The following is a 52414-nucleotide window of genomic DNA, read 5'->3' on the forward strand; positions in this document are numbered from 1 at the left end:
CTTTGATTTTACTCCTCACTTATTTAATAACTCATGGTGTAACCTTGGGAAAAGTCTCAGTTTTCTCTTCATTATAGTGATAGGGACCAGATGACTCTAGATTTATTTATTTGTTTTGTTGTTTGTTTATTTATTAAAGTGCCTTCTGATGTTGCAGAATTCCACAATTTTATGATGATGGAACTAGATGTCATTCAGATGATAGTATAAGACAAAAAGTTTCATTAAAAGCTCTGATCCAGAAGAAGACCATGGATCCTTCAAAGAAGAAATCACTACTTTCTGGGAATGTCGGGGTAAGGACAGGTTTAAGATAGAGTTCCTAATCAACCGGTGAGCAGACACAATTCCAGAGGACTCCCTAGGGAACATGGTGCTCAGCTCCAGATAGAAGGCATTGATGGACTCAGAGCACAGACTAAAGTCCATGTTTTTGCTTTTGTTTGGACATGGCCAGTACAGGAATTTGGCTCAACTATATATGTTTGTAAAAGGTTTTGTTTTTGTTGCTTTCTCAGTTGGATGGAAGAGATAGGAGAAAGAGATTCAGACTAGAAATTTTAATTTTTTTTTTTTAAAAAGATGGAATTCCCAATAGACAATTATTGATCATTTCTGTTTTTATAACATCTTTTTTTCATTTCTATTATAAATATAAAATTAAATACAAGGCTTCAGAGAATCACAGAATATTAAAAGATGAAAACAACTTTGGGAAGCATCTGTTGCTTAACCTTTTTGAGTCATGGACCACTTTAACAGGTTGGTAAAGCCTCTTTCTTAAAAATCATCTCAGAATAGTGTTTTTTGTTTTGTTTTGTTTTGTTTTACATTTTTTTTAAATGTATTTATTTTTATTCATTTTTCCAAATTATCCCCCCCCCCCCTCCACTCCCTCTCCCCGATGACAGGTAATCCCATACATTTTACATGTGTTACAATATAACCTAGATACAATATATGTGTGTAAATACCATTTTCTTGTTGCACATTAATTATTAGCTTCCGAAGGTATAAGTAACCTGGATAGATAGACATTAGTGCTAACAATTTACATTCACTTCCCAGTGTTCCTTCTCTGGGTGTAGTTATTTCTGTCCTTCATTGATCAACTGGAAGTGAGTTGGATCTTCTTTATGTTGAAGATTTCCACTTCCATCAGAATACATCCTCATACAGTATTGTTGTTGAAGTGTATAGTGATCTTCTGGTTCTGCTCATTTCACTCAGCAACAGTTGATTTAAGTCTCTCCAAGCCTCTCTGTATTCCTCCTGCTGGTCATTTCTTACAGAGCAATAATAGAATAGTGTTTTTAAATGCATAAAATAAAATACAAATGATTTCAGTGGAAATCAAAATTAATGAAAATCAATATTTTTTTTCTCACATAAGTTTTTGAACCTCTTGCAATCTATCCACAGATTTCTTGGGGATCTGTGGAACTAAAGTAAAAAACCTTTGGCCTTGTCCAACTCATACCAAAACAAAAATTCCTTTCATACCATACAAGTAGCTATCTAGCCTTTGTTTGTGAATAAGGAATTACCACCTTTCATGGTAGTCCATTCCACTTTTGGATAGTTCCAATTGATAAGTGAGGTAGCTAGGTGGCAAAATGGATAGAATGCCATATCTGGAGTCAACAAAACTGGTCTTCCAGAATTCAAATATGATCTCAGCCACTTAATAGCTGTGTGATCCTGGGCAAGTCACTTTATCCTGTTTGCCTGTTTCCTCATCTCTAAAATGAACTGGAGAATGAAATGCCAAATCACTCCAGTATTTCTGCCAAGAATATCTCAAATGGAGCCAGGAAAAGTCAGACAAAACTGAAATTGCTCTGACAGATTGATAGTTTTTCTTGACATCAAGTTTAAATTATCCTCTTTATAACATTCACCCACTGCTCCTGGCTTTGCTTAATAGGACTGAGAAGAGTAAGTCTTTTCCCTCTTCAATAACATCCCTCCTAGCACTTGAAGACTACTACACTTTGCCCCCTAAACCTTTTCTTCTCAAGGCTGTTACTGCCAGCACCTTCAACACAGGCTAGTTTGTGATGATTTCAAGTTCTTCCATCATCTTCTTTCAGACACTTTCTAGTTTATCAATGTCCTCTAATTTATCAATGTTCAACTCGTAGAACACAATACTACAGATGTAGTCTCACCAGAGCAAAAATATAGTAAGTCTACCTATTTCTCCCTAGTGGTGAATACAGTGTGCCACTTAATATAATCTAAAATCATATTTACTTGGCCACACTCAGGTTTTTGTTCACTAAAGCTTCAGCAGTTCCTTTTCAAACAAACTGCAGTCTAGCCATGCCTTTTTTTTTTTTTTTTTTTAATCTAGAAGTTAATGAAATTTATATTTTGGACCTAAAGGTAATTTCCATTTTTTTATATTCAACCCAATATTCTTACTAATCAAAATATTTTTTGGTTACTGACTGTCATCTCATGTGTTAGCTTTTCTTCTAGTTTGGTGTCATCTAAAATTTGATGAGCATTGTCTATGTTTTTATTCAAGTCATTGATAAACAGGTTAAACAGCATAGTGCTAAGCTAATCTGGGCTGCACATACCCAAGACACTCCATTAGAAAGCTCCTTCCAAGTTAAAATGAAATCACCCACTAAGGACAATTCTTTAAGTCTGTCTTTGCAACCAACTCCAAATCCACCCAATGAGACCTTTGTCTAGCTTACATATTTCCATCTTATACACAGAAGTATCCCAACTCAAATGCTTTGCTAAGATCTAGGTAAATCATATCTGCTGAATTCCCCTGATATGTCAAATCTACTAACCCTTTCAAAAAAGGAAAATGATATTTAATCTAGGCATGACTTGTTCTTGATGAAGTCATACTGGCTCTTCAGGATCGCTGCTTCATTTTCTAGCTGTCCACTAATCATCCCTTTTAATAATACACTCTAGAATTTTCCCAGAAATTGAAGTCAAACTCCTTGGCGAGTAGCTTACAAAAAAAATCTCTCTCTCTCTTTCTCTCTCTCTCTCTCTCTCTCTCTCTCTCTCTCTCTCTCTCTCTCTCTCTCTCTCTCTCTCTCTCTCTCTTTCAAAAATGAGATATTTTACTCTAATCTTACACTGAGATGCCTCTTCTGTTCTACATGAATGTTCACAGATCACTGACAGTGGTCCAAGAATCACACCTGCAAATACTGTCAGTACTCCATAGTGTAGATCAATTGTGTGGACTTATTATCTTAGATCCCATCGAAGGGAACTTAGTTACTAAAGTACAAGACCCTGTGATGAGTCAGATAGCTCTATCTAAGCAGGTCTCATAGTATGACCCCTAAGGATAGTTATAGCATGAACATTATCTCATTCATATTGGGGAGTAGAAATAAGGATGTATAGGACAGATGCAAAATGTGTACCACAGAGGAGTCAAGGGATCTGCTAGAGGTTATAAAGTATGTTGACAGATTGTAGCAGAGATTAGAATTTAAGACTCTGCAGCCCTGAATGCAATTCCTTTTCTCCAGCCAAACTACTTCCAACAAATCCAGTAACAGTAATAGGCATCACTGGTTCACTAGAGAAAAGCTATGTTCCTTATACTTTAGTTTCATAGTTTAAAAAGACAGAAATTTATAAGAGTCATGCTCTTATGGATAAATGGACAAAGGATGGGGCAAATTATTTTTTTAAATGTATTTATGTATTTAAACTTAAATGAAAAATAAGAAAAATAGAAAAAGAAAGAAAAAATAAATATTGTCATGTGTCCAAGAGAACATCAGGGAGGATTTGAAATATGTAACAATAAATTTCCATTTCAAGAACACATACATAATAACAGAAGACTTTTCTTCTTTGTAGGTTTTTTTGTTCTCTGTTATGCACTTTTTACTTTGTTCTTTTTTCTCCTTTCTTCCCCCACTCCCCACAAGCAGGCTGCAGTTAAGCATGGATATACTTGTGTGTGTCATAATATATATGTATATACACATATACATGCATATATATATATATACATATTTATAAACTTACATGCACATACATATATATATATATACACCAGCATATACATATATTTCAAGTACAAGATTAGTATGGTTGACATATAATATAGATTACCCTCTTCTTTGAATCTTTTTAAAATGATTACTACCCCTACTTTTTTTTTTCCTAATAAATTTTATTCTTAATCATGTATATATCTCTTATTTCCTATCCCTGCTAACTCTTCTACTTTGCTTCTAGGCATTAACTGGGCAGATAAGTTCTAAGGGAGGAAAGACAAATATTTAATAGCTATTTGAGGAACTATTTAAACTTTTTTTTACAATCAATGGTATGAATTTTGAACAACTTTGAAGACTACCTTATTCCCATAAAGTTTAAAGTGGCCAGATTAATTAGTGATAGGGTTGTGAAGAAACTGGAACATGATAGTATTGGTGATAAACCTGATGCAATCTTTTGGGAGAACAATCTGGTAATACACAAGAATTATGAAACCAATCATACCCTTTAGCCCAGTAACTTCACTACTGGAACTGTATCCCAAGGATATTATTAGAAGGTAGAAAATAGATTTCACTATACAAAAATTACACATTAGGAATTTACTTGTAATAATGAAAAGCCAGAAACAACTTATATATCTAGACATTGGGGGATGTCTGAAAATACCAAGTTACATCAGTATAATGAAATGTTATCACACCACCAAAAAATGACAAATATGAAGCAAGCAAAGAAAGATGGAAAGACTGATATGAAGTGATGCAAACCAAAAGAGAAGAATCAGGACAACACACCCTGATTGGGACTAAATAAAGAATTACCTGCAAACAAAATCTGTTAAGTTCCCAGACAGAAAGAAATCAGAAAGGGAAATAGTAGACAGAAGATGTCATCATTATTATTTTGGTAAAGTTTTTTTTTTTTTTTTTGAAAATTTCTGCTTAGTAAATTGAAATAGATCAGAATTTACAGACATGGGAGCAGCTAGGTGGCGCAGTGGATAGAGCACCAGCCTTGAATTCAGGAGGACCTGAGTTCAAATCTGTCCTTAGACACTTAACACTTCCTAGCTGTGTGACCCTAGGCAAGTCACTTAATCCCAGCCTCAGAGAAAAAAAAAGAAAAGAAAAGAAAAAGGTAAACAGAATTTACAGACATTCTTTATTAGGCTTATATATTTGTTTTGTTGAGATTGCTGAGATCATTAAGGTTAAGTTTATTTAAAAATTATTAAAAAAAAACAAAAACAAAAACCAAACAGCTGGTGAGCACTACCTGGGAATTGGCAATATGGGCCCTTATTAAGTTCTATGGAATGAGTGGCAATCACCTATTGATAGACAATCTTGCATCCTTTGCTAATGCAATTGTGACCAGATTCCTTAATAGAGATGCTCTTTATGGAATGACACACTAGATACTTCCTGCCCTTAGAAAAAACTGAGGTTGTTCCTGTTCCCATAAATTTGCTGATTAAGAAAATTAATAATATTTTTAGTTTTGGGTAATTTAATCATTAACAAGGCAAACAAGCTATTAAATTAAAAAGAATTGTCATTTGCCCATCTCTTTTAGACCAAAGACAATCAAATTAAAGACAAACACTTCATCAAGTGAGTAAAGACAATGTGAAAGGAAAAATGGATGGCAAAAAAATCAAAGAGGGCAATCTCCTTTGATAGATGTTTTCTTTTACAACATGATTAATATAGAAATGTTTTGTATGACTACACATGAATAACCTATATCAAATTGCTTGTCTTCTCAACAAGGCACGGATAGGTAGGAAGTAAGAGAGACAATGTGGAAGTCAAAGTTTAAAAAACAAATGTTAAAAATTGTTTTTACATGTAAGTGGGAAGAAATAAAATATTAAATATTTTTTTAAAGAAAGCTCTTTGTACACTTTAAAGTGCCATAGAAATGTGAACTATTTTCTTACTAAGGTTGTACCTATAACTCCCTTTATTGGCTTGTGCTATCATCCATCCAGGTTCAAGTTCAAGTATTCCTTGGGGACTCCAAGCTACATTGATTTCTCCCCCCAATAATAAACAACATTTATGGAGCATTTTAAGTGCTTTAATAATTATCTCAACATCTCATAACAACCCTGTGAAATATATACTATGGTTATGATTGTCCCCCATTTTATATATTAAAAAACTGAGGTGGAGAGAAGTGACTTTGTCCTCGAGGTATAATTTGAATCTAGATCTTGTCTTTCTGAGTCCAGCAAGCCATTCCTTGAGCTTCACTACCTTTCCTCATTTTAGGAATTATGCTTTCCAGTTTATTATGTTAATATATTTAATATTTAATAACACAAACTATTAATATATTTAATATTGATATAACATAGTAAATATTATATATGATATAATAAATATCAATAATTATTTTGATATGTTTAACAATAATAAATAATAATATATTTATTGTTATTGTTATTATTATTTTTTATTATCAAGTTTAGCACATAACTGTTCTGTTTCATGGTTGTTAAATCTTCTCTCCCCAAATAAAGGGTAAGCTTCTTGAGAACAGAGACTACATCTTTTACAGGATGTCCTTTGCATGGACACATAATAAATAAAGGATTGCTGAATTGACTTAAATTGAAACAAAAATGAAAGAAACTTGAGAAAAATAAGCCCAATCTCTCACTCAGTGCCAGGATCCCTTCCCCAACATCCTTGAACAAATGCTCACCTAATCTGTTTAGCTAAAACCTCACCTTCTGCATGAAGCCTTTCACAAGCCTCCCCCCAACCTTTTTTTTTTTTTCTTTTTTTGAGGCTGGGGTTAAGTGATTTGCCCAGGGTCACACAGCTAGGAAGTGTTAAGTGTCTGAGACCAGATTTGAACTGAGGTCCTCCTGAATTCAGGGCTGGTGCTCTATCCACTGCACCACCTAGCTGCCCCCACAAACCTCCCCCTTAATGTCAGTACCTTTCTCTGTGTATCTCCTCAACTTATACTTTGTATAACTTATTAGATCATAAGCTCCTTGAGGAACATTATCTTTCTATGTATCCCCACTGGTTAGCACGATACCTAACACATAGTAGGCACTTAGAAAAATGCTAACTGCTAAGGTTGTTGTTACTGCTGTTGTTATTGAATTGATCAATCTATGAGGACACAAGAAATCTGGGTCCCAGTGCCAGCTCTAACACTTACTAGAATATTTACAGATATTTACTTACTAATATTTACATAGGTAAATATTAAATCTTTCTCTGAATCCTCTTTTAAATGGAGATCCGAATATTTACATGCTAAATGGTACAGTGAATAGAGTACCACTCCTGAAGTCAGAGTCAGAATGACTCATTTTCTGGAGTTCAAATCTGATCTCAGACACTTACTAGTTTTGAGATTCTGGGTGAGTCACTTAACCCTGTGTACCTCAGTTTCCTCATCTATAAAATGAGCTGGAGAACAAAATGTCAAATCACTCCAGCATCTCTGCCAAGAAAACTTCAAATGGAATCACAAAGAGTCAGATCTGACTGAAAAATGATTAAACAACAGTAATAAACCTGAAAGTCCTACAGGAATGTGTTGTTATTTATTATTATTGGCAGAAAAGGTTCTTGTCTCTTTAGAATAGCTCAAGTGTGAAGGTGAGAGGATAAAGGAGGTAAGCAAGGTGACCTCTCAATCTACCTTGTAGTATATGTGTGTGTGTGTGTGTGTGTGTGTGTGTGTGTGTGTGTGTGTTCCCAAGGCTGGTTCAGGTTAACATTCATTTTCATTTTTCTGGCTGGTTTGTTCTCCTTCTCAAGTTACCCAACCCTGTCCTAAGGAGAGAGACTCTACGTCACTGTGATTTCTGAACCAAGAAAGCACCCTGCTTGGGAGTTTGGCAGGTCTTTGTCTTCCTGAGAAACTGAAGCTGGGATTTCCTAGCTTTCTTGCAGTTGTGAGCTTAAACTCCTTGGGGGTAGGGAGGTAGAGACATGTCTTAGAAATGAACAGAAAAAAAGTCCCTGATTCTGACTAATTCCCTTATTGGGGATCCTTGGATGATTGATTTCCCTGAACTCAATTGTAATTGACTTGGCTTGACATAATTAAAAGAATGCTCCATTGACAGGCAGAGGACTTGGATTCAAATCCCAGCTCTATTATTCACAATCTGTATGCTTTTTAGCAACTCACTTAACTTCGATTTCCTCAGTTGTAATGGTTAAAATAGATGGTCTCATTCAACTTTGAATCTTTGGAACTTTGATCTTTGAGATCCCCAATCAGTTCTAATTCTATATATTTTGAACTGTTTTCTTTCTTTTAAAAAATAGCTTTTTAATTTTCAAAACATATGCAAAATTAGTTTTCAACATCCACCCTTGCAAAACCTTGTGTTCCAAATATTTCTCCCTCCCTCCCCACCTCCCTTCTCCCCTGGACAGCAATATAGTTATTCCAATATAGGTTAAACGTGAGCAATTCTTCCAAACATATTTCCACATATATCATGTTGTGCAAGAAAAATCAGATCAAAAGGGGAAAAAAATGAGGAGAAAAAAAAAAGTGAACAAACAAGGACAAAAAAAATGAAAATACTATGCACTGATCCACATTCAGTCTCTATAGTTCTCTTTCTAGATGTGAATAGCACTTTTCCATCACAAGTCTATTGGATTTGCCTTGAATCACCTCATTGTTGAAAAGATAGTATTACATCATGGTTGATCATTACTTAATCTTGTTGCCATGTACAAAGTTCTCTAGACTCTACTCACTTCACTTAGCATTGGTTTATGTAATCTCTCTAGACCTTTCTGAAATCAACTTGCTGATCATTTCTTATAGAATAAAATTCCATTACATTCATATACTTTCTTTTCTAAATGTTCAAAGAGACTAAATATTATTTGGGCAAAAAAGGTAGAAAGCCTAGAATCATCAGGAAAACTGTAGATAAGGAAACTGAGTCTTAGAAAAGTGACAGGATTTGCTCAAGGTCACACAGGTGTTTCTGACAGAGCAAGAGCTATTATTCAGATAGGTCAGGAGAAACAACAACAACAACAAAAAAACAAGAGGCAAATAGAAGGTGAATGACATGGCATCTGGTTGAAGGAGCCTGGGACTAGAAATAGGAGCTCGAAAGTAGAGGCTTAAAGTTGGGAGGATCATTTAATCCAAGTCTCCTCATTTTACAGATAAGCACAGGGAAGTTAAATGATTATTTAAGATCACCCAAAGAGTGCTGAGATTTGGGCCCAGCTCCTTTGTCTACAAACCCAAGCACTTTTTTCACCAACCATTCTCTAGAGTTGTGTTCCAAGCTTTACTCCTAATTTGCTGGGTACCTCTCAGACTAGTAAAATGGTGGGATTGGATGAAACAGCTTCTGAGGTCCTCATCAGCACCAATTCTGAACAGCAAAACATTAGATTTCTCTGAGACTTGGTAATATGGAGATAGAAATACCTACACTACCTATTCACGGATGCCTCCTAAGGGCCAAGACAAAGTTCTTGAAAGTACTTTGCAACATGTTTAAGCTATATCAAATTGCTTGCTGTCTAGGAGAAGGGGAGTGAAAGAGGGGGGAAAAAATGGAACACAAAGTTTTACAAAGGTCAGTGTTGAAAATTATCTTGATATGTATTTGGAAAAATAAAATATTAATTTTTAAAAAGTACTTTGTAAAACAAAAAAATGTATTTATTCCTGACCTCTCACTTTAGAGGGTCACACTTTTTTTTCTAAAATTTTTTTTTTGTTTTTTATTCTAAATTTAACAAACACTAAATAAAATGGGCATTTCCATTTGCTATGTAAAACAGAAGAGGAGAATCAGATGTGTGACATCATCTCATGATTATGTACAGCTTGGTTTTCTTATAAATATATAATAAATTCAACATATAACTTTCAAAGCTGTGCTGCTCATCTGTGATTATTTGTAGCTTTTCTTTCATTCTCTTCTGTGAATTAAACAAATGATCCTTTTTCTTTTTCTTTTTTTATCCTTATCCCCACCATCCCTCTCATCCCAGAATTGGAAAAGAAAAACAAAGACCGTGTAACAACTATTCATAGATTCAAACAGGTTTTCAAAGATTCATTGCTCTCATACCTGTAAAACAAATGAATGAATCAATGAAAAAAGCATTTATTAAGTGCTTACTTTGTGCAAAACTCTATGTTAAGTGCTGGGAGTATAAGCAGTCTGTTCACAATCTAACAGGAGAGACAACACATAGCATTTTAACAGCAAGTCAAATGCAGATTAAAAAGGTCCCACAGTTCTTAGGCTACAGCAACAATTCTCCTTCACTGTTATTTCTACTGACAAAATCTTATTATTTTCTGATGCTAAACCATTTGCAATAGAAATTTGGTAATAGATTTCCGACAGCTGGTCATAAGAGGTGACTTAGTACTAATATTCACAACTACAGGCTCAGAGGTGACGTTAGGAAAAGCTGAAAAGGAAGCTGGGCTGGCACAGACATTTCACTGAGAGATCTGAAGCTCTGCCCTAACCCTGTTCCCCTGCTTTTAGATTTCAGGCCCTGGATCCTGAATACAGGGCAGGGATTGAGGTTATTCCACCAGGCCCAACCAGGGTTTCTGTTCAGCTCCTCCCAGCTCCACCCTGGCCTGGGAAGTGTTACCTGCAATCCTTTCATGGAAGGGAATACTTCATGCTCACATTCCATAAACTGTGGGTGGGTTGGGCTGTGCACTAGGATCAACTCCTAGTGATCCAACTTAATTGTCATAAGAAAAAAATAGACAATGGAAATTCAAAGATAATTATTTCTTAAAATAGAATGTTCCCCCAAAGTTCCTAATTACAGGACCTGCTCCTAGGCAATGTTATAAAGTGGAGAAAGTTTACATTTAGGGGCAAAATCTGTCATCTGGTCCTTCACTGGGATTCGTAGGTCTTCCTTCCTTCAGTCTCCTTGGCTGTCGACATGGCATAGTGAAGAGAATGCTGTATCTAACATTAGAAAGAACTGGGTTGGGACAGCTAGGAGGTGCAGTGGATAGGAGCACCAGCCTTGAATTCAGGAGGACTCGAGTTCAAATCTGATCTCAGACACTTCCTAGCTTTGTGACCTTGGCCAAGTCACTTAACCCCAGCCTCAAAAAGAAAAGAAAAAGAAGAAAGAATTGGATTGGTTGTACCTATATAAACCCATATCAAATTGCATACTGTTTTAGGGAGGAGGGAGATAATGGAAAGAAGGAAAAGATTTGCAAGTCAAAATTGTTTTTAAATGAATATTAAAAATGGTCTTTATGTGTAATTTGGAGAACAATAAAACACTACACATATATATATGTGTATGTATGTTTATATATGTGTATGTATGTATATGAAATAAATATAAAAATGTAATTATATGAAAGAACTGAATTCAAAATCCAAATCTCTGGCACAAACTGTATGACCTTGAGCAAGTTATTTCTCTGGGCCTCAGTTTTCTTACCTGTCAAGTGGGTTGGACTAAATGGGCTTTAAAGATCCATTAACCCTAGGTTTATTATCTTATTAGCCTATGGCACACACACACACACACACACACACACACACACACACACATTTTTTCTTTGTTCTTATATGTGTATGTATTATATGTATAATAGATTATCATTGTATTATATATTATAATATATACATAATTATATATAAACACATGCATATGTATGTGCATATATATATATATATATATATATATATATATATATATACACACATATATATAAATATATACATATCCACACACGAAAAAAACATCTCTCTGGATTCTAGTTTCCTCATCTGTAAAATGAGAGGGTTGGACTAAATGGCTTCTGAGGTCTCTTCCAGAAATAAATCTATAATCCTAGGATTCTATGTATATCTTGGCTTGCTTTTTTCTGCCAATGGTTCTTTCCCCAGACTTTGACCCACCCTTATCCAGTTTTTATACTATACTTGGAGGCTCAATATGATTTAAAATAATCTAGTTAGAAACCTTCTAGTCATTGATTCTTCAAAAGGGTCTGTTGGGTGAGGTGGAATTTCACAGAGGCAAAAGGGAAAAAAAAAAAAAAAATCACAGCTTGGCTGTACTCTGCCTAAAAAAAGTGTCTACTCCCAAAAGTCCCTAAATTGTTCATTTTTTTCAGTCTCCTTTGGATGTGACAAGTTCAGTTTTTCCCAAAAAACTTTACAATCCAGAAACAGACAGGGCCACAAATTCCCCTCTTTGTATACACTTATGCATAAAGTTGCCCAGAAGTCATTATGACTTTGCATTGTGTTCTGGGTATGTCTTTGTTTTTACTGTTTTATTGATGATCTTTGTTTTTTATATTACATTAATTTACCAGTAGGTCCTACTTCCTGGGAGGGGCTGCTGAGTGATATGATAGAGTTTGGGGGCTGGAGTCAAGAAGACCTAAATTCAAATTTACTTCAGAAACTGTGTGACTGTGGGTAAATCACTTCAGATCACTTCAGATTTTTTGTGAAAGTAGATCACAAAATAGTAGTAATTTCACCTCTTTTTTTTTTTTTTTTTTTGTTATTTGCTTGTCTTTTTTTCCTTTCTCATTTTTCCCCCTTTTTGGTCTGATTTTTCTTATACAGCATGATAAGTGTGGAAATATGTTTAGAAGAATTGCACAAGTTTAACCTATATTGGATTACTTGCTGTCCAGAGGAGGGAATGGGGGAAAATTTGAACACAAAGTTTTGCAATAGTGGATGTTGAAAATTATCTTTGCGTGTATTTTGAAAATAAAAAGCTAATTTTAAAATTTTTCAAAAGGGTGCATGAAAAAATGAAGCCTCAATTATCCAAAAGGAATCATTTCCCAAAAGTGTCGCATTCCAACTTCTTGTTTTATCTTTTACTATAATCTTACTTAGGAAAGGATTTGTAGGATCATAGATTTAGAGCCGGAATGAACATTCGAGCTTAGGGAAAGGACCATGTATTTCAACACCTCATTTTGTGAATAAGGAAACTGAGATACAGAGAAATTAAAAATGAGTTGCCAACAGTCACATAGCTAAAAAGTGGCTGAGATGAGGCTAGAACTCCACTCTTCCTGACTCAGTCCTATGTCTTAATCATCATTCCTCTCAAGGGAAAATGAGTTAATTCATAGGTAGTCACTGGCCAATTCTCACAAATGGAAGTTAGCCAAGATGTATAGGAATCTGGGCCACTAATTCCCTGTTTTACTGTAGGCAAGACATTTCATTCCTCTGGTCCTCAGGTTCCCTATCTTTGAAATAATGGTGCTGGAAATGAGATTTTTGGACGTGGATAATGCTGGGAATTTGTTTTGCTTGGCTACATGTATTTGACAAAGACTTTTTTTTTTTTTTTTCCTTTTTAACTGGGATAGGATGAAGAGAAAACAAATGCTTGTTAATTGAAAAATTAGAACAAAATAAGAAGGCTGGACACATCCAAACAGTTTTGATTAATGTGTGATCTGGAGCCCTTAACAGAACTTGATTTGGGGGTGAGGGGGAAGTCTTCTCTAATCCCTAGGAAACTAATCCCTGGTTCCTTCTAATCCTAGCTCAGTCACACATTAATTTATATGACCTTGATCAAGTCACATTCCATTTCTGTGTCTATTTCCTATTCTATCAAATCAAAGTGTTGAATTAGATGATCTCAAGGGGCCCTCTCCACTCTAAAATGCTATGGCTGATGTTTATTGATTGATTAATAGGAGAGAAAAACAGGATGACTCTATGGGAAAGAGAGAGAAGGACACAAGCAGCTGAAATTTAGAACTCCAGCAGCTGTGCTTAGTTTGGATGAAAACATCAAAAATTTCCTTTCTTCTATCTCCCCACATGCACTTCCAAGAAGCCCAGTTGTTTCACAATAGACCCCCCATTTCTGCTTTCTTAAGAATTACTTCACTCTAGAGAACCATGGCAACTTTTCCCTTTAGAAGATTCCCTGTCCCCCTCCTGTCCCCAGAGATCTTTCTCTGCCTCAGTTTCTTCAACTGAAAGATTGGACTAAATGGCCTCTGATCCCATCTTAAAATCTATGGTTCTATCACAAATTTAGATGGGATCCAAAATCCATTGTCTGTTTTGCAGATTCCATCCATAAGATCTATGATCTTTCAGAACTCCATGGCTTTTCCCAGGCTACAGGGAAAAGTCACAGCAGGCAGTAAAGAGCAGAGCAGCAACAGATGCCAAATTGTCTGTCTGCCATGGGCAGCCCGGATGAATCAGAGACCAGCAGATTAGAGTGAGATGAAATCCTTTAAATTCTGGAGTCAGTTTAGAGTCATCCCTTCCTGTATATGTCATCAGCAGTTCTGGCCCTGAAGGTAGGGATGGAAAGGGTATAAATAACAATAACTGATAAGCAGAAACTTTCTTTTTTCTTTCTTCCTTCTTTCTTCCTTTCTTTTTCCTTGTTTCTTTTTTCCTTCCTTCTTTTATCGTCTCCCTCCCTCTTTTCTTTCTTTTTCTTTTTTCTTCCTCCCTTCCTTCTTTTTCTTTCTTTGTTTCTTTCTTCCTTGTTTCTTTCTTCCTTTCTTTCTTTCTTTCTTTCTTTCTTTCTTTCTTTCTTCTTCTTCTTTCTTTCTTTCTTTCTTTCTTTCTTTCTTTCTTTCTTTCTTTCTTTCTTTCTTCTTTCTTTCTTTCCTTCTTTCTTTCCTTCTTTCTTTCCTTCTTTCTTTCTTTCCTTCTTTCTTTCTTTCTTTCTTTCTTTCTTTCTTTCTTTCTTTCTTTTCTTTCTTTCTTTCTTTCTTTCTTTTTCTTTCTTTCTTTCTTTCTTTCTTTCTTTCTTTCTTTCTTTCTTCCTTTCTTGTTTCTTGTTTCTTTTTTCCTTCCTTCCTTTATTGTCTCCTCCCTCTTTTCTTTCTTTCTTTTTCTTTTTTCTTTCTTTTTCTTTTTTCTTCCTCCTTCCCTTCCTTCTTTTTCTTTCTTCTTTCTTTCTTCCTTCTTTTTCTTTCTTTCTTCCTTCCTTCTTTTCCTTTTCTTTCTTTCTTCCTTCCTTCTTTTCTTTTCTTTCTTTCTTTCTTTCTTCTTCTCTTCTTTCTTTCTTCCTTTCTTTCTTTCTTTCTTTCTTTCTTTCTTCTTTCTTTCTTTCTTTCTTTCTTTCTTTCTTTCTTTCTTTCTTTCTTTCTTTCTTTCTTTCTTTCTTTCTTCCTTCCTTCCTTTCTTCTTCCTTCCTTCCTTTCTTCCTTCTTTCTTTCTTCCTTCCTTCCTTCCTTTCTTCTTCTTCTTTCTTCTTCCTTCCTTCCTTCTTTCTTTCTTCTTCCTTCCTTCCTTCTTTTCTTTTCTTTCTTCCTTTCTTTCTTTCTTCCTTTCTTTCTTTCTTCTTCTTTCTTTTCTTTCTTCTTTCTTTCTTTCTTTCTTTCTTTCTTTCTTCTTTCTTTTCTTTCTTTCTTTCTTTCTTCCTTTCTTTCTTTCTTCCTTTCTTCTTTCTTCCTTCCTTCCTTCTTTCTTCCTTCCTTCCTTTCTTCCTTTCTTCCTTCCTTCCTTCCTTCCTTCCTTCCTTCCTTTCTTCCTTCCTTCCTTTCTTTCTTTCTTTCTTCCTTTTCTTTCTTTCTTTCTTTCTTTCTTTCTTTCTTTCTTTCTTTCTTTCTTTCTTTCTTTCTTTCTTTCTTTCTTTCTTTCTTTCTTTCTTTCTTTCTTTCTTTCTTTCTTCCTTCCTTCCTTCCTTCCTTCCTTCCTTCCTTTCTTTCTTTCTTTCTTTCTTTTCTTTCTTTTCTTTCTTTCTTTCTTTTCTTTCTTTCTTTCTTTCTTTCTTTCTTTCTTTCTTTCTTTCTTTCTTTCTTTCTTTCTTTCTTTCTTTCTTTCTTTCTTTCTTCCTTTCTTTCTTTCTTCCTTTCTTTCTTTCTTTCTTTCTTTCTTTCTTTCTTTCTTTCTTTCTTTCTTTCTTTCTTTCTTTCTTTCTTTCTTTCTTTTCTTTTCCTTTCTTCCTGGCCCCAGTGCCTGGAAATCTTTTCCTTCTCATCTCTGCCTCTTAGCTTTCCAGGTTTCCTTCAAGTCTAGCTAAAATTCCACCTTCCATAAGAAGCATTTCTCAATCTAACCTTAAGGCTACTACCTTATCTTTGTTGATTATTTTCTTTTGATTATATCCTGTCTATAGCTTGTTTGTACATAGATATGTGTTGTCTCCCCCACCACTTCGAGTTTCTTGAAAGCTGGAACTATCTTGCTTGCTTGTACCCTCAGTATTTAGAATAATGCCTGGCATACTACAGATGCCTAGTAAATGTTCATTGATTGATTAACTGTACTATCTCCATTATCCAATGTCAGCTTGCTTTGGTAGTTAATAATCAAAAAGACACCTGAGTTTGGAATCATGCCTCTTAATCAACCAATCAATTAAGAAACATTTGTTGGGTGCCTGATATGCCAGGCACTGGGCTAGCAGTGGAGATACAAAAAGAGGCAAAAGACAAGTGCCTACCTTCAAATAGCTCACAACATGATGGACCATGTACAAGGTGTTACTATGAACAACTCACAGACTTGTAGCTAAAATGGGCCTCAGAGACCATCTTGTCCAATTTCTTTATTTTAAAGATGAGGAAAGTATGGCACAGAAATTGAATTTCTTGCCCCAAATCACAAGGTAAATCAGAGCTGGAAATAGTATTATTTTTTTTTCATAGTTTCTTTTTTTAAAATTAATTTTATAATTATAATTTTTTTTGACAGTATACATGCATGAGTAATTTTTTTTTTAAATAACATTATCCCTTGTATTCATTCTTCCAGATTTTCCCCTCCTTCCCTCTACTCCCTCCCCTAGATGACAGGCAATGTCATATATTTTACATGTGTTACAGTATAACCTAGATATAATATATGTGTGTAAATCCAATTTTCTTGTTGCACGTTAAGTATTGGATTCCGAAGGTATAAGTAACCTGGGTAGATAGACAGTAGTGCTAACAATTTACATTCAATGTTCCTTCTCTGGCTGTAGTTGTTTCTGTCCATCATTGATCAACTGGAAGTGAATTGGATCTTCTTTATGTTGAAGATATCCACTTCCATCAGAATACATCTTCATACAGCGCTGTTGTTGAAGTGTGTAGTGATCTCCTGGTTCTGCTCATGGAAATAGTATTATTACACATACACCCACCCCAGCCCATTTCTCCCATTAGGCAGCACTGCCTCTTTCTCAATAGATACCTGCTTTGACTTGAAATCAAGTAATTTAAGAGTTAAATTCAAAGTGTGTAAGATCTGAGTATACCCTCCAATCATATTCAATTCAGTTATTTTTAAATTTAAAAATATTAATTCAGAATTTAATGAACATCAAATAAAATGTCCTTTTCCTTTCCACAGTAGAATAAAAGAAGAAGAAGGAGAAGAAGAAGAAGAAGAAGAAGAAGAAGAAGAAGAAGAAGAAGAAGAAGAAGAAGAAGAAGAAGAAGAAGAAGAAGAAGAAGAAGAAGAAGAAGAAGAAGAAGAATGTACACAAAACTACAAATCTCCATTCTTGCACAGCTGGCTTTTTTTTTTTTTTTTTTTAATGTGTCTAAGTTTAGCCTGTAGAGCTTTCAAGGCTGACTTGCTTGCCATTCAGTTCAACAAGCATTTATTAGGTACCTACTATGTTCATAATACCATATTCTGAATATGAATCATGAAAGATTTAAAAAAAAAAGTTGAAGAGGAATACATTTCTGTTATCTTCCCCCAAAATCACTTTGTATTTATTTTGTAAATACTTCTATATAAACAAGTTGTATCCTCTGTCCAGAATGTCAGGTTCTTTGAAGCTGGAACTGTTTGCTCTTTTGTCTTTGTATCATCAGGCCTGGCACAGAATAGGAGTTTGATGTTAACTAACTGATTGATGACAAAAAGTGCTCTGGCTTTCACCAAGGTGTCAGATAAACTCTGGCCAAACTTCAAGTCCTTTGGGGTTTTATGGGGGAAAGAAGACAGGATGGGAGCAATAATGCTGAGATTTATTGTTTTAGGGGCATGTAAGAGAATGTATAAAATCCATGATAACTAAAAGATACCCATACACCTTGCCCTGGGTGTGTCAATGCTCTGTGAACCATTTTGTTGTTGTTATTCTTGTTTTAACCTTACTAGTTTTAGTCTTACTCTTCTCTCTGGCCAGCTCTGAAAGGCTATGTAGTTCAAAGATGGAGAGGTAACTGGCTTCTCTTCTTTGAAATTTGGGGCAAAAAGAGGCATTAAGACCAGTCAAGTCTGAACTCAGTGAGAATAGTCTGAGTTCTCTGATTTCTAAAGTAGTCAACCCTATAATGTAACAGAGGAGATGGCTCTCTGGGATAGTGGAAAGCTTTATGGACTTGAAGTTAGAAGAACTGGGTGGAACCCCCAAGTTTCACATAGACTATTTATGTGGTCTAATCTGGATCTCTTCAACCAAACATTTTGATAATAATCGTCTTTTTCCTGAACCTCTTAATAATATTCCCTAAGATGATCACCTTGGTTTTCTTCTCTCTCTGCCTGTCTTTCTTGTTAAGCTCACAGTTTTGACCACCATTTCTGTAGGGATAACTCCAAAATCAATGTCTTCATCTCTGTCCATTTTTTCAGACTTATTCCGTCTGGAAGTTCCACCACCTAGAAGCAACTAGGTGTCTAATTGGACACTGGGCCTGAATCAGGAAAATTGGAGTTCAAATCCAGCCTCAGACTCTTTTAGATGTGTGATTGTGGACAAATCAGTCATCTCTGTTTGTCTCAGGTTCCTCAACTATAAAATGAGAATAATAATAATAACATCTAACGATCAGGGTGGTTATGAGAAACAAACGAGATATTTACAAAGCACTTAGCATAGTGTCTGGTATAATAGGTATTTAATAAATGTTTCCCTCCAGTTCCTTACTTACCATGTCCCCAAATTCAAACTTTTCATCCTTCCCTCAAATTTATCTTCTATCATATCTTCCCTAATTCTTTCAGTGGTATCATCCTTCACCTAATTTCTCCTGTTGGAAGCCTTTAATTTTTTTTTTCCTCTTCCTTTAAATCTCCTGATCCAATCATTGTCAGGTCCCATTGAGCCTCTGCAACGCTTTCCCATCCATCACCTATTTCTATTGCCATCCCTTTACACCAGGCCTCCAGTACCAGCCACATGGATTGTTTTGATAATCGGTCTTATTGCCTCTCTCTCTCCAATGGAATCCATTATTTTATGTTGGGAAATAATGTCTTATTGATGTCTTATTCTTACATCATAGTTATGTCATTTCCTGATAGAGACAATAAGAGAACCATTGAAGGGATCCAGCCAGTAAGGGAACCATTGATCTGTCCGATCCCTCAAAATGAGTGAACCCTTTGTAACCAAGAAAAACAATTCCTCACAACTACCTAACTGAGCAACTGTGTCTGACAACATGTGGATCCATGTGCAATTCCTCAGATTTCCATCGAAAGCAGGGAGATTCATTTCTTCATTTCTTAATACTTACACCTTTCCTCAGAAGTATCCTACATGTATTTTGTACATAGTTGTTTGTGTGTCATTTCTTCCATTAAATGATGACTTACTTGAAATAAGGACTATTTTTTCCTTCCCTTATGTTGTATCTATGATGCTTAGGACGGTGCCTGACACATAAAAGTTGCTTAATAATTGCCTATTGACTTCTCCCAAGCTAAGACCCAACCCATTTCTTTAAACCATTGCCAGTTTTATTCTTCTTATGCTCTGACTCCTTGCTATCCTTCACACTTATACCTACCCCTACAGGTATTTATCAACATTTTAGCTTTCCTTTTTTAAAATAGCATTTTATTTTCCCAAATACATGTAAGGATAGTTTTCAATTTTCATTTGTGTAAAACTTGATTCCTGGGAGGATTCTGCTATTATTATCCCTATTTAATAGTTTGGGAAATTGAGACAGAAGTCAAGGGACTTGTCTAGGGCCACATAGCTAGTAAACTTAGGTGTTCCTGACATCTTTAATGTACAAATTAAATATCATCTCTTCCATGGAGCCTTTGTAATGGAGGAGGATGGGTGACCCAGTCTTTCTGAGCCCAGCAGGGTTGTTATGCCTTCCTGTTCCCCATATCAATAGAATTCTTTGCCCACTTACATCTTGAATATGACCTCCCTCTGCATCTACTGTCTGTCATTTTGTGTCCTAATTATTTGTGTATGTCCCATCCTCTCTATGAGAATGGGAATTCCACAAGGGCAGAATTTATGTTTCATGCGTTTAGTAGAGTGCCCTACACCCAGGAAGACTTAGTAGTGCTTGTTGGAGCTGAATACCTACCCTGCCTACCTCCTGTGGTTGTTGCAAAGAAAGTCCTTTGTAAAGCACCCTATAAAGATTACTATTAAGTCAGTGATACCACAACATAACTGGCACCAAAACAGCCCTTCCCTCACCAAGCACCCAAGCATGTACCTGAAATTCCCACCATTGTAGTTATACCTTTGAGTGAAGGCATTGTCTGTAGAGGTCCCTGTTGAAATGCACATGTAGTACCAGGAAAGTAGGGAAGAATTAATCCTCTCCCACTAACAAATCAGCATTCGTTGGTTGGGTTAATTTATCTGATTAGACAGCTTTTTCATTGAAAAAGAAAATATTCCTCAAGGGAACTCTAGATCCCCAGAGGAAGATATATTGTTAATAGAGATATGATAGGACATCTAAGGGGAGGAGCATAGCCAAGGCTCCTGGGCAAGTGGAAAATTTGATGTCAGGGAGTAGTTCAGAAGGTAACTGAAAGGGAGAGTCTGTGTACTGGAGACCTGTTTTGTCCAATTTCTTATTTTTGCCCAAGGGCCTGTCTTAGGTAACAGATCTTTCATCCTCTGCCACTGAAAGAATGCATGTTCCAGAGTTCGGCAAGGTAAAAATGTTGAATTTGGAGTCGGAAGTCTTGAGTATGAATCTCCATTCTGCTATTTATTACCTTTGTGAACTTTGTTCAACAGTCTCAGCCTCTCTGGGCCTAAGTTTCTGGCTCTATATAAGGAGTGATTTGGACTAGCTTGACCTATAATGACCCTCCTATCTCTAAAACTATCATTATAGAGTGTTACATGTGGAAGGGACCTTTGAGATCATTCATTCTTCAGTCTTCTCATTTTAGAGATGAGAAAACTGAGACTCAATCAGTGGCAGAATCAAGCTCAAAATCGGAGCTGAGATGCTAGGAAAGGGGATGAGGGAGACAGGGGATTGGGAAATGTCATTTTTTGCCAAGAGAAAGAAATGTCATCTCTGGTTCTGGTGTGTTGTTTTTTGTTGTTGTTTGTTTATTTTCAGTGCAACCAGGTAGGTGAAAAAGTGAATATTTAACTGAATCTGGAGTTAAGAAGACCTGAGTTCAAATGTGGCTTTACATACTTCCTAGCTGTATAATTCTGGTCAAGTCATGGCACTTTTGTCTGCCTCCATGCCCTAAACTGTAAAATGGGGATAATGATAATACCTCCCTCTCAGAGTTGTTGTAAAGATCAAATGAGATAATATTTGTTGAAAATGCTTAGCATAGTGCCTGGCACATAGTAGACTCTTAATTAATGATCAAAAACAAACAAATAAACCATGCAACCTTTCCCAGTTAACCAGAGTCCTTAAATTCCGGGGGAGGGAACCTACTCCCTCCTGGCCACATTGCAGTCCTGTGATGCTGTTGTTGAAATTCTTATCTGGCCTTCTCAGGAACAGTCAGCTTCACATGGATGGCAGCAGATTTCACATGGGGCCAGTGCGGGGAGGAGCCTGCTGGTGATATCTGATTGATTGCTGGACGCTTGGATTGCCTTGGACGCTCGGGCAGTCCACTTGGGGACTTTGTGCCCACAGTCCTCCCCCAAACCCAGCTGGGAGAACCAGGAAGAGGCTGAAGGACCAATGATTTTCCTCTTTTGACACCTGCCCTCCCTCCCACCCCAAGCTGCCTTCCTGCCTCTGACTCCTCTGCCCATCTGACCTGACTTCCTCTCCATAAATGGTGAGGTTCTAGAGAGCCAGCTCTGAAGGGAGGGGGAAAGGGGGAGGGGGAGAGGAAGGAGAATGTAAGGAATGCAGAGCCTGATGGGAGCAGTGCTGTTCCAATCTGTTGGCCCTAATGGGGAGGAAGAAGGGGGAAAGGGGGGAAAAAGGGGGAAAGGAGACAGGGGAGGAAAGAAATGGGGGAGAAGAGAGAATGAAACAAAAGAGGGGGAGGGGAAGACATAAGCATTTAGAGAAGTGGGAATGAAAGGAACCCTGACCTCCACTTTCACACGCAGACACTCTCACCCACCATTTCTCAACAGATTCTAGCCCAGGTTGTTCTCTATTCATATTGTAAGTTTCTTTTTTTTCCTTCTATTCCTGAAATTCTTAATGAAAATGCCTAGCCCTTGACAATCTTTCATTTCTCTTTTCTCCTCAAATCTTATCTCTCAGGGACTTTCCATCCTTTCTATAAAACACCCATAGTAAGTCTGATTCCTCCTCCACCTTGTCACTGGTTCCTTCCCCATTTCATTTACAGATATTCCCCCGACCTCAGTTACATAGATTCAATAATAAACACCCAAACTCTAATACAAGGGGCCCAGACTGACATAGAAACACAAATATAGATAGATGGATGGAGACAGTTACTAACAGGACAGACACATAAATTAAGTCTCAGTATTCAGTCACAATGACATTTACTGATACCTGTATGCTACTGTACACAAAGATAGATAGAAAAAGTGGTATGTCTATATAAAGACCTCTATTTTTACTATTTCTCTGAATTGTAAAATTATCACTCTTCACCACACGTACACATACACACACACACACACACACACACACACACACACACACACACACACACACTTTATACAGTTTTCAAGTCTCCATGGGTAGAAGGAAAGACAGGAAAATTAAACAAGTGGATGGCCTCTCTTTGCTACACACGAAAGAGAGGTGCGCCATCCCCCAGTGAATAAAGAAAGCAGTATCCTTGGAATGACCCAGACAACTGCTTATTCATTCTCTCACTTTGCCTATGAGGTAGCTAGCCTGGTGCCCATTAAAGAACTGTCTGGGAGTGACCTACCTGTGGTCTCCTCCCTGGGTGTGTCAAGGAGAGAGTTTGGCAGAGCCCTAACCATCCCTTCCTGCCTCACGGGTCACTTAATCAACACCCTGTCCCTCACTTGTTCATTCTTATCGGTCTTCAAGACTACCCTTTACCCTTTGTTCTCCAGGATAAAGTTGGTATGAGAGAAGGGAGGGGAGAGGAAACTTGGTAATAGAAGGGGGAAGAACTAAATGAACTCTGTCACTGATTAGCAAACTTTCCCTGCCAGAAAGAAGAATAAAAATGAATTGAGGCAACAATGGGGTCTGGGGAAATATGATTATGTCCACCAAAAGCACCTCTCCCCCTCAATCAATTTTTCCCGGATGTCAATGGAAAGCCTTAGAGATAGTTAAAAAAAAGACCTGTCTTTTCTTATTGAACACCTCTCTCATGTGGGGCTTACCTACAGTATGGATTGACAAAAGAGGGTAGATGTGGATGGATGGCAATGGAAAGTAAGGCACATAAACACATAAGAAAAGTGATTTTGATCAGAGCTGAGACCACTGCCCAGACCTCCTTGAGTTGATGAACCCATGCTTTCACCTTGACTAGGAGAACTGACTGCTTGTTATTAAAAGAGGTAATGATGTTCTAGATTAGCATCGTGGTGTTTCTATCACGATCCGGAAGCACTTTGTCATTTATTGTTTTATTTACTTTTCTAATAGTCCTGGAGTTAGATATACAAAATGAGGGTTTATTTGGCCCCCGTTTTTCCTATGAAAAAACTAAGTGACTTGTTCAAATTAGACAGACTTGTTGGTTGGAGAACTCACACACACACCCCATCACTGTGGCCTATTTGGAATAAGAAGATGATTGTAGAAAGGGTTTGTCATGATGTGTCCATATTATATTCGGAATGGATTATTAGCTCAAGGTCTAGAGTACCAAATGTCTACCGTTTCAAAACAGTTCAAACAAAGGGAATCAGATAGTTCCCACAGATGCTCTCTGGCTCAGGAAGCAGTTAGATTAGTGATGTGAGGGAAAACATGTTGGATTTGGAGTCAGAGGACCTGATTTTAAATCTTGCCTCTGACACTCTTGTTGTCATTCAGTTGTGTCTGATTTTTTGGTCAACCCCTGGATACTGAAGCTGTTTGCTATTTCCTTCTCCAGGGGGGTCTCCATTTTACAGATGAGGAACTGAGGCAAATAGGAATCAATAGGATCACAGCTCAGATTTGAACTCAGATCTTCCTGATCCAGGTCGGAGGCTTTACTGTACCATCTAGCAAGCCTGTGACACTATCTTAATCCTAATGGGAAAGTCACTTGGCCTCTCTGGTACCTCAGCTTTCTCATATGTAAAATAGGGATTTGGCTTAGATGGCTCTCTGGTCACTGTGCTAGGATGACTTCAGGTGGTGAATTGATTTGATGGTTGCTATTTCACGGAGTCGGAAGTCAAAGAAGAAAAAGACGGCACACATTAATTTGCCAGCAGCCAGGGCCCAAGGTGGGTGGAGGAGACCCTCGAGAGTCAGTTTAAGAGGGTTGCTGTCCCCATGCAACTGGTTTCAGCCTTCCCCCACATCTGTTACCCGAGGGAAGGGAGGATGAGAGGGTGGGGTGAACTCAGGTAAGAGTTCTCAGTCGGAACTGGGACATGGGCAAAGGAGAGCTGCCCCCCCACTATGGTCAGCCAAGAGTGGTGCATGAAGCCGGGGCCACTGGTCCCAGTGGCACCTCCCCAAAAGGAAAAGGGAAAATTACAAATCGAGGTCATGTGAAACCAGCCCTATCCGCAGAGGCATTCAGAGAGATACACAAATGGAAACTCGACAGGGCTCAGGAATGTGGGGGCGCCGGGTCCTGGGTGCAGAAACCAAGGCAGCCTTTGTCAAAGTGTTCCCACTCCCACGGGGCCGGCAGCCCTGGATGATACAGGATGGTACACCCCGCTATCTCCTCCCAGGAGCCTAGTTCGCACACGTTCACCCCCCGCCCCCACGCGTGCACCCCAGCTCACGCACGCGCCCCCTCGCACACCCGGACTTTCTGCAGAAAGTTCATTCATTCTCTGGGCCACCACTCCCTCGGGAGACCACTCCCCTTGGCCCCTCCCCTCCTCCCCTCTCTGTCCTCTTGCCCCCTCCCCTCCCTTTCTCTCTTTCTGCCTTGTCCTTGAACAGACACCCTCGGACTTCAGTTCCTGTCATATAAAGTCAGGGTGGATCCCTTTCGCTTCTGCCCCGCGCCTCCCCAGCCCAGCTCTCAAAAATCCTCCATAAAAGGAAAAACAGCCGGCAGGTAGCACTGCCAAACTTAGTCATCCCCCGTCCGCCAGCCCTACAGCTCAGCTCGGTCAGCAGCAATTTCCTCGCAGAACTTCCCGTTTTCGGAGGGGGGAGGGGGAAAGGGGCTGGGGAGGAGAAGGGGCAGCCTCAGAAGTGTGGGCCCAATTCTTTCGAAATGCTCGGCGGTTTCGCAAAAGGCTTCTTTCCCCCCAGCCCCCACCCCAATTTATTCATTTCAACTTTTTGCTTAGCTCTAGGCTCCCGAACTGGGATGGTTTGGAGGGGACCAAGAAAGGGAAGGATGTCTGAGATTCTTCTCCGGGGGAATGGAAGGTTAGGCGGGGGTAGGGGGAGAAAAGGAACCGGCTGCCCTAAGGAAAAGAGCTTAGTCAGGAATTGGCTTGGAGGAAGGTTTTCCTGAAGCGCTGCTTTAGTCCAAGGGAGCACGTGTGCTAAAGAGTGGAAATGAGGGGGATGCTAGGGAATCGTCTCAGTCTGGGAGCTTCGCCCCTCAGTTTACTCTCCACAATCCTTTATTGAAACCTGCCCAATTGGGTTCCTCCGTTTGGCTCTATCTGGGACTTCCCAAAGACTGACATCTTCTTCGTGTTCCTTAAAGCTTGGTCCCGCTCCTCACCACTACTTGCCCCTTGAGGACTCGTGATTACAGCAGGGGAAGAGGAAAGACACAAACAGGGCATAGAACTTTAGGGGAGCCCAAAGAGATAACGCAGTGAAACGCTTGATTTTCTGAAGGGCAATAGAAGTAAATTTGATCATTGGATTAAATGCCCAAATATTTAGTCTTCTCAGCAAATGAGCTTCAAGAAGCTTAGACCCATAGAATATTAGAACGAGGAGTGACCTTTAAGAGTATCTAAGTCTAATTCTTTCATGTGCTGGAAAAGGAAACCCAAATTCTAGAGGTGTCAGATAGCTAGCCCCGTCTACAGGCTTCTGAACAGTGGAGTCAGAATTGGGACTCAGACTTAAACTTCTGACTCAATCTTTGTGCTGTTTCTACCATACCAACCAACAAAGTGCCTACTATGTGACACTGATGTTTATGCTAATCGGGTCCGGATGAGACAAATTTGGCGTCTTGGGCACTTGGTCAGGAATGATCAGTATGGCCACAATATAGCCATGGTATATATGGGGAGGGTGAGGAGGAAGAGGGGAGATAGCGCTTGGGAAATGAACAATGAATGACTCAAATCTCAAATGAGATGACAAATCACTGTTCAGACATAATGTTGGAAAAGGAGGCAGGTTCATTCTAAGGGGGGAAAAATAAATTTTACTTGGGATTTGAGGTTTCCAGGCCCTTCTTTTAAGCAGGATTTGCTTTTCCTGGGCTTCTCCAGAGTCAGAGGAGGGTATGTAAGCTAAGAGAGTCCCCAGTTCACTCCCCAAATAACCCCCACAGAAAGTGGTCTGGAGGGTGGCTTTTTTTCCTGGCATCTCATCTTTTAAAAGGAAAGGCTTGTATTACTGGCTAATGGGGCCAGCCAGTTTTCCCCAGCTTCCAGGTCCCTCTAGTTGGGGTCAAATCAGGTGAGAACGCTTGTTACAGAGGACTTCATCAAGCTCTTCTCCGTTCCATGACACACCCTTTTCACTACTCTCTCAGGCTCCTCCCGGGTCTTCTCTTTTTTAATCCTGTTTTCATACGTTCTGTTCTCTTTCTCATGCTTTTTACTCGTTATCTGTCTCTTTCAAAGAGATTGAGAGGCCAAATTTTTTTCAAGTCAACAAGTATTTATTACATACTTCCTATGTTACTAAGTGCTAGGATACAAAGAAACACTAAAATCCAGTTCCTGTTCTCAAAGAGCTTACATTCTTTTTTTTTTTAATTTTATATACATATATATATATATATATATATATATACATATATATTTTTTTTTTTTTCAAGGAACAAGAATCCATTTTCTCTTTCTCCCACCTCCCTTTCCCTTTGGAAAAAATAAAACAAAATTCTTTTAACACATATGCATAATTAAGCAAAACAAATTTTCACATTGGCCATGTCCAAAAAATATATGGGTTATTCTGAATCCCTAAATCCTCTGAAGTTATTGTTGATCATGGAGTTATTTGTCTTCATATTGTTATTGTATAAATTGTTTTCTTTGCTCTGCTCACTTCAATCTGTATCCATTTATGCAAATCTTCCCAGATTTCTCTGAAATCAATCCTTTCATCATTTCTTACAACAAAATAGTATTCTATTTCATTCACATACCATAACTAGCTTTTATGATGATGATGATTACTGATGGAATCAAATATTTATTGAGCCTGTTTTACCACAAGAGTTCATTGAGTATGCATACATTGTTTTTAACATATATATATTTTTTACCATGTTTAACATATTTTGGATAACTTGCCATCTAGGAGAAGGGGTGGGGAAAAGGATAGGGGAATTGGAACACAAGATTTTGCAGGGGTTAATGTTGAAAAATTATCCATGCATATATTTTGAAAATAAAAAGCTTTAATTAAAAAGAGTTCATTGAGTACTTATTAAGCACAAATTATTAAGCACGGAGGCCTAGTTAGGTTTAGGAAGAATCACAGGAAAGTCATTCCCCAGCTTCCAGATAGGCTGTTTTCAGGAGCCAGTTGGTCTCTTTCTAGGGAAGGAGACTCAGGCCTTCTCTTGCTTCCCAACCTTCAGAGGTGACAAGTTCAGCAAGAAGAAACCTGTGATATTATTGCTGAATCTGTCAGCTGCCTACAAAAAAAACAGGGAGATACCCTCCATTCCTTTCCTATTCCCTCTCATCACTGAACAGGCCATATCTGTGAGTATCAGAGGGACAGGCATCAAATGTAGGTGATTTAGGACAAGAAAAGCCCTTGGAAACACCCTCTCCTCCTGCATGATTGCAGATCAGGCCTCGAGCCTGAAAAGCCACTTAAAATCTGCAAAAACTGTGCAGACTCTCAAAAGCCCCACTCCATCTCCCCACCCTCTAAACCCTGGAATGGCTCATAATGAAGTAACTGCTTCCAAAAGCACTTAGGCCTCGAGGCACCAAATTGCTGGGCAGTGACTGATCCTCTTGTAACTTCATCTGACTGGGGACCACAAACACAGGCTATTCATACTAAGGGCAGATGGACTGACATTGTCTCTCCCCACTTCCTTCAGGCCAGAATATTTCTCTGGGTCAAACGCTGAAGAGTGGGTTACTTGAGAATTAACCCTCCAGGAACATCTACAAATAGCTGTGCTAAATGTAGTTGACTTGTCTGGATGGAAAAGTGAAGAGGGTTATTCAGGAGAGGGGAGGGGGAAGGAGGAGAAAGGAGAGAAGATAATGAAAAGATTGTAGATGCAGGCCTGGAAGAGACTTTAAAGATCTCATTTTATAGAGGAGGAAACTGAGTCTTAGAAAGTTTAAGTAAAAATCAGAAGTGGGGCTGAATTCTGTTCCAATACAAGCACTGAGAGTGCTTGGAGAAAGAACCCTGGCTGGAGGGTCAAAAAACAGGTCCTAGTGCTTGGATCTTCCCCTTTTAGGGCCTCCTTATTCTCCTCTGCAAAAGGAAAAGTCTCTTCTAATGTCTCTTCTAACATTCTATGATTTTCTATGAAAAAAGAAGAGGAAGGAGATTGGGAGAAAGAGAAAGTGAGAGAGAGAAGAAAGATCAGGAGATTCGAAGAGAGGGATGAGGGGACAAAAAGGGGGAAAGAAAGAGAGTGATCCCCGGACTCAGAAATGAAAGGAGAGCATACCATTCATAGCTGAGCCTGAGGGGAAGCAGATGGGTGAGGAAGGCCAGGCTGGGCCAAAGCAGGCCCGGTCTCTAGTGTAAGGCTGCAGGGGGATCTGTGCCTCGAAGGCTCCCTCTAGTGGGGCGTTCTTTCTTTGGCCCCTCTCTGGTCAGAGACCAAGATGCTTGACTAACATGGCCCTGTGCTTGCCTTCTGAAAGACCTTGGTGGGGTTCCAGAAGCAAAATGGGACCCCTGGCTTCAGGGATCTTACTCCCAAGTAAAAGGAAATTTAAAAATTCCAGGCAGGGAATACGGTGAGTCTAGGAGAAAATTTACTGGCTGTGGGAAGTCTCAGTTCAAAACCATCCTTGCCACTTATGCTCTATATGACAAGAACCTTAATCCTCCTGGGCCTTCATTTCCTCATCTCTAGATTATGTGAGTCCCAAGCATCCTTCTGGCTTTATCTCTATAATCCTATGATAACCCCAAGCTTCCTGACCTTTAGATCTCATATTATATTGTTGGGTTTTTTTTGGATATGTTGAATTTATTTTTTTCTCTCCCTACCTCCTTCCTCCCCTAGACAGCAAGTAATACAATATAGGTTAAACAGGTACAATTCTTCTAAATAGATTTCCATATTTATCATGCCGCACAAGAAAAATCAGATCAAAAAGGAGAAAAAAATCTCATACTATTTTGTTGTTTGTTATTCAGTCATTTTTGACTCTTTGTGATCCTATTTGGGGTTTTCTTGCCAGATACTGGAGTGGTTTGCCATTCCTTTCCCAGCTCATTTTACAGACGAGGAAACTGAGGCAGAGTTAAATGATTTGCCCAGGATCACATATGTACAGTTTAGTAAGTATCTGAGGCCAAATTTGAACACAGAAAGGTGAATCTTGCTGATTTCAGGTCTGATATTCTATCTACCCTTATACCACTGCACTTCTTAGATTTGTTAGATTTCCCTTCCCTAAAATCTAGAGATATCAATCAATAGCCATTTTATTATTTATTGTGTGCAAGTTCTATGTTAGATGCTGGGGATATAAATGTGAAAGTAAGGTGATTATTTCTCCCAAGGAACTTCTTTCTAAACCCACAGGAGGAATTCAACTTTCTGGATCTAGGTCTGCTTACCCCTGGCTCTCAAGGTCACTTCCCAGTTCCAGTCATGATTTTATATGTCTAAGTCTTAAGAACAGAGAATTACAGATTGAGCTATCCATACCCAGAGAAAGAACTGATTGTGTCTGAATACAGATTGAAGCATCCTCTTTATTTTTTTAATTTTGTTTTTCTTGAGAGGTTTATTTTTTTGGCAGGGGGAGATCTACGTTTTCTTTCACAACATGACTTATGATAATGTTTTGCATAACTTTATATATGCTTTCTTAAAGGGAAGTAGGAATGGGGAGGAAGGGAGAGAATCTGGAACTTAAAGTATTTTTTTAAATGCAAAAAAATTATTTTACATGTAACTAGGAAAATAAAATATATTAAATAGAATTATAAGTTGAGATTTTTTTGAGATATCTAATCTAACCTGGTCATTTTACAGATCTTGATAACTGAGGCACAAACTATCTTGGCTAAGGTCCCTCTGGTACTAAGTGGTAGAGCTGAGATTCCAACCTAGATTCTCTGATATCAAATCAGTGTTCTCTTTTGTTTTCTATTATACTACGGTGGTTCCCAGAGAAGTTAGGTGTTTTTGTTTTGTTTTGTTTTGTTTTTTAATTGATGCCTATGTTTCTCCTGGGCTTATATCCCAAAGAGATTTTAAAGAAGGGAAAGGGACCTGTATGTGCAAGAATGTTTGTGGCAGCCCTCTTTGTAGCGGCCAGAAATTGTAAAGTGAGTGGATGCCCATCAATTGGAGAATGGCTGAGTAAATTGTGGTATATGAATGTTATGGAATATTATTGTTCTGTAAGAAATGACCAGCAGGATGATTTTAGAGAAGCCAGGAGAGACTTACATGAACTGATGCTGAGTGAAACGAGCAGGAGATCATTGTACACGGCAACAACAAGTCTATGATGTTCAATTCTGATGGACGTGGTTCTCTTTGGCAATGAGAGGATCCAATTCAGTTCAAATTGTTCAGTGATGAAGAGAGCCATCTACATCCAGGGAGAGAACTGTGGGAACTGAGTGTAGACCACAGCAGAGCATTCTCTCTCTCTGTTGTTATTTTCTTGCATTTTGTTTTCTTTCTCAGTTTTTTTTTTCTTCCTTCTTGACCTGATTTTTCTTGTGCAGCAAGACAACTGTATAAATATGTATACATATATTGGATTTAACATATACTTTAACATATCTAACATATACTGGTCAACCTGCCAGCTAGGGGAAAGGGTGAGGGGAAGGAGGGGAAAATTTGGAACAAAAGGTTTTACAATTGTCGATGCTAAAAAATTACCCATGCAATGTAAATAAAAAGCTTTACTTCTAAAATAAATAAATAAATACTTATATTGATGCCTTTTGTTGTGATATGACACTTTCCAGTAAACATTCCCCTATAAGTTATGTAATCTAAGCCAATTGCTAATAACCAGCCATGTGTTAGTTCCTACTTTAATTTAAGGCTTTCCCGTGTTATCTTAAGAACAGACAGACCCTTTGGTCTAGCTAGCTGTGACATCCTCTTGGCAAGCACCCTTTCTCCCTAGAGCCAGTCTGGAACAGGTCCTGTGAAATAGGCTGAGCCTGCCCAGTTCTGTTCCAGGCCTTGCTGAGTTTCCTTTTCCTGTTTTAATCCTGACAGCAAAGGACAGCTTTCTCCCTCCAGTAAGGTACTTTCCCATCCCCCTCCCCTGTGCTACAAAGCTTTCCATCCTGGAAAAGGCTCGCCCTGATTGCATTCTCTGCTGGGGCACCCAGCTGCTAAAAAGCCCCTGTTAGACCCTGGTACTTACCAGGCGGAGATTTATCTGTCCAATTCCTCTGGGGGAGAAGAATGTCAATAGAGATTTATTGAGAGAAACCATAACTTAAGAAAAGCTGCCCAAGGGGGAAAACCCATTTCTCCCATTAGAAAATGACCAGGGGAGAGCGTGATGGTGTCACTTCTTTTAGGATGTTTTTTTTCAACTGGTTTTTTTTTTCCAAAAAAAAGTCATATTTTTAGTTGATATTTTTCATTTTTACATAGCCCTCATTTCCAAGTACATACAGCTTTTCCCTTCCTCTCCCCAGATAGGAAGCTCTTATAAGCAATTTCTGAGAATAAAAAAGAAAAGTGGAAAAAAAGAAATTCAATAAAACTCATGAGTACAGCTACTGAATCTGACAATGCATGCAATATTCTAGATACACAATTTTTCTCCTCTGCAAAGAGAGGCAGGAGGTATATTTTCTCAAATCTACTCTTGTGGGGTAGTTTTGAAAAGATCTTACTTTTTTCCTTCATCTCCTTTGTTGGCAGTTCCTGAATGTTCAGTTAGAGTCAAGGGCAAGATATTTGGGGGAGAGGAAAATAAATTCATTTATTTACGTTAATTTATTGATTGAGTTTTATTTTATTTCTTACAGTTTTATCTTCAAACTCCTGAGAAACTAGGGTGAATTCAGTATTTTAATGTGGTCATGGGGACTAGGGGTGGGGCAGAGGATTGCTGTTTCTTCCTGCACACAGCTCAATATTTTGTTCCTCTTCTTTCTGTCTCTCACAATCTGACTTCCTTCCCAGGCCCTTATTAAGAGAAGAAAACAAGCCCAGAGCTTTCTGCCTAGCCCCACCCTCTCCTGCTGCAATCCCCTTTGTCTTCTCATCCCCAATCTACCCTAGACCAGGGTTTCTTAAACTTCTTCCACTCATGACCCTTTTTTGCCAGAAAATTTTTTACATAACCCTGGATATGTAGATATCTAAAATAGGTATACAAATCAAACATTTATTGATAATAAATCATAATTTTAGGACAACAACATTCAGTCAAGAAACCCCATATAGGGTCATGAACCACAGTTTAAGAAGCTGGGCTCTAGATTACTGTAGCAGGATTTTTATTTTTATTTTATTTTTATGGGGAGGGATCTAGGGAAGAGCAATTCACTAGTCATAATCAGAATGGTAAAGTTCACAGAATATCAGAGTTAGAAGAGACCTTAGAAGTAGGTCATGGGCTGAGGGTCTAAATGTGACTACTGCCCTACCGGGTAATCTGCAGAACAAATTTAACAGTTATGACCAATCGATCAACAAATATTGATAGAGGACTACGTTATGCGATAGAATTTTAAAGGAGAAGTAGTCTGGAGTGGCTGCATGGATTTTAGTATAGGCCCTCGGATAGGATTTCTGTCAGGCCTTGAAGGATTGCTGAAATTTTCAGGGCAGAGAGGAGAAGCATTTTAAAGAGAAGGGAAATCCCATGAACAAAGCAAAAATCATGGAGTTTATAGTCTAGCTTTCCCTTTCTCCTATGGTCCCACTATCCCTGATTTTTTAAAGCCAATCCCAGGCCTCTTTGGGCAATGTCACCCATACTATATTATAAATCCTCTGCTTGAACAAATCCTATTTTTCTTGCCTACCTTGAAAGGGTAAATGTGGTCTCTTAAAAAGAGTGTTAGTCTTAGTTTGAGAAGGTTCCAGGTTCAAATCTCTGCTTAGCTACTTTATTGTTTCTGGGCAAATCACTGAATTTCCCTGGGCCTTGGTTTTCTCACTTATTAAAATGGAGTTGGACAAGCTCTGGAAAAAGCTCACCTTGATAGAGACAGCTGTTAAATTTTTAGTATGAACATTTGCACCTCAGAAAGCAAATGCTATAAAACAAAGCTTGTTTTATTGTTTTTGATTGTCTAGATTTTTAAAAATGATGAAGAAAATGTTAATAATTTAGCTGAAACTTAAAAGTGTGTCACTTTTGTATCTTTTTTTTTTTTAAAGAATTGATTGTTAAATATTTACTAGCATACCCCTGTTCTAAAGTCCTTTCCAGCTTAAAATTCATGATTTTCTCCTTTCCTTAATGCAGTAAAGTAATCTATCATGTTATCTGTGCAATAATTCTGATTCTGGAGATATTCACTGAAATACAGTATTGTTAGGTCTTCTGTTTCCCTGAGATATAGTCAAAAAAAGTCCTCTTTCATTGGGTTCCAATAAGTTAATACTCCAAGCTGAGAAGAATTTAGGAAATTGTTCTGATCAGACATTGAGAACATGAAAGAATCGGGAGGTAAGAAGGAATTTTAGAAGTAGGGGTCGGGAAGCTGGGGTTGTTGTGAGGGAAGAAAAACCCTGAGTTAGTCTTTTCAAAGAGATGAACAGGCCATTCCAAACTCTCTAGGAGATGGGTGTTTTCTACCACAAATTAGGAATAAGACTTTGAGGAAACCATGAAGAGAACTAACTTTATTTACTCCATGATATTAGCCAGCATTTCAAGTGAAGGTGCCCTCCAAGATGAATCTTCTGACATACCAGTGGAACTTATACTTCAAGTAATTTCTCCAGAAATGAGAGTGGTTTGACATTGCACTCTCCATATTCTCTCTCCCCTGGATCATAAATCTAGAATTGAACCATAGGGACCGTCTAGTCTAACAGATGACTAACTGGAGGATCAGGGAGGTAACATCACAGACAACATTTGAATCTTTGTCCTCTGACTCTAGCTAAGGGCTTTCTTAATCAGTGTAACCTTACTTACTTACTTAAAAAACTGTACAAAATGTAGCCATGGATCTGGAAGATGCTAATTGGGCTAAGGTGGGACAGTTCTATTACCTTGACCTCACCAGAAGGGATGCTGACCCATGAAACTAATTGAACAAGAGGAGCTTACAAATCAGAGCTATTACTAGGCCAAGGTGACAGGGCTTTGCCTCAAGGGGCTGAAATTTAGCTGGTTAAACCTGTGCTTATATAGAGAAATTTGGAAGAAATATATAGATTCTCAGATAATACACCTACTCCCCAGACTCTAAATATGTAAAAACTTTATTTAAATGACAGGAGATATTTCAACTCATTGGGTATGTTTATAATGCATTGTATATGAGCCACAGGAGTCACAAAGTTGATTGTGATTCTTTGTTAAATGAAATTTCAGACAATTGGGTTTGAAATGACCACAGTTCCTTTGTATTTTGTAGCTTCACCCAGATATGTGCCATATTAACAGAGTGTCAACTCAGCTCACACGCTCTTCCCTCTCTGTTTTATGTTCCCACCAACTTTCCTTGGAACATATGGATTCTCTTCCGCTTGGACACTTTGGGCAGAACAGTAAACACGACGATGTAAGAGGGCTCGGTGCATGTTTTGCAGACCAGCTCTCTTGGGATCCATTTCCAAAGGGTTCTCTAGCATCCTACCTGATCAGCTCCAGAGCTATGATAAGCCAAAGATAAAATAGCCCATGATATTTTTTTCCTAGGCTTGCTCTGGTGATCTCTGACTATTCTGAGTAGTCTTCTTGTAATAGGCATATGGCTCCTGCCAGCTCTTGTGAAGAGTGATATGAGCAACGTCAGTCCAACTACAGGAAGGGATTGTGGGCTCGTAGCCCTGGACCAGAGCCCTGGAGCTTGTCTGGTATGGGTGATGGAAGCTATATGAGGTAATATTTGAGGGAGAAAAACCATATAACTCAACTAATAAATATTTATTGAGTATCTGCTAGATATGAGACACTGTGCTAAGTGCTGCAGTAAGTTCTGAGACAGGGGTCCTGCCCTTGAATAGCTTAAATTTGGCTAAAGAGGGAGAATAAAATGCATCTACTTGGAACAAAGTACATCAGACAGGATAGGATCAAATGCCAAAATGGGAGATACATATGCTAATTTCAGGGACAACCTCATGGAGGAGGAGAATGAATGAGAGGGGCAACATGGCAGAGAAGGGCTAGAGAGTCAAGAAGTGGATTGAAAATCCCACTCTCAGAGTAACTATCTAAGGACAAATTCATTCCTGTGGGCTTCAGTTTTCTCATCTGTAAAATGAATATAACAGTATATTTTTTTGGGTCATGTATACTTTTGGCAGTCCCCATTTTAGAATTAGTTTTTTAAATGCATAAAACAAAATACCTAGGATTTCAAAGAAAACCAATTACATTTAAATATAATTACTAATTTTTTTTTTTCCCACAGACTGCAGGTTAAAAATCCCTGCTCTCAGGAGATAGTGGTAACAGAGTGCTTTGCAAACTTTAAAGCAGTACATGAAAGTCAACTATCATAAACAGGCAGGGAAAAAAAGGGGGGAGCCTAATTCAGGCATGAGGAACTGCCCAGAAGAAAGAGGAACAGTGTAGTTTCCCTTCCAAAACCCTTCTGAGGTTCCTAAACTCTCTGTTCCTTGGCGGCTTTTGAGCTTGCCTTTGGTTCTGTTTTCCAAACCTGCAACCTCCCCAGGCTTCCTCAATCTGGCCAGGCCCTGCTGACCTGAGAGAGATAGAGCCTAGTAAGCAGTAGACAATTCTTGGTAGCCAAGGAGAATCGCTGAGCAGGCTTACAGGAAAATCAGGTCTCTAGATAGCATAGGCCCAGGGTGGCCCATCGTAGAGTGCTCCAGAGCTGGATTGGGGGGTAGAGAAGATGATTGATCCAGGGCGTCCCTTTGCATTAGAGCCGGGCCCAAGGCTCCAGTTGACAGGTATCATCAGAGAGTGAGCTTGTAATTGCATTTCATTTAGCAGACAAGGAAGGTCTGGGCTAAAGAGACTAAAGCTGCTCAAGCCAAGATACCAAAAGGTGATTCAGCAAAATTCCTAAGACCTCATAACTCTCATGTTCTTTCTCTGCTTCCTCATGTCCCCTACCCCCTTGCTCCTCTGCCCCCCTACTTTATTCTGCCATCTCTGCAAGAGGGCTCCGGAATTATAGCCTGCAGACTAGAATAAAGCAGGGTTTTGACATATATGGTATCTGTCGAAGCTTTGAGGTGATTCAGCAAAATTCCTGAAACCGCAAAAACCCCTCAGTGTGACTGCCCTGTTCTTCCTCTACTCCCCCCTCCACTCTGCTGCAGAATTGGGTGTTGCGGGCTGAAGTAAGGCAGGGTGTTGACTTATATGGTGTCTGTCCCTTCTTCACAGCTGTAAAAACACACCCTCACTCACTCACTCACTCACTCACTTACTCAGGGCAGGGCAGTCCAGGCAGGCAGCCAGCAATCTCCAGTGACACATTAAGGGAGGGATGAATCGGAAGAAAAAGATTCCTGGGGCTGGTCTGGGTGCAGTTGCCAGGGCTAAGGGAGGAGGCCGGGAAGAGGAAATCTAAATAAACCAGGTCACTTTGGGCTTTTGGCAAGTGCCTTGCTGCTGTCCCAGCTCCACCCTGTTAGGGAAGAGCTTTTTTCCATCAGTCACAGACATGGAAGTTAGTCCTGTTGGTCTTTCAATGAGAAGAGAAGCAGGAAGAAGAAGAAGGTGGTAAGAGATGGAAGAAGGAACTGAATAATGTGGGAAAGCCTGCTGCTTCCATGGCAATCAAACATTGAGGATTTATTAGTCAGCAGCAGCTAGAGTACTGGGCCTGGAGTCAGGAAGCCTCATCTTCCTGAGTTCAAATTTAGTTGTATGACCCTGAGCAAGTCACTTAACCCTGTTAACCTCAGTTTCCTCATCTGTAAAATGAGCTGGAGAAGGATATGGCAAAGCACTTCAGTATCTGCCAAGAAAACTCCAAACGGGGGTCATGAAGAGTCAGACATGATTGAACAATGACTAAAAAGTGACAAAATGTGCCAGACACTGTGCTAGATGCTAGAGAGAAGTAAACAAAAAATGAAATGGCCCTCGCCCTCAAGGACCTTACGTTTTATAAAGGGAGATAACGTGGAAACATAAAATTATATACAAAAAAAATATCTAGAGTACATATAAGGCATATAAGGAGGCAGACACTAATATCTGGGGGGACTCAGGCAAGATGGAATTTGAATTGAACTTTGAGGGAAGCAAAGGATTCCAAAAGGAAAAAGTAAGAAAGGGGGGGCATTCTGGGTGGAGGAAACATATAATAATAAAGGGACACTTATGCATGGTGATTAAGAGTTGGATCCAAGCCTTCGGTTCTTTGGGTCTCAATCGACCTCCATATTTGGACTGGATGACTTTGCTTGCTGGAAGGAACACGCCCCCTTCCTCAACTGAAAAAGCCAAAGCATCCCCAGCTGGTGGAGGGCTAGGACTTGGCAGAATCTTCATCAGAACACCTGATGTCTGTTTAGTGGCCCTGAGCCAATTCTTCATTGGCTGTGACAATGCCGAGAAACATTTAGCTGCTAGATGTCAAGTAGCTAATCTTACAGTGTGTTAATGTCATCTGTTTCATGTAACAGACCCAGAATGAGGGATGGATGGACAGCCCCCGAGCTTGGTTGGTTCCCTTGTGCAGTCAACAGAATCTGAGGAAGTCTTCAAGGATGTTGAGTTCTATGGTTAACTTATGGAGGGCAGGGAGAAGAGCCACACTCTGATATGAATGGCTTCAGTCTGAAGGGAACACTTCAAATGATGAGATCACAAATCCTTTTGAGTTCATTTAGCTCTTTGGAGTCTACTGCTAGATTGTAGAAGTAATAATAATAATAATAGCTAACATTAATAAACCACCACTAGTACTACCACAACTATTACAACTACTACCACTGCTAACATTTATGTAGAAGTTATGTTGTGCCAGGCTGCTAAGTATTTTACAATTATTATCTCATTTGATCCTCAAAAACAACAACAACAAAAACAACAAAAAAAACCACACACACACAGAGAAGTGGGATGCAATTATTATCTTATAAATTAGGAAACTGAGGCATATAGTGGTTACGTGATTTGCCCAGAGTCAAGTAGTAAATGGTAGAGGTGAGATTTAAATAAAAATCAACTGAGTCCAAATCCAGTCTCCTTCCATATTGAAATAACATTACTAGTTCTGGTAATAATAATAAGTGCTAGAACTAGGATTCAAACACAACTAGCTCCTGGTACCAAATTCAGCATTCTTTCTACTACAGTAGCACCATAATTCATTAGGGTGGTTAGCAAGAAATAACATAGGAAGCCAAAGGCATGAATAGAATATTTATCTGGGAGGGATGTTAGAAATCACCTAGTGATTTCTTTATTTACTGAATTAGAGCAAAGGGGAGCAGGAAGTGGGGAGAGACAGGACTCAGAGAGAAGAAATAACTGGCTTACTGTGATTTAGTAGCAAAGTGAGGATTAGAATCCAGGGTTCCTAACTTCTGGTCTAGTCCTTTTTACCACCGTGCCATATTACTGACCCTTCTATATGTATGTATATATATATGTGTGCATGTATACCCACATACAAGTATATATACACGTGTGTATATGTGTTTTATGTGTACATATTTGTATATTATTTATATAGTTCAATTTGATTCAACAAAGTAGACTCTGTCTCTGAGCCCCAATTTCTTCAAGTGTAAAGTGAGAGAGCTAGAATAGGTGACTTCTAACTAAAGTTCCCTTCTAGCTTTAAATCTAGATTCCTCTTCATCTCTGGATCCATCACCTTCTAGTCATCTTGTTAAAGTAATCTCTGGCCTTCCCTTTTTCCCTGACAAGGATCTCCTCCCAGAATTCTCTGGGCTAAATCCAAAGTGGGAAGAGAGAGCTTCATGATCCTTCCTAGGAATTAGCATCACTGACCAGATTAGAGGCCTGTGGACACTCTCAGCTTGCCAGCCCTTTGTGAGTCAGCCTCCTTCCTTAGCCTGTGAGTGAATCTCAAACCGGGGAGAGAAGACCTAGGTGTGGTGGACCCACTGCCCACCTCAGTGCCGCCTGATGCTGGGAAAGCTAAGGCTGGCAGATCTCTGAGCTTAGGAGTTAGGAGTTGCAGTGGGCTAAACCAATCAAGTGTTTACACCAAGTTCATCATTAATATGGTGAGCCCAAACAAATGGGCTGAAGATGGATGAACCAGTTCTGGTTGGAAAACAGAGCAGGTCAAAAGTCAAAATTTCCTCTCAGACCAGAGAGGAATCTGGCCCACAAGTAGCCAATGCTCATGTAAGCTTGGTGAGATAGATTGAACTAGTTTTTAAAAAACAAATAAACAACCTGTGGGTGAGGAGGGATGGAGAGTGACTGTCAGTTTCCTACTTTCGAGTGAGTCTCATCAGGAGGAAAAAATTAGCCATAAAGACCTTTTTAGTTTCTCTGGTTAAAATTTTAGGAAAGAAGGTAAGAAGCTAAGATTGTTAGTATCAAGAGGGTTTTAGGATTATCTGTGGTCCCTTCCACCAGTAATATAGAAAATAGTCTAATTAGCTAGGTAGTGTGCTGAATAGAGCATGGCTTTGCAGTCAGGAGCACTTGAGTTCAAATATGACCTCAAACACTTAGTAGCTATGTGACCCTGAGCAAGTCACTTAACCCCAATTACTTAAAAAAAATAAATACAAAATTCACAGTAATAAGAATCAACGTGCTCTTAAAGAGCTATATAAATATGAGTTACTTTTGAAAAATAAGCTTTCAAAGATATTATCTACTTTTATCCTCACAAGAGCCTTGATTATTACACTCATTTTTTACAGATGAAGAAACTGAGGCAGAGATTAAATGACTTGTCTCAGGCTATAAAGCTAGTCCTGAGGCAGGACTTGAATTACATTCTTCCTGACTTCTAGTTTAGTATCAATTCTATTGCATCCCCCAGTTTGTTTTTTAAATTTTAAAAATTGTTTTTATTTTTTCTGGTTATACATGTATATTAACTTTTAAAAACACACATTATTAGGGAGAGAAAAATCAGACCAAAAGGAAAAAACCACGAGAGGAAAAAAAAAAAAAACAGAAAAAAGAAGGGAACATAGCATGTGTTGATTTACATTCAATCTCCGTAATTCTCTGTCTGAATGCAGATGACATTTTCTCCCTAAAGTCTATTGGGATTGTCTTGGATCACTGAACCACTGAGAAGAACCAGTCTTTCATAGCTGATCATCTCACACCCCTAGTTTTAAGAAAAATCCTGACTTCTTGTAAAGGTATGTGTCTGTCATGCTACAAATGTTTGTGATTCTGAAAAAGTGTTTTCTCCATTAAAAACTGGGCTGCTTTCAGGCCTGGCTTCTGCAGCCCAGACAATACAGGCTTTGCCCCTTTCTTTCTTTTCTTTTCTTTCTTTTTTTTTTTTTTTTTTTTTTTTTCTGAGGCGATTGGGGTTCAGTGATTTGCCCAGGGAAAGTTAAGTAGTTAAGTATCTGGGATCATATTTGAACTCAGATCCTTCTGCTTCAGGGCTGGTGTGCTATCTGTCTATGCTGCCCCTTTGCCCCTTTCTTAACAGACTTTTTAGGACTGCATAATAAATGTCTGCATAACTATCTGTCTAATCTGAGCCTGAGCCTGAGGCAGGGACTTAGGTCTGGGCTGGGCAGTGCTTTTATAGCTTTCCTTGTGACACGGGTGACTAGGATATAATGATTAGTTCAGAGGGACAGGTATTGTTTTGCTCTCATTCCCACACATGGCTTCTCATAACCTTTCCCAGTCAGGCATCCTGTTTTAGTAATTTAGGTACCCTAGAAAGCATGCTGTTTCTGGGCTTGGGTTCAAATCCTAGTGAGTGGATGCTGGCAAATGTTAAACAATGGGCTCTCTGAATGTGAACATAAGCCACTTTTGCATGAGTCTAAACAATCAACAAAATAATAAATCAATCCCTGATCTGTAGTCTTTGCTGACTGACTTCAGCATGCAGTTGCTTTAAGCAATGTGGGCTTCATTTCCTCACAAGTAAAGGGAGGTGATTTAACTAGAATGTCTATAAGGTTCCTTCCAGGTCTACCATCTTCTCTTTCTGGTTATATTTAGAGAAGTTTCTGCTAGGATCACTCCCTCTACAGGCCAATGTCTGAAATAATGGAAGAACAGCTCTAGGTCTACAAAGGATCTTTTTCACTTAAAGATGAGGAAACTGAGGCCACCCCCCCAAAATAAGGGATTTGTGCAAGGTTTTACAACCTTTGAACAGATGAGGGACTATGTATCCAAGTACTCTGATTTCAGAATTTAATAAACACTAAATAAAAATGGGCATTTCTATATACACAAAAAAATAGAGAAAAGATAATTTACATGAAACTGAAGATCTTCATTATAAACCACTTGGTTTTCTTTTATGTTATGATAAAATTCAGCCTATATCTTTCAAAGCTATCCTACTTGTCTATTCTCTTTGTAGTTGAATGGTATAGTCAGTGGATAGAATGCTAGACTGGGAGTTAGGAAGACCAGAATTCAAATTTGTGTTTAGCATAGTACTTGGAACAAAGTAACTGCTTTAATTATCATCTATGTAACTCTAGGTGAGTCCCTTAACCCTCTCTCAGACTTAATTTTCCCATCTGTAAAATATGGATAAAAATAGCACTTACTTTATAGGATTTTCATGAGAGAATAATCAGAGATCAACTATCCAGAAAAGAAAATATAGGTAGTACAAATTCAATCTTTGTCATTAACATTTCCCCCCTCATTTTCTAAAATCTAGACAAAATAACAAATAAAGCCTGATTTATAGGGGTTTGCTGACTTCTCAGGTACAAGCACTCATGATAAAAATTTAACAATTGTTTTTTCACAAGTCAGTTTAAGCTAGTTCTAGCACATACCTGTTATCGAAATAATAAATGTATTATGTTGTTGTTGTACATTCATGTTTTGTGATGACCGCGTTAGCACCCTGGATACCTTAGAATCAGCTGGAGTCAGGATAAGCAAAAGTCTTTATTCTTGGTCTTTAGCAGTAGAAATGAAGAGAATGGACGAGTAGGCTCTCTGAGACCTCACCTCTTCATCTCCCACCCAGATTCAGTCTGGCTAGTCTCATTCCACCTCCTAGTCCCTCCCACAATTTTCTGTATACACCAAATGATTGGGCCAGCACAGGATAGTGGCAAGGGTCATTTTCCAAGCATATTCTTATAAAGTATTGTCCAATTGGTAATTAGCCTCAAGTGCTCCATTGTCCAACCTCAGTGTATTAATTCAAGAGTTTCAGCCCTTTCTTTTGTTTTTTTTCTCCCCCTTTCTTTTTTTTTAGAGCACAGGTGGTCATACCATCCCCAACATCTCAGGGAGGTGAGAACCCCAAAAAGGAGGTGATCATGCCCTCCCTGACTTTTCAGGAAGGGAGGTGAAAGCATTAAAAAGGAGGTGATCACATCCTCCCTGACATCTTAGGAAAGGAGGTGAAAACATCAAAAAGAAGGTGACCACGCCCCCCCCCATCTCAGGAAGGGAGATGAAAAGCACCAAAGGGAAGTGGGGATTGCTAGCGGGTTTCTGGGCTGAAGGGTCTTATTAGAAACAGGTAAGCACAAGTCCATCAGCACGAGAGGTATTACACAAGCACATAGCAATAATGCAGAGGCTATTAGTGATGATTCTCCCCACAGCCAAGGCAAGCTCAATGTGGTATAACAAACATGAATTGTACATGCAAATAGTGATATAACAAACAATATAAATCAACATGGTCTTGTAAAAGATTTCCAGAAGTCCTAGAAGGAGGGTATGTAAACAACAGTCACACATATGTCTTCTTCAGCAGCCAAGAGATAGTCCAAAACCAATCTATTGCCCATTGCTTCACATGTCAGGGAATCCAATGATCCCCGCAAATTTTTGAAGTCCTGCAACAGTCTTTTTATGTGTTAGGGAATCCAATGATTCCTGCAGACTTTGAAGTCCTGCAAGTTTTATCATTTCTCAGAAAATCCAATGATCCCTGAGGGTTTTCAAGTCCTACAACAATCTTATCATGTCTCAGAGAACCAATGATTCCAGAGGGTTTTGAAGTCCTATAACAATCTTTTCATATCTCAGAGAATCCAATGATTCCTGAGGGTTTTGAAGTCCAACAACAACTTAATCATGTCTCAGAATCCAATGATTCCTGAGGGTATAGAAGTCCTACAACAGTCTTATCATGTCTCAGAAAATCCAATGATTCCTGAGGATTTAGAAGTCCTACAACAATCTTTTCATGTCTCAGGGATTCCAATAATTCCTGAGGATTTTGAAGTCTACAAGTCAAACTCCATAACTGCCATGCTCCTTCAGTGATGGGCACAGTCAGCAATGGAACCACCTGATGTTTCTTGGCTCTTCTCCTTCATTTCAGGAGTCTGCTCCGTCTCTCTCCAATGGACAAGGCGAATACGGCTCATTGGCACCCATCTGATTCCTTCTCCATCTGTAGAGATACAAGCAAACCCTCTCCCCCAAAGCAGTTAACCTATCTGGTCCCTTCCATTCACCACTTTCTGGGTCTCTCCACATCACCTGGAGATTATCTAAAGATAGTGGAGCTGCTCGCACAGGACACTGCCCTTCCGGTGGATTATAAAACCTGTCTGCTGGAGCCAGTGCATCTTTGTCAAAGATCAAGAAGTTAATAGTATAAAGGGCTAGATTTAGGAAGTTCTCTAGGGTTACCTGTGGCTCCCCCTTTCTTTTGTTTTTGGAGGAGCATCTTAATGTCTCTGTTTCTCCTCTCTACTATTACCTGTCCTTGAGGATTAACGGGTATACCAGTGGTGTGTAAAATCTTATACTGTGCACAAAAGTGTGCAAAATGTTTAGAAGTATATGCAGGTCCATTATCTTTTTTTATTGTTTGTGGCACCCCCATAATTGCAAATGCTTGTATAAGGAATTCAGTGACCACTTGGGTTGTCTCTTTTGCTGCTGGTATTACAAAAGTGAATCCTGAAAAGGTGTTTACTACAACATGGTTAAGACAGACAACCAAAAGATTTATAAAGGGTCACATCCATTTGCCAAATTTCACTGGGTCTCAAACCATGAGGGTTCTTCCCTGGAGGGAATGTAGGAGTGTGGAAAGGAAAGCAAGCTGGACAGGCTTTTATTATGCTCCTAGCTTCTTCTTTTGCTATTCCAAACTGTAAACGTAAAGCTTGAGCAGCCTGATGATATTTAAAATGAGATTCTTGGGCTTCTTGAAATAAAGGCATATTGGCCAACATGATTAGAAGGTTATCTGCCTTTGAATTACCATCAAAAATAGGACCTGGACAAGAAGATCATTATATACTCCAACAACAATACTATATGATGATCAATTCTGATGGCTATTTTCAACAATGAGATGAACCAAATCAGTTCCAATAGAGCAGTAATAAACTGAACCAGCTACACCCAGCAAAAGAACTCTGGGAGTTGACTATGAACCACTACATAGAATTCCCAATCCCTATATTTTTTGTCTGCCTACATTTTTTATTTCCTTCACAGGCTAATTGTACACTGTTTCAAAGTCCAATTCTTTTTGTACAGCAAAATAACTTTTTGGGCATGTATACATATATTGTATTTTACTTATACTTTAACATATTTAACATGTATTGGTTAACCTGCCATCTGTGGGAAGGGGTGGAGGGAAGGAGGGGAAAAGTTGAAACAAAAGGTTTTGCAAATGTCAATATTGGAAAATTACCTATGCATAAATTTTTTGTAAAAATTAGTTAATTAAATTAATTAATTAAAAATAGGACCTGGAAATCTACTATGAGAGTGGATATGCAAGATATAAATCTTACCTGGATGCTTTCTCACTTGCTCTTGAAGTTCCTTAAAGAGCTGATATATATTAGAGGTTACAAATTTTATTTGGGCTGTGGCAATTCTTTGTACCACACCTACTGAATGGGCTGAATCAGATATTATATTTATATCTCCTGGATAATAAGTAAGAGCTAGAATGATTGCATACAATTCATTCTGCTGAATGGACTGAAAAGGAGTTCTGACTACTCTCTTTATAGTAAAGTCACAAGAGTATACAGCATGAATATTATGTTTAGATGCATCTGTAAAGATAGTTGGTCCTTTAAGAGGAACTTTAGAAACTTTTTCTTCAAGAATCCATCACCAATTATGTAATCATCTGGTTATCTTTAATGGAGACTCGTGTGTAAAATTTGGAGCTGTGGCCAATAAAATTGCCACTCTGGGATGGTTTCATAGCATACATTAATTTGTGCGTTAGTATAAAAGGTGTATATCTTGTCAGGTCTTATCCCAGATAATTATACTGCTCACTTAATGGCCTTTAATAAAGTTCTAGCCACAAGCACTGGGTAAGGAGTAAGGCTTTGTTTTGGTTGTGCTGGGAGGTTCACTGTCTCCTTGATGAAGGACTGCTATGGGTGCTTCTTGTGTAGCAAAAACTGATATTTCCAAGGGTTTTTGAGTGACTCTTTCAACCACATTGGATTAAGCCAATTTAACTTCTCTCAAAGGCTCTTGAGCTTCTTCTTTTTTGTTTTTTTAACTTTTTTTTTTTATTAATTTTATAACTTTTTTTTTTTTTACAGTACATATGCACAGGTAATTTTTTTTTTTTTTTATAACATTATCCCTTGTACTCCCCTCTGTTCCAAATTTTTCCCCTCCTTCCCTCCACCTCCTCCCCTAGATGGCAGGCATTCCCATACATATTAAATATCTTATAGTATATCCTAGGTACAATATATATGTGCAGAACCGAATTTTGTTGTTGTTGTTGTTGCAAAGGAAGAATTGTATTCGGAAGGTAAAAATAATCAGGGAAGAAAAACAAAAAAAATGTTGAGCTTCTTTTGTAAGTTGGCGTGATGAGTTAAAGCACTGTCTCCCCTTAAAATGTCATATAATGGTTGCAATTGACGGTAGTCAAGCCTAACACGGGACGCATCCATTGGATATCTCCTATCAATTTCTGAAAGACATTTAAGATGTTTAGCTTCTCTGTTCTTAAGGAAAGTTTTTTATTGTAAGCACCTTAGGATATAATTCATATCCTAAATATTGAAAAGGAGTATGTCTTTGAATCTTTTCTGAAGCTATATGCAATTTATAATTCCTTAGTATTTCCATGGTCTTTTGTAGACATGCTTCTAACATTTGTTCCTCAGGTGCACATCTCAACATATCATCCATGTAATGTAATAACATTACTTTTGGAAATGCTTTTCTTACTGGAGTAAGAGCAGCAACAACATACATTTAACACATAGTACGGCTGTTTTTCATTCCCTGTGGCAAAACTGTCCATTCATATCTTTTATAAGGCTCAGCTAAGTTAACGCTGGGCACTGAAAAGGCAAATCTTTTCATATCCTCCTTATCTAGAGGGATAGAATAGAAACAATCCTTAATGTCTATAGCCCAAAGAGGCCATTCTCTAGGCAACTGAGTAGGAGATGGAAGTCCAGGCTGAAGAGTTCCCATAGTTTCCATCTGTTCATTTACCTTTCTTAAATCAATCAACATCCTCCATTTTCCAGATTCTTTCTTACAACAAATACTGGGGAATTCCAAGGACTTAGAGAAGGTTGTAAGTGTCCTTGGTCAAGTTGTTCCTGTACTATATCTAATAAGGCCCAAATTTTATCTTTTGCTAAGGGCCACTGTTCTAGCCACACTGGTGTATCAATTTTCCACTGAATAGGAACAGGTGAAAGTGTTGGCAGGCCTTCAATAGCAGCCCTGCCTAAAAAACCAAAGTACTCACTTGTAATCCTAATTGGTGTAAAATGTCTCTTCCCCATAGATGATGGTGATTTTTTCAACTATAAAAGGAGTAAAAACTCCTGTTTCACCTTCAAATATCCATCTCAAAGGGGTAGCACTAACTTCAGCTGCTATTGATCCTCCTACCCCAGACATGTAGGTGTCTGCCTTAGTCTTTGGCCAGTGACTGGGCCAGTTGGCACCTCTAATGACTGTGCGATCTGCACCTGTGTCCACCAGTCCTTCTAATGGTATGCCATTTATATAGATGGTGAGCATAGGAAAGTCAGCCGTCACAGCTGCTGTCTAGTATATTCCTGGATTTTGTTGCTCGGAGTCAGAATCTGGGTGACTATCACCAGATTGCTTATTAGGAGTCTGTATTAATAAACCTGATGCAGTTCCGGTTTCGGCAAGGTTGAAGCTGCCTTGTGAGAGCAAGAATCACCATGCCCTTCACCACATCCTTCATTCTCACTTAACTCCACATGCCCTCTATTGCTATTAATCTCCTCATTGTCTTCCTCTTTTTCCTCACACTTCCTCATCTGACTGTTCTTAAAATTTTTCTTTTATCTATAATTTGCAGGATTCTTTAAGGCCAATTGTATTATGTTGTATGCATAGAATGTTTCCTTGGAAATTGAATGAGGACCTTTATCATTGTAGTATTCACAAAGTTGTTATCCTACCAGCTTCCAATTATCTGGCCCTATTTCTTCTTCCTTTAAGAACCAAGGAGACGTGCGTTCTAATGTACTCAAGAGTCTAGCGATCTGCAGCCAAGTTATAATTAGGCCTTGTCCCTTGGTCAATTTAAGCATGCTTTCTATAGTGCCCCTCAGGGTGAGACTGGGGCTGGGGGAGAATCTTATCTGCCCCATTTCAGCTAGAAAAGGTTACTATTTTAGCCCTTAACAAAGTAAGTTCCCTGTTTGTCTATCAAAATACTCACCCAATTTCCTGGTCCCCAAGGGCTTCTTCAGTGAAATTAGGGTCCTTGGGCCCACATTGGGTGCCAAATGGGATGACCACATTAGCACCCTAGATACTTTAGAATCAGCTGGAGTCAGGATAAGCAAAAGTCTTTATTCTTGGTCTTTAACGGTAGAAGTCAAGGGAATGGACATGTAGGATCTCTGTGACCTCATCTCTTCCTCTCTGCAAGAAGTGACTCTGGCTAGTCTCACTGCACCTCCTAGTCCTTCCTACAATTCTCTGTATACACCAAATGATTGGGCCAGCACAGGATAGTGGGAAGGGCCATTTTCCAAGCATATTCTTATAGAGTATTGTCCAATTGGTAATTAGCCTCGTGTTCTATTGTCCGACCTCAGTTCATTAACTTCAAGAGTTTCAGCCCTTTACAATATTTGATTCTTTGTGACCCCGTTTGGTTTTTTTTGGGGGGAAGGGGAGTGGGAATTGGCAAAGATACTGGTGTGATTTGTCATTTCCTGCTCCATCTCCTTTTACAGAGGAGGAAACTGAGGCAAACAGGGTTAAATGGCTTGTCTGGAATCATACAATTAGTAAGTGTCTGAGGCCAGATTTGAACTCATCAAGAGAAGATAGAGAAAAAAAAGAAAGGGAGAGAGGAAGAAAGAGATGGAGAGAAAGAAGGGGGAGAAAAAAGAAGAGAGAAGGGAGAAAGAGGGAATGATGAAAATGGGAAAAAGGAGAGAGAGAAAGAAAGAAAGAAGCAAGGAAAAGAGGAAGGAAGGAAAGAAAGAAAGGAGGAAGGAAAGAAAGAAGGAAGGAAGGAAGGAAGGAAAGAAGGAGGAAAGGAAAGAAGGGAAGGAGGAAGAAGGAAGGAAAGAAGGAAAGGAAGGAGGAAAGGAAGGAAGGAAGCAAGGAAAGAAGAAAGGAAGCGAGGAAGAATTAAAGAAGGGAAAGGAAGAGAGATGGAGAGAGAAAGGAAGAGAAGAGGAAAAGAGAGATACAGAGAGAGAGATGGTACATGGAGGGAAAGACAGAGAAAGACAGAGAAAAAGAGAGGAAGAAGGAGAGGGAGAGAGAGAAATTATAAGCATTGTTACTGTGTAGCAGTAGTAGCCTGGCATGTAGAAAACATTTAATAAATGCTTGACTCAGTTTCTCCTTTTGTAAAGTGAGGAAGTGTAAAGTGGGTTAGATTATTTGGGGGGTTTTCCACATCTCACATTGTAACATTTTCAAAGGATAAGCTCTCAAGCATCTCTCTCCTTTATTTCTAGACAAAGGTTGAGGGTCAAGACGTTCTTGAAGGGATTCAGAGAATAGAGGTCAGGAGGTCTGGCTGGCTAGCCTATTTCCTGTCTCCTGGGCTAGACCAGCTAGCCTGTTTCAAAGTCTAGTTCTGAATCAAATCTATTATTCTCCTGTTTCTTGCACCCTACCCCCTACTCTTTTATTTCCAGATCCTTTCCTGTCTGCATACCCACACAAGCTTTCCAATCTCAGTAGTATTGCCTGGGGCTATGGACCTTCCACCCACCCAGACACAGCCAGCTCTAGATTTCTTATGCTTTCTTCCTTGGGGGTCATGGTCATATAATCTCATCCTAGCCAAGCAGGGCAGCTGATTACCCTTTGGCCAAGCTGGGCAGGGGAGGGAAATGGTTTATCAGTCAATCCACTCACCTGTGGACTCCTAGACTATTTTCAGCACCCAGGAGGGGAAGGTGAAAACTCTAGGGGTTAGAAAGCCAGTGCAGAGGGGGCTATGGTAAGAATGGTACCTTTAACTCCAAATGGCCAGGATTGGGAGATTTTATTATTATTATTTTTCAATTAACAAGTTATCGTGCCATAAGAAAGAAGAAAGGGACTTATTTCAGAAAAACTTTGTACAAAAATGATGCAGAGTGAAATAACAGAACCAGGAAAAGATTCTGTAACAAGGATGTTGTAAAACAACTTTGAGGATTTTAAACAGTAATAATAATATTAACTAGCACCTATTGTGCACCAGGCATTATGCTAAGCAATTTACAATATCATCTTATTTGATCCTCACAATAACTTTAGGAGGAAGATGCTATTTTTACTGCTGAGGAAACTGATAAGTGCCCATATAAGTATCTGAGGCTATATTTGAAATCAAGTCTTCCTGATTCTAGGCTCAGCACTGTATCTACTGTATCACCTAGCTACCTTAGTTTCCCTTGTTTGTCTTAAGTAAACCTGACTTCTTTCTCTGTTACATTCAAGAACTCAACATCAGAGGAATATAGAGTGAAGCAGGTCAGAATCAAATACCCTACCTTAAAGCTCTCAGAATGAAGATTAAAGGGTTGATTTTTTTTTTTTTGAGGTAATTAGTGTGAAGTAATTTGCTCAGGGTCATACAGCTAATAAGTATCTGAAGCAGGATTTTGATGTAATTTAGGTGAACAATTTCTAGTTCCAAATGGTGTGTTCGGGGATTTAACACCAAATGATGAGATTGATGTAGACATCAAATGTTGGTGTTCGGTCATGTGAAGAATTCACAATGGCCATTCTCTTTGGGAAAGACAGGTTTATTTAGGACAAGAGGTTACAGACAAAATGAGAGGAAACAATAGACATCAGGAATGGCAAATATGAAATAGGGTTGAGAGAGCATATAGTTAGCAAGGAAAGGGGTTTTAATAATTAATGGTGGAAAAGACAAGTTCCCTATGGAACTCACAATTAACCAGCAGAAAGGGAACACCCCATGAGGTTGGAGTATGCCCCTAGAAAGACACCACGAGGCATGATGGGGGGGTGGGAGGAGAAATACTATAAGGCAGAGTGCCATGGCAGGCTTAACCCAGCAGAGATCTTGTGAGCCATGGAATTTTATAGGGGAAATTTAACCTTAGGCTTTGATATAACTTGGATTTCTGACTGGAGACCTTTACAAAGGGTAGGGCTTTAGGTTAAAAAGATCTCCACTGTGCCTTTGTTGCTTGCCTCAGGGAGCAATTCCATCCACTTTTCAGTCTTTCTCTGCCTGTCCCACCTAGTTACGGAGAACCTCATCAGTTTGAACTCAAAACCTCCCAATTCCAAGGCCAGTTCTCTATTCTTTGTGTCATCTCGTTGCCTAAGAGTTTTACCTAGCAATTTTTGTACTGAGGCAAGCAGCACTAAACCCATTTAAGGACAAAGAGGGGAGCTGGAGAAGATATTGGAAATAGCTCAGAGACCTAGAGACCAAAGGAGGAAGAATAGGGGCCGGAGAGCAGGGTGGGGCAGAGGAGGATCTCAACTGGTATGTGGCAACTTTAGGGGAAGAAGGAAGGAGGAGGAGGAAGGAGCCATCTGGTAGATTCCCATTTTAATTAATGTTTCTTGTCAAAAGATCTAGCAAAGGAGAAATGAATAGAGAACTGGCCTCTGAGTCAGGGTTCAAGTCTTGTCTTTGATATCTAAGTACTGGCTAGGCCATCCTCATGACCTCTCAATGGCCCTGGGCAACTATCTAAGTATTTAACTTGCTAGGTAAGTGCTCATCTGCTTTAATGGAGGGAGTTTCCTCACTCGTTCCCTCTTCCAATGAAATTATAGTTCGAGTCCACTCTTGCTAGCAAGGTAGTAAATTGCTTCCATGCTGCTAAAGAACTGACAGGGTTGTCTCCACCCCCTTTAAATTTCAGTGCATTGGGTCAAAGCCCCACCTGCCTCACCCAAGTTGTGACTCTATTCCAAACCTGTATAATTCAATGACTGGGACTGGTAAGACAAGACAAGCCAGCCTTGACCCCTGAAATGCCACAATCAATATAAAGTACTTGTGTTTCTTTAGTAGAAGAGGAAGCTTCTCAGACCCTTGTGTCATCTCCCTACCCTGGAAGTCAGCC

General features: G+C 38.9%; 1 long non-coding RNA gene across 1 annotated transcript; it reads left to right on the forward strand.

Annotated features, from left to right (window-relative positions):
• Positions 1-508: 508 nt before the first annotated feature.
• Positions 509-19543, forward strand: LOC141555034 (uncharacterized). The gene is made up of 2 exons (XR_012486055.1): positions 509-762; positions 17333-19543. It is a non-coding gene; the product is annotated as an uncharacterized LOC141555034 (long non-coding RNA).
• Positions 19544-52414: the final 32871 nt, after the last annotated feature.

The sequence above is a fragment of the Sminthopsis crassicaudata genome, chromosome 1 (assembly GCF_048593235.1).
Source record: "Sminthopsis crassicaudata isolate SCR6 chromosome 1, ASM4859323v1, whole genome shotgun sequence".
Taxonomy (NCBI): domain Eukaryota; kingdom Metazoa; phylum Chordata; class Mammalia; order Dasyuromorphia; family Dasyuridae; genus Sminthopsis; species Sminthopsis crassicaudata.